The sequence below is a fragment of the Lactuca virosa genome, chromosome 5, assembly GCF_052849685.1.
Source record: "Lactuca virosa cultivar CGN04683 chromosome 5, Lactuca_virosa_CGN04683_v6, whole genome shotgun sequence".
Lineage (NCBI taxonomy): Eukaryota > Viridiplantae > Streptophyta > Magnoliopsida > Asterales > Asteraceae > Lactuca > Lactuca virosa.
In genome coordinates, this window is record NC_136430.1 from 80546032 (window position 1) to 80618120 (window position 72089).

Genomic DNA, 72089 nt, shown 5'->3' on the forward strand with positions numbered 1-72089 from the left:
GTCTTCCAAGGTTTGAATAGTTTCTTTTGCTCTGTCAGTCGGATTATAGGTGGTAGGCCATACTCAAGTATAACCTAGTCCCTGCAAGGGTTGCCAGCATCGCGAAATGAATCTCCTATCTTTGACAGAGATAATGGATATTGACACATCATGCAGTCATATAGTCTCTTTGATGTACGTCCTAGTCAATTTCTCCATCATGTCGATTTCTTTGATTGGTAGGAAGTGGGTGAATTTGGCCAGTCTGTCGACGATTATCCAAATGGTATCGAGACCACCCAATGTCTTGGGTAACTTGGTTATGAAGTCCATGGTTAACCGCTCCCACTTCCTTTCGGGTGTCACTGGTTGTTGTAGGAAACACAAAGGCTTTTGTTATTCTACCTTGACCTTGGCACAATTCAGATGCTGTCCACATATGTAGCGATGTCGGTTTTCATGTTCGGCCACCAATATTGTTTCTTAAGGTCCAGATACATCATTTCTGGACCTGGATGGACTGAGTGGCGAGTTTTGCATGCTTCGTTCGTGACGACGACCCTGAATCCATCGAACTTTGGTGTCCGGATTTCGATTCTGGAGGTACCGAGCCCCGTCGCTCTTGACTCCTACGTTCTTATTCATTCCTCTTAAGTTTTCACCCATCGCATACTCTGTTCAAGGTCTCTAGTTCGAGTTCTCCTGATTTGCGTAGACAGGAATGGGTGGATTGTCATTGCTAGTGACCTTTCTTGGCAGCACGAGTATTCCTTTCTGTACATGGTATTTGCCATCTTATTGGACTTGCTCAGATAATGGCGAATCTAGTACTCGTAGTCGCTTAGTAGTTATACCCATCGTCCTTGAATCAGGCAAAGTTCTTTTGGGTCGAGAATGTATTGAATGCTCTTATGACTGTGACAACCCGAAATTTTCATTTGTATAATTTCTACAGTCAAACACTTCAAGTAATAGTCAAATACATTTTAAAACATTTTTGTCCGGTTTTAAAGTCCGTTGGGCGTTTTATTTTAAATACGTCAGACGAATAAATAAACGGAAGTGTTTACTAGGAGTAATGTGTAAACAAGTGAACAACTTACACCATATCAAGGTGTTTACGGCCAAAGAAGAGGAGTTTGGGCCGTAAACTCCTCTTCACCTTGAACTCATGCATATAGCATGAGTTTACTCCCCACACTCTCATTTTACACTTCCAACTTCAAGAACACCCAAGTTTTCTCTCAACTATCATAAGATCATTTCTTCAAATCCGCCAAAATGTAAGTATGTCCTTCCTAGATTCGAACATGCAACACTTAATCTAGTCTTTATACATCATTTCATCCATGGATTCTTCATTTTTACTTAGATCTTCAAGTGTTCTTCAAAACACCAAGAACACCAAGAACACACACTAGTGTTTTTGGACTCTAAACACTCTTACAAGCTTCATATAATTAAGTATACTCCTCCTAACTAGTTATTTGCTTAGTATACTTGTAAATCCATGGAAAGAACATCAAAATCCCCAAGAACATATGTGTTTACGGTCAAGGGAGATCCTTGAACCGTAAACACCACCAAATGGTGTTTTGGTGCCCCTAACACCTTCTATGGCTTGAATAAGAGACTCGAACCTTGCATGCATGAACTAGAAACCACCAAACACGAAATGGAAGAAGTGGCCATGAGTTTACGGCCGTAAACCCATGGGTTTACGACCGTAAACTCCCAAGGAGTGGTCCAAGGACCGTAAACTCCAAAAGTGTGCCATTTCGAGCCCTAACCACTTCCTAAGCCTTTGATTCGGACCTAGGACATTTCTTTGTGAAGTATAAGACCTTAAAACACACAAATGCACCATTACCATGAGTTTACGGCCGTAAACTCATGGGGGAAATGGTCCATCAACCGTAAACACATGTAGGGTTACCATTTGAGGAGTAAACTCCAATGTGAGGCCATACTCTCCTTAGATGCAACCCTTAGCACTCCTAGCACCCGAAACAAAGTGTTTCCATGTATTAGAGTGTTTTTACTTGCTTAATTAGTGATTAAATAACTAATTAGATACATTTATGTATCACTACATGTTACATAGGATCCGTGTGTGTGTTCAAGTCCTCACTTGACACCTAGCATCCTACCCGGCACTTCCATCCAATCCACTCACTGCAGGTGAGTTCATACCCCTAAATCAACCTTTTAAATGATTTTAAATGCTTTTATGGGGGGATACAAGTTGAGCTGTTATAGTTATTATATGAATCACATGTGATTAATAGCTAGAACAGACTACAAGATTTGTTGCTACTTTCAAATTACCATCAAACTTTGGATTTTCAAGTGTTTCAAACCTTTTATCAAACTCTTTAAATGCTAAAACTGTTTTCAAACTCTTTTAAACTTGTTTTATTCTCAAACCCATATCTATACTAATATATTTATATAAGTAAGACTTGAAGGACTTAGGACTGATAGCTCACCTTATTTACTGTTCCTTGTTTGGTTGTGGACTTAGGGTATTCTGTTATTTGTCCGACTGTCGTTGAATTCTTAGTTATATATCATATATATTAGTGTTGGATATAAAAGTCTTCGCTTCAGTTCAGTACCTTTGTGTAACAAAGGCATGCAACCAACATTACTATTTAACTATAATAGGTATAGTTAAGGATTACTACTCATTACTACTATTACAATGACACTACCAGAGTCAATACAGCTATGAGTCAATACATGATACACATTATACAATGAGAACTCTATACACCATACAAGAGAATACTATACATTATACAAAGAGAATGTTATACACTATACAAAGAGAATACTATACACTATACAAGGGGAACACTATATACTATTACAGAGAAAACATTACTACACTATGATATACTATATAAACATTGATTTCTCTAATAAGAATGTGACATACTATTTCTCGATACGACACTTCACCGTGGTATCACTTTGTAACCAGAGTCTCCTGGAGGGAGAGCGGGCATTGTGTGTATAGATCTATACGGGACAGACACTCCCACATCCCGAATGCTAGCTACAGTCCCTGCCGAAAGGCCAAGGGGTGACAAAATGCCACATCACTACATATGACTCGGAGGGTCATTAGTTATTCGATCGTCAATCAGCATGGTTACATACGAGTTCACATTCGAACCTTTAATTAATACATTAAGAATTAAAGGCAAAACAGGCTCCCCGAGGTGTATTGTACATTTAATACTACCTGGAGTCTGCATTTTCATTACATACAGCCGGCAGTGACACTGCTGGGGAAAAACACTATTTTCCCACTACTTACATAAATGAAGTCTAAAACTATATTTTCATACTGATAGTTTCACTGTGAAAACTTTTACATTTTTCAAAGGATCAAACATACAAACAGTCGGGTCTTGGTAGAAGACTACAATTTCTGGAAAATATAGGATTTTCTAGGGAGTACACTATTTACCACTTTTGAAATCAATTACTACATTTACACTGTGTTGTTACAAACATTTTTATATACAAGCAATGACACTAAATACTTATGAACTCACCAGCTTTATGCTGATAAACTCTTTCAAAATAACTTGTATTCTCAGGTCATCAGTAGACAGGTGCAGATGCAGCTTTTGAGAAGATGGAGCACATACGAGACTCATCGTTTATTTTGATTATACTTTTGGTGTCTTAAAACTTTACAGAACACGCTTGTATTACAATTATTATATTAATGCAATGGATGGTTACATACGAGTTCACATTCGAACCTTTAATTAATACATTAAGAATTAAAGGCAAAACAGGCTCCCCGAGGTGTATTGTACATTTAATACTACCTGGAGTCTGCATTTTCATTACATACAGCCGGCAGTGACACTGCTAGGGAAAAACACTATTTTCCCACTACTTACATAAATGAAGTCTAAAACTATATTTTCATACTGATAGTTTCACTGGGAAAACTTTTACATTTTTCAAAGGATCAAACATACAAACAGTCGGGTCTTGGTAGAAGACTACAATTTCTGAAAAATATAGGATTTTCTAGGGAGTACATTATTTACCACTTTTGAAATCAATTACTACATTTACACTGTGTTGTTACAAACATTTTTATATACAAGCAATGACACTAAATACTTATGAACTCACCAGCTTTATGCTGATAAACTCTTTCAAAATAACTTGTATTCTCAGGTCATCAGTAGACAGGTGCAGATGCAGCTTTTGAGAAGATGGAGCACATACGAGACTTATCGTTTATTTTGATTATACTTTTGGTGTCTTAAAACTTTACAGAACACGCTTGTATTACAATTATTATATTAATGCAATGGATGTTGTTGCTTGTCTTTACTATTATGCATTGTTATGATACTGTACATGACGTCCTCCACCCCAGAACGTATTCCGCCGTTCTTGGTTTTGGGGTGTGACAGATTGGTATCAGAGCACTGTTTATAGTGAATCAAGTATATCAACCCATAAAAGATATACGAACTATAAACACATTGGGATTAAAACACTCTGACCAAGAATATATACTTTTAAATAATAAAATATTTAACTAAGTATATATATACACCTACTCATACCAAGGTTAGTATCATACTAGAACAGAACAAAAGTATTAAGATTGTTGAACAGCACGATTAGGCTTAGAGACATATAGTCAAATCTGGGGGAATATAGCCTGATCAACTACATTTCCCGAGGAGTGACTAGCATGTGCCTAAGAATGATTGTGGTGTTGCAACAAGTCTAAAAACTTACCAACACTACTACAAGAGCGTTAGAACAAGAATACTATATGAGTATTCTACATTACTATGAATTACATATGTGAGAACTAAAAAGGTCGTTACTAGTAGGACAATAGTTGCTAAGTGGATACACTAAGGTTACATGTGACTAAGGCGCTATAGACTTAGAATCTCTGATCTTTGCTTTACTTCCTGTTCCTTGTTTGGTTGTGGATTTAGAGTTAGAGTCACTTATTCGAAGGTCTATCCTGTTTCGGTTGCATGTAATTGGTATGCACTAGGCAAGTATTGAATCAACTAATAACGATCATCTTATAAGTATCTTAGATTAGTACATCTATTAACTATTCTTTCCCCATTCTCGCGTAGATAGCATGGCTGGCTTTCATCTCCCTGGCGATCCGTACTATCCAAACCAAGGTATTGGAGGATAGCTTGATGAAGAGTCAGAAGATGATCACCCGATCCCTTTGGATGATCACCGCGCAGAAGGCTTTTCGGATAGCTCTGACTCCGAACCAGAAGTCAACAACCTACCCCCAGTAACTCCAAACCCCAACCCCCGTCTGGCATTTCAAGGTCCCACTCCCATGTGGGCAACAACCTTGAACCAATGGAGTGATGATCAGGGTCAACCTTTACCCTTCAACGGAGACCGAAGCTTTTACAATATAAGCGAGGGAGGATCAGCTGACCGAGTCCTGCCCATCATAGTCCGAAGGATTGCTAGGAACGTCGAGCAAGGTTATGCAGCCATCGACCGAGTAGTGGAAATTGACGCCAACTCTAATCATAACACAGTCCGTATTCATCAACTCGAAGAGACGGTGGATAGGACTAGGAGGACCAATGAGACTCTGCAGCAGCAATTAGCTGCATCCCGAGCCGAAGTCATGGAACTCCGAGTGCGTCAGAGGGCTCATGAACGACATCTTCAGGAGGTTGTACGTCAACTGGCAAACCTGAGGGTTCGCCCAAGGAATACCCGTCGCCAGTAGAAGATGTCAACTCATCCTTCTCTTTTGATTAAGGAATAGCCTTTTTCCTTCCTATGCTCTGTAAAGCACTTGTCTGTAAACATTCCTAACTTGAAAGCACTCTAACTAGACTTCTACACTGCCAGCATTTTCCCTTATGGTTTGATGTAAGACCTACTGTTAGGTCATTTTCCCGAACTCATTTTACATCATTAATACCAGTAATATTGGCAGTTGCCTATTCTATGGGAAGATCTATACTTTTATGTTTCCCTACTCTAACTGTTGTGACTCTATCTGATAGTTAGACTATGGCGATTTAGTCCATGAAACACTCTCATCATGCTTGCAATCGATTCTTACTGTTATTATCATTTTCACAAACTTTCAGTAAAAGATGTCGCCTCGCAAGCGTCCGACCAGGAACACGCCTGCAAATCAAACTCTACCACCACCACCCCCACCGCAGTTCGACCCGGTGATGTTTCAAGCAGCTGTGACGGCCGCCATGACGCAAGTCAATTCTGGTGGTGTTAGTGGAACGGGGACTGGCACCAACTCCAGCCATGGTGAAATCCATCCACGCGCACGTGAGTGTACCTATAAAGATTTCATCAGCTGCAAACCTACATACTTCAATAGAACCGGAGGGATTCTTGCACTATCCCAATGGATCGAAAGAACCAAAGCAATCTTCGAGATGTGCTCGTGCCCCGAGGGAAGCAAGATAAAATTTGCTGCTTGCACCTTCACCCAAAGGGCCTTGACATGGTGGAATGGCCATGTCAAATCACTCTCCTTGGTAACAGCCAACGTCATGGGCTGGGACACACTGAAGGACCTCATGACAAGGGAGTACTGCCCGAGGGGCGAAATTCAGAAGCTCGAGGAGGAACTCTGGAACCTTAAAATGCAGGGTTCCGACATAGTGGCTTATACAGCCAGGTTCTGCGACCTGGTGGCTCTGTGTCCTAACATGGTTCCCACCGAAAGCAAAAAGATCGAAAGATACATCTGGGGTCTGGTACCCCCATATCGAGGAAATGTTCTAGCCTCACACCCTGCGACCTTTGAAAGTGCCAAGGAATTGGCTCAAAGGCTCATCGATCATGAGACTCCCTCTACTCCATCAACAACTGCAACGACTAACCCTACATCAAACAAGACATCTGACAACAAAAGGAAGCGTGGGGACTGAAAGAAGGGCAAATCAGCTCAGTCCTCTTTCAAGAACCAACAAACTATGGCTGTCCATGCTGCCACTACTCCTGCCGCCCCTGTACCAGCCAAAACATATGCAGGGAGTCTACCCACGTGCGCCAAGTGCTCTTTCCATCACAACGGCCCCTGCCGGGAAATGTACTGCACTAACTATGACCGGAAGGGCCATACCGTCCGGTTTTACCGAACACAGCCCAAACCCATTTCCCAGGTCCCCAGTACAGGAGTGAGCCAGGCCTGCTACGGTTGTGGCGAGATAGGGCATTTCAAAAGAAATTTCCTGAAAGCTGGGAATGCAGGAGGAACCGGCAGACTACTTGCTATTGGCCATAATGAAGCAGTAGCAGACCCCACAGTAGTCACGGGTACGTTCCTTCTCGATAACTCTTATGCGTGTATCCTATTTGATAGTGGGGCAGAGAGGAGTTTCGTAAACCAAAACTTTAAACACTTACTTAAACAATCACCGCGACCACTAAAAGAAACCTTCGTCGTAGAAATGGCCAACGGAAAGACAGAAAGTTCTAACGAAATCTACATAGGTTGTACCCTCACCCTAGATAATCATTCGTTTCCAATCGACCTCATACCAGTAGAAATCAAGAGCTTCGATGTCATTGTGGGCATGGATTGGTTGAGTCTCCGTCGTACCGATATCCTGTGTTTCGACAAAGCAGTCCGTCTAAATCTACCGAATAATGAAACCTTGTTAATCTACGGAGACAAACCCAGTACGAGCCTTCGCATAATCTCAAGTATTCAAGCCCAGAAGTAGTTGCGTAAGGAATATCGTGCATTTCTTGCACACGTTGTCGACACGAGCCAGAAAACAAAAGACCTAAAAGACTTCCCCGTAGTGCGCGACTTCCCCGACGTCTTTCCGGAAGAACTACCGGGTTTACCTCCCCAACGTCAAATCGAATTCATAATCGACTTAATCCCAGGAGCTACCCCCGTAGCCAAATCGCCCTATCGTCTAGCGCCTGCTGAGATGCAAGAACTGTCCGGTCAACTTAACGAACTGCTCGGTAAGGGCTTTATAAGACCAAGCTTCTCACCCTGGGGAGCACCGGTCTTGTTCGTGAAGAAGAAAGACAGATTGTTCTGTATGTGCATCGATTACAGGGAACTTAACAAACTGACGGTCAAAAATCGTTACCCTCTTCCTCGTATAGATGATTTATTTGACCAACTGCAAGGGGCGAATTACTTTTCCAAGATTGATCTGAGGTCCGGGTATCACCAGTTACGAGTGATGGAGGAGGATGTTCCGAAGACAGCCTTCCGAACTCGTTACGGACACTACGAGTTCGTAGTGATGCCGTTCGGACTGACCAATGCGCCCGCAGTATTCATGGACTTAATGAATAGGGTGTGTCGTCCTTACTTGGATCAGTTTGTCATCGTCTTCATTGATGACATACTTATCTACTCTCGAAGTAAGGAGGAGCATAGCAATCATCTACGACAAGTCCTAGAAACCTTACGATCAGAGAAGCTATACGCGAAGTTCTCTAAGTGCGAATTTTGGATCCGAAGAGTCGAATTCTTAGGACACGTGGTTAGCGAAGAAGGAATCCACGTGGATCCATCCAAAATTAAAGCTATCGAGAACTGGTCAGCACCGAAGACGCCTACGGAAATTCGTCAATTTCTAGGCCTCGCTGGCTACTACCGCAGGTTCATATAGAACTTCTCTCGAATCGCGAAACCCCTTACAACATTAACCCAGAAAGGCGTGGCCTTTGACTGGGAAGAGAAGCAAGAGAAGGCATTCCAGACCCTGAAGTGAGCCTTATGCACCGCACCAGTACTGTCCCTCCCCGAAGGGATAGACGACTTTGTGGTATACTGTGATGCATCCAACCAAGGGCTCGATTGTGTTCTGATGCAACGAGGTAAGGTCATCGCCTACGCCTCAAGACAACTGAAGACACACGAGGTCAACTACACTACACATGATCTCGAATTAGGAGCGGTTGTGTTCGCCCTAAAGATCTGGAGACACTATCTGTATGGTACGAAGAGCACTATCTTTACAGACCACAAGAGCCTACAACACATATTCAACCAGAAAGAGCTCAACATGAGACAACGACGGTGGGTCGAGCTACTCAATGACTACGAATGCGAAATTCGTTATCATCCGGGTAAAGCCAACGTAGTAGCAGACGCCCTAAGTCGGAAAGAATATTCTGGTCGAAGAGTCAAGTCACTAACAATGACTATCCGTTCGCATCTATCCGCACAAATTAAGGAAGCTCAGCTAGAAGCTTTGAAACCTGAAAATGTAGCGGGAGAATCCCTGCGAGGAATGGATAAGAACCTGGAAGCTAAGGGTGACGGAGCCTTATATCTCATGGACCGGATCTGGACACCGAAACACGGTAGCTTCAGAGACTTGGTCATGAAGGAAGCGCACAACACTCGATACTCCGTCCACCCGGGTTCAGATAAGATGTATCTGGATCTCAAAAAGTCATACTGGTGGCCTAACATGAAAGCAGAGATTGCTACCTTTGTGAGTAAATGCCTTACTTGCGCCAAGGTCAAGGTCGAAAACCAGAAACCATCAGGTCTACTCCAGCAACCGGAGATACCTGAATGGAAGTGGGAGTGGATCACTATGGACTTCATAACCAAGCTACCCAAGACAACGGGTGGACTTGATACCATATGGGTCATCGTCGACAGGTTGACCAAGTCCGCACACTTCCTGCCTATCAAAGAAACAGACAAGATGGAAAAGCTTACTAGAACCTACATTAGGGAGATCGTACGACTGCATGGTGTTCCCATATCTATTATCTCCGATAGAGATAGTAGATTCACTTCGAGGTTCTGGCAGTCATTACAAAGCTCCTTAGGAACGAGGCTGGACATGAGTACAGCCTACCATCCACAGACCGACGGACAGAGTGAGAGAACTATTAAAACTCTGGAAGATATGCTGCGAGCCTGTGTGATCGACTTTGGTAAGGCATGGGATACCCACTTACCCCTTGTCGAATTTTCCTACAACAACAGTTATCACACGAGCATCAAGGCTGCTCCATTCGAAGCCCTCTACGGCCGAAAGTGCCGATCCCCTCTGTGCTGGGATGAGGTGGGTGACACTCAATTAGCCAAAGGACGAGTTCCTAACAGCACTCTCACGGGTCCGGAGATCATTCGGGAAACGACAGAGAAGATCGTTCAGATTCGTGAACGATTGAAAGCCTCTAGAGACCGACAGAAAAGCTACGCAGACAAACGAAGGAAACCCTTGGAATTCCAGGTGGGAGACCGAGTCCTTTTGAAAGTCTCACCCTGGAAGGGCTTTATACGCTTTAGAAAGCGTGGAAAGCTGAATCCAAGATACATAGGGCCTTTTGAGATTCTCGCTAGAATCGGCCCCGTAGCTTACAAACTCAACTTACCCCGCGAGCTTAGTAACGTGCATCCTACCTTCCACGTCTCGAACTTGAAAAAGTGCCTATCCGACGAGACTCTTGTAATCCCACTCGACAAGATCGAGATCAACGAGAGCCTCAACTTCGTGGAAGAACCTGTAGAGATCATGGACCGGGAGGTCAAACGAACGAAACAAAGCCGTATCCCGATAGTGAAGGTTCGCTGGAAGGCCAAGCGAGGACCAGAATTCACTTGGGAGCGCGAGGATCAAATGAAGCTTAAACATCCTCACCTCTTTTCTTAGTTATGTTGTAATAACTTAGCTGCTTGAACTCTAATTTCGGGACGAAATTCCCTCTAAGGGGGGGATGATGTGACAACCCGAAATTTTCATTTGTATAATTTCTATAGTCAAACACTTCAAGTAATAGTCAAATACATTTTAAAACATTTTTGGCCGGTTTTAAAGTCCGTTGGGCGTTTTATTTTAAATACTTCAGACGAATAAATAAACGGAAGTGTTTACTAGGAGTAATGTGTAAACAAGTGAACAACTTACACCATATCAAGGTGTTTACGGCCAAAGAAGAGGAGTTTGGGCCGTAAACTCCTCTTCACCTTGAACTCATGCATATAGCATGAGTTTACTCCCCACACTCTCATTTTACACTTCCAACTTCAAGAACACCCAAGTTTTCTCTCAACTATCATAAGATCATTTCTTCAAATCCGCCAAAATGTAAGTATGTCCTTCCTAGATTCGAACATGCAACACTTAATCTAGTCTTTATACATCATTTCATCCATGGATTCTTCATTTTTACTTAGATCTTCAAGTGTTCTTCAAAACACCAAGAACACCAAGAACACACACTAGTGTTTTTGGACTCTAAACACTCTTACAAGCTTCATATAATTAAGTATACTCCTCCTAACTAGTTATTTGCTTAGTATACTTGTAAATCCATGGAAAGAACATCAAAATCCCCAAGAACATATGTGTTTACGGTCAAGGGAGATCCTTGAACCGTAAACACCACCAAATGGTGTTTTGGTGCCCCTAACACCTTCTATGGCTTGAATAAGAGACTCGAACCTTGCATGCATGAACTAGAAACCACCAAACACGAAATGGAAGAAGTGGCCATGAGTTTACAGTCGTAAACCCATGGGTTTACGACCGTAAACTCCCAAGGAGTGGTCCAAGGACCGTAAACTCCAAAAGTGTGCCATTTCGAGCCCTAACCACTTCCTAAGCCTTTGATTCGAACCTAGGACATTTCTTTGTGAAGTATAAGACCTTAAAACACACAAATGCACCATTACCATGAGTTTACGGACGTAAACTCATGGGGGAAATGGTCCATCAACCGTAAACACATGTAGGGTTACCATTTGAGGAGTAAACTCCAATGTGAGGCCATACTCTCCTTAGATGCAACCCTTAGCACTCCTAGCACCCGAAACAAAGTGTTTCCATGTATTAGAGTGTTTTTACTTGCTTAATTAGTGATTAAATAACTAATTAGATACATTTATGTATCACTACATGTTACATAGGATCTGTGTGTGTGTTCAAGTCCTCACTTGACACCTAGCATCCTACCCGGCACTTCCATCCAATCCACTCACTGCAGGTGAGTTCATACCCCTAAATCAACCTTTTAAATGATTTTAAATGCTTTTATGGGGGGGATACAAGTTGAGCTGTTATAGTTATTATATCAATCACATGTGATTAATAGCTAGAACAGACTACAAGATTTGTTGCTACTTTCAAATTACCATCAAACTTTGGATTTTCAAGTGTTTCAAACCTTTTATCAAACTCTTTAAATGCTAAAACTGTTTTCAAACTCTTTTAAACTTGTTTTATTCTCAAACCCATATCTATACTAATATATTTATATAAGTAAGACTTGAAGGACTTAGGACTGATAGCTCACCTTATTTCTTGTTCCTTGTTTGGTTGTGGACTTAGGGTATTCTGTTATTTGTCCGACTGTCATTGAATTCTTAGTTATATATCATATATATTAGTGTTGGATATAAAAGTCTTCGCTTCAGTTCAGTACCTTTGTGTAACAAAGGCATGCAACCAACATTACTATTTAACTATAATAGGTATAGTTAAGGATTACTACTCATTACTACTATTACAATGACACTACCAGAGTCAGTACAGCTATGAGTCAATACATGATACACATTATACAATGAGAACTCTATACACCATACAAGATAATACTATACATTATACAAAGAGAATGCTATACACTATACAAAGAGAATACTATACACTATACAAGGGGAACACTATATACTATTACAGAGAAAACATTACTACACTATGATATACTATATAAACATTGATTTCTCTAATAAGAATGTGACATACTATTTCTCGATACGACACTTCACCGTGGTATCACTTTGTAACCAGAGTCTCCTGGAGGGAGAGCGGGCATTGTGTGTATAGATCTATACGGGACAGACACTCCCACATCCCGAATGCTAGCTACAGTCCCTGCCGAAAGGCCAAGGGGTGACAAAATGCCACATCACTACATATGACTCGGAGGGTCATTAGTTATTCGATCGTCAATCAGCATGGTTACATACGAGTTCACATTCGAACCTTTAATTAATACATTAAGAATTAAAGGCAAAACAGGCTCCCCGAGGTGTATTGTACATTTAATACTACCTGGAGTCTGCATTTTCATTACATACAGCCGGCAGTGACACTGCTGGGGAAAAACACTATTTTCCCACTACTTACATAAATGAAGTCTAAAACTATATTTTCATACTGATAGTTTCACTGTGAAAACTTTTACATTTTTCAAAGGATCAAACATACAAACAGTCGGGTCTTGGTAGAAGACTACAATTTCTGGAAAATATAGGATTTTCTAGGGAGTACACTATTTACCACTTTTGAAATCAATTACTACATTTACACTGTGTTGTTACAAACATTTTTATATACAAGCAATGACACTAAATACTTATGAACTCACCAGCTTTATGCTGATAAACTCTTTCAAAATAACTTGTATTCTCAGGTCATCAGTAGACAGGTGCAGATGCAGCTTTTGAGAAGATGGAGCACATACGAGACTCATCGTTTATTTTGATTATACTTTTGGTGTCTTAAAACTTTACAGAACACGCTTGTATTACAATTATTATATTAATGCAATGGATGGTTACATACGAGTTCACATTCGAACCTTTAATTAATACATTAAGAATTAAAGGCAAAACAGGCTCCCCGAGGTGTATTGTACATTTAATACTACCTGGAGTCTGCATTTTCATTACATACAGCCGGCAGTGACACTGCTAGGGAAAAACACTATTTTCCCACTACTTACATAAATGAAGTCTAAAACTATATTTTCATACTGATAGTTTCACTGGGAAAACTTTTACATTTTTCAAAGGATCAAACATACAAACAGTCGGGTCTTGGTAGAAGACTACAATTTCTGAAAAATATAGGATTTTCTAGGGAGTACATTATTTACCACTTTTGAAATCAATTACTACATTTACACTGTGTTGTTACAAACATTTTTATATACAAGCAATGACACTAAATACTTATGAACTCACCAGCTTTATGCTGATAAACTCTTTCAAAATAACTTGTATTCTCAGGTCATCAGTAGACAGGTGCAGATGCAGCTTTTGAGAAGATGGAGCACATACGAGACTTATCGTTTATTTTGATTATACTTTTGGTGTCTTAAAACTTTACAGAACACGCTTGTATTACAATTATTATATTAATGCAATGGATGTTGTTGCTTGTCTTTACTATTATGCATTGTTATGATACTGTACATGACGTCCTCCACCCCAGAACGTATTCCGCCGTTCTTGGTTTTGGGGTGTGACAGATTGGTATCAGAGCACTGTTTATAGTGAATCAAGTATATCAACCCATAAAAGATATACGAACTATAAACACATTGGGATTAAAACACTCTGACCAAGAATATATACTTTTAAATAATAAAATATTTAACTAAGTATATATATACACCTACTCATACCAAGGTTAGTATCATACTAGAACAGAACAAAAGTATTAAGATTGTTGAACAGCACGATTAGGCTTAGAGACATATAGTCAAATCTGGGGGAATATAGCCTGATCAACTACATTTCCCGAGGAGTGACTAGCATGTGCCTAAGAATGATTGTGGTGTTGCAACAAGTCTAAAAACTTACCAACACTACTACAAGAGCGTTAGAACAAGAATACTATAGGAGTATTCTGCATTACTATGAATTACATATGTGAGAACTAAAAAGGTCGTTACATATGTGAGACGATAATGAGTCGTTAGAAAGGGCTATGCGTCGTGGGTTATCCGACTAAGTTTATTTTAGTTCTAAGTGTATTGTATTTCGATTTTTATGGTGTTCTGAAAGCAATTCCTAATGAAAGTCTGTAATAAACCCATGTATTTTAGTAGTTCTGTATCCAAGTGAAACCTTGTAATTTGATCCAAGCTAGGTTCTTCTTTCGACCACTTGATGTATGCTTAGTTGCATGAGTAAGACTTAATAGGCCTTCGGGTCTAATGGGTATGTCCCAAGCCTATCTTGTTACTATGATTCTAGTAATTATGGTTTCAGAGAAAATTTTGACCTCGATGCAGGTCTACCTCACATCCATGCAAGGAAAAGTTTTGACAGCAAATAGATCCCCCGATTAGTATAACCACTTAAATCGCAGGGTTGAGCTTACACATAGAATAGAGTAGCACTAACGCATACTCATGAACCTAATCTACAAGGTCTTGTGAGCAGTATGAACTCTACTCACGACGATCCATTCCTTGTGATGCCTGAGACAAAGTCGATGAACCCTTGCAGCTCTGCCAATCGACGCTTGGCTACAACCATTCTCTCTTCGAGTGTCGTGCGTCTACCCTGTTTCTCTTTTGCCTCCGCCCTAGCGGCGATAAGGTTCTTAAGAAGTTGGTCTATGGGATAGCAATCTCTTTCCAGGTCTCGGGTACGTGAGATGGTGGTGTCTGTAGTAGCGCGCAGTTTCTGTACTCGATTTGCAGTCCCCCTGTTTTAATCCCCGATGTTCGCGATCTGTCGGGTCTTCGCCGGGAGGGCTCTGTCAGTCGATCCCCCGTGGTTGAGGTCATAGCAACTTCGTTGGTCTCCAAATGGTGATCGCTGTCGTTGCTGTCGATTCCAACCCTCGATCACGGTTGGCCAACGGGGTCTTCTTCGGGTTCTTCTCCTAGCCGTCAACCATTTCCCTGGTTGGGAAAGTAGGAGTCGCCTGGTAAGTAGAATCTTTCCATGTTATACGTGCGAGAATAGGAGGGGTAGGAAGCATATATTAGTCGTATTCCTAGAAATACTTATAGGGGTTTGATCCTCATTAGTTACTTCTATAATGACATAGTGCATACTTAATTACATATAACAAAGATATGATAGACCTTCGAATAAGTGATCCTACCCTAGGTCCACATCCAAACAAGGAAAGGGAAGTAAGGCAATGACCACAGATTTTAAGTCTATGATCTCTAAGTTAGATATAACTTTAGAGTATCCACTTAGTGACTATAGACCTATTAATAAGGATCTGTTTGGTTTTCACATAAATTACAGTACCACAAAATACTCCTATAGTATTTTAAATGTTATGTTTGGTTCTTAACGATTTTCTTGTTTGGGAAGTTTTTAGGCTTGTTGCTCACTACGACCATACCCCGGCATACATTAGTCACACCTCGGATAAATATAGTTGATCAGGCTATATTCATCCCAAGTCTGATTACACATCCCAAGTACTACTCGTAGTGTCCAACTCCTCGTTTTACTTTTGTATTGTCCTAGATACGATACTATGCTAGTATGTATGTATGTACTCATACTTTTAACAAGAAACTATTTCATTTCTAAAAGTATAATTGTTTTGAAATTGTTAAATCAGAGACTTTTAGTCCCAATGTATTTATAGTTTGTATATCTTATGTGGTTCGATATACTTAGTTCACTATAAACAATGCTCTGATACCAATCTGTCACACCCCCAAACCAAGGATGGCTGAAACGTCCGGGAGTGGAGGACTTCATGTATAGTATCACAACAACGAGTATAATAGTGATCAAAGCAATACAACCAATCATAAATATAAAGGAAAAGAGTTACATGGTTTCAAGTGTTACATATTTCAATGATTGATTACAACATGATATAAAAATAGTTGTTCAACGTCGTAGCATTTCATCCTCAAAAGCTTGTGATTACCTGGTTTCGCTGATTCCCTGAGAATACAAGTAGTTTTGAAAAAGTGTCAACAATTAAGTTGGTTAGTTCATAAGCTTTTTAGATGAAGAGTTTGGAAACCGATCTTTGTTATGAATTGTGTGATACCAAGAAAATCCGATATTTTCCTTACAAACGTGATGTGTTGTCTTTAATTCCAAGACCGAACGTGTACAGTACTATCCATACTTATTGATATAAAAAGTGATTTTAAATCGACATAAAACCCTTTTTGATTTGAGAAAATCCCCGTAAACTTTATGTGTTGTTAACTCCCTATGTGAGTCGCTATAACCATACTATGACTAATGAACCTGCCACGACGTTTCTCAGGCGTCGAAAAAGATAATGACACTTGTCACCTCAGACCTGCCGGTCTAGCTGTTGCATGCAGCTCAGGTGTGGTTTGTCAAACCCAATATAGATCTATACACAACTATCACGTTCTTCCTACAATAGACTCTGGTTATTACTACCAGGAATTTTAACCCGTACTCTAGGAGTACTAAGAGGAATGTCTCACAATTTACGTTAACAAGTTTGTGTGTGGTGTGTGTGAATGTAAAACCTTTTTCTGTGGGAATAAAACCTTCCGAACTGTGTTTGTTGTGTTAATGGAATCATAAACTATACCTATTATAGCTTATCAAAACATTTTGTAATGGTAGAAATCCTCTTTGTATATGATGTAAACCTTTATAATGAGGTAAAAGACATGTAATATAACCAACATGTACTTATATATGATAATACACACCTTGCTCAGCAAGTTACAAGGTGTAAATGAGTTACTGACAATTTTCTCGTTTTATCTTTTCTGTTCCTATTCTTGGAATAATTATAGAAAAATCATACAGAGTCGAAAACTGATTCCGTAAATTTTGAGGGTTTAGAAAATGTGTATAGTTTGTTCATAATTTTTATTATGATTTTGAGAAGTCTCTAACTGGTGTGAAAACGTTCATATTCACAGACTGGTCCGAATTCGTTTCTGAAATGATAGGCAGGTTTGTAAAAATCACCATAAATCGTAGAAAAATCATATGGAGATCTGCAAGTAGTCATTTTAAATGTATGAACCTGAACTAATTGCATATTAAACAGTTTTGAAATATATTAAGTCTAAGTTGGTCAAAACAGTCCGTGAATACGACTCAACTTTTCTGATGAAAGTTGTTGTTTGAGTTTAGTTAAGTTGTTGGTGTTTTAACTTGTATTCCCCCCCTTAAAACTTAAGAAAAACATGAAAAGATAGGGGTATGAACTCACCTTGATTGATTTCAGTAGATGGATGATGAAGAAAAGAAGTGTTCAACTTAAGAACACTTTAGAAGATGCTTGAAGATTCGAAGATCTAACAACAAATATGACGATATTTGTGTAAGGAACACATGATTTGAGTGAAGAAATGTAAGGAAATAAAGTGTAGGATGAAGGTACTTACCAAAAGTGAAGGAAGAACTCAAGAACAGCCCTTGAATCTCGAATTTGAGAGGGAGAGGGAAAGTGAGAGAAGTGCGTTTGTTCTTCTTTGAGAAAGAGTGAATAATGAGGGGAGTGAAGTGAAGATTTCCAGCCCTTTGATCTGATTATGGGCTGGTGAAATAGTGTGAAAGGACAAGTAATTGACTAAGCATGGAGGAATAGTGACTGAGTATGGCCCTGGAGTGGGTGTGTGGGATTGCTTGTGTCATAATCTAAAGATAAAGTCAACACTCCACCCATAAATCTTACCTACTAGATTTTATTCTTAGGCAAGGATTTTCCCCAAAATATAACTAAAATATGAAAATTTAGGGTTTATTATGTTAAGATACGAGTTTGGGTGAAAATCCCGCGTTAAAATCACGAAAAACGGGCTCAAAACGCTAAAAATATTGAAAACCGGGTAGAACTTGCTAAAATCCGAAATTCAGGGTCGGAGGTTCGGTCCTAGCCATGGGAACCGAAAGTGGATGGGAACCGAGAGTAGGGTTCGGCTGAGCAGCTTCGCATCTCAGACCGAAGGTAGTCTTCTCGGACCGAAGGTAGCCTCTCAGACCGAAGGTTAAGTTCGGTTCCTTAGCAGGTTCGGTTCAGGAGATGGTTTCGGTTCTCAGGAGGTTTCGGTTCCTTAAGGGAGGTTCGACTCCTTAAGAGGGTTCGGCTCCTTAAGAGGTTTCGGCTCCTTAAGGCTGTTTTTCGCGTAGACTTCCGTTTTCGAGCTGTTTTCGTCTAATTCGAGGGTCGGGATGCCCCGAGTGATTGTAAAAGTTGAGAGAGATTTTGAGAGAGATTTGGGAGAGATTTGACATACTTGGAGAGATTTCACATACTTGGAGAGATTTCACATACTTGGAGAGATTTCCCATACAGAGAGAGATTTGGGAGAGATTTCACATTCTTGGAGAGATTTCTCATACAGAGAGAGATTTGGGAGATATTTCACATTCTTGGAGAGATTTCTCATACAGAGAGAGATTTGGGAGAGATTTCACATACTTGGAGAGATTTCTCATACAGAGAAAGATTTGGGAGAGATTTCACATACTTGGAGAGATTTCTCATACAGAGAGAGGTTTGGGAGAGATAGAGTGAAAGAGGTTGAGAGAGACTACGTTTGTGACCTTTTTGAGTGTTTGGCTTCGTAACGCAAGGGTCTTACACTCTGTTAATCCTCGTTATGATTGTTATATGCCTTCGAGGGTTAAGGAATAATGTTTTTATTGAGTAGTTTCATCACTTGCCCTGATTAGGGTTTAGAATTTCCGAACACGTGAAAACTCTAAGTGATACTTTGTATTAAGATTTGCGAGTTGTACAATGAGAAGCATAACGGAAACCCTAATATACAAGGGTTAGATAAGTTGACCGGTTTGACTTGTTGACTTTATTTGACTTTGACTTGACCAGAAATTGACGGTTGTCACAGCAAGGTTTACTGATGATACGACATTCTCCGTAGATATGTTGGACGAACTAATAGAAGATTGGAAAGAAGACAAGTCGAGCAATTCCACCATTACTTTTGAAGAAGATTTTGATGCTAAAAGGGACCTGAAATAGATAGAGAAACTGCTCGAAGAGGCCGACTACAATGATTTAATCATAAGTGCAGAACGCTCTACTCGCCGAGTCGACACCCCAGACTCGACGAGTCCATACGAGAAATCGCGATCAGATGAGGACTTTAGCCTGGACTCGACGTTTCACCTGTCTCGACTTGCCGTGTCCAGTGTGCAAAACACAAAAACAGATCTTAAAACTTTACCTGATCATTTGGAGAATGCATTTCTTGAAGATGGTGATCAAAAACCAGTAATTATAGCTTCTGACCTCTCCAAGTCTGAAAAAGAAGAGTTAGTCCATGTCTTAAAGAAAAGAAAGAATGCCATTGCATGGAATATCACCGATATCAAAGGAATAAGCCCCTCTTATTGCTCTCATAAGATCAACCTGGAAGAAGGAGCAAAGCCGGTAGTAAAACATCAAAGGCGATTAAACCCGAACATGCAAGAAGTGGTCAAGAAGGAAGTAGTCAAGCTTTTAGATGCGGGGATCATTTATTCTATTTCCGACAATCCATGGGTTAGTCATGTTCAAGTAGTGCCCAAAAAAGGCGGGATGACGATAGTAACGAACGAGAAGAACGAGCTTATTCCGACCCGAACGGTAACTGGTTGGCGGGTGTGCATCGATTATCAAAAGTTAAACGATGCCACTAGTAAAGACCATTTTCCCTTACCTTTTATTGATCAAATGCTTGAAAGATTATCCGGCCATAGCTATTATTGTTTCTTAGACGGATTTTCGGGTTACTTTCAAATACCCATAGACCCAATCGACCAAGAAAATACTACTTTCACTTGCCCAAGTGGGACTTTTGCCTATCGCCGCATGCCTTTTGGGTTATGCAATGCACCTGCGACCTTTCAAAGATGCATGACGGCAATATTCCACGACATGGTGGAAAAGTTTATGGAAGTATTTATGGACGATTTTTCTATTTTTGGATCTTCCTTTCATGATTGTCTTGCTAACATTGACTTGATGCTTGCTAGGTGCGAAAAAACCGATTTAGTTCTCAATTGGGAAAAATGTCACTTTATGGTTAAAGAGGGTATAGTCTTGGGTCACAAGGCATCCAAAGCGGGAATTGAGGTGGATCGGGCAAAAATTGATACAATTGCTAAATTACCTCCACCAACTAATGTGAAGGGCATTAGGAGCTTTTTAGGTCACGCGGGTTTTTACCGCCGTTTTATAAAAGATTTTTCTAAAATAACTAGACCTTTAACTCAATTACTATTAAAAGATGCACCATTTAATTTTACTAAAGAGTGTCTAGAGGCTTTTGAAATTTTGAAAGAAAAATTAACTAATGCCCCGATCATTATTGCCCCGAATTGGAACTTGCCTTTTGAAATAATGTGTGACGCAAGCGACTTTGCATTAGGAGCCGTACTTGGCCAAAGGGTTGATAAGCACTTTCGACCCATTTATTATGCAAGCAAGACTTTGAATCCGGCCCAAGAAAATTACACCACAACCGAAAAAGAATTACTAGCCGTGGTGTATGCTTTTGACAAATTCCGCCCTTATCTTATTTTATCTAAAACCACTGTTTTCACTGACCACTCTGCTATTAAGTACTTGTTTGCCAAGCAGGATGCGAAGCCTAGATTGATTCGATGGGTGCTTTTATTACAAGAATTTGACATCGAGATCAAGGATAAAAAGGGAATAGAGAATGTTGCGGCTGATCATCTTTCTAGATTAGAAAATCCAGAAAGGGAAGATACGGACAACATGGATATTGGAGATAGCTTCCCGGAAGAATATTTGATGATGATTATGGATGAAGACCCATGGTACGCAGACATTGCAAATTACTTGGCTGGCAATTACCTTCCAAAAGGCCTTACCCATCAACAAAAGAAGAAATTCTTTTCCGAAATTAAATATTATTTTTGGGATGAGCCGTATCTTTTTAGAAGCTGTGCGGATGGAATTATAAGAAGATGTGTTTTTGGCAAGGAAAGTCGTGACATATTAGAGCATTGCCACAATGGACCAGCAGGAGGACATCATGGAGTACAATACACTGCTAAAAAAGTGTTTGATGCAGGATTTTATTGGCCAACTATTTTCAAAGACGTGGCTTCTTACATAAAGGAGTGTGATGCTTGCCAAAGAACGGGTAATATATCGGCAAGGAATAAAATGCCCCAATTGAATATTCAAGTTTGTGAAATCTTTGATGTATGGGGTGTAGATTTCATGGGGCCATTTCCTTCATCCAAAGGCAACAAATATATACTAGTGGTGGTGGATTATGTGTCAAAGTGGGCGGAAGCACAAGCATTACCAACCAATGATGCAAGAGTGGTGGTGAAATTCTTAAAGAAATTATTTTCAAGATTTGGAGTGCCTAAGGCGTTAATTAGTGATCGGGGAACCCACTTTGCTAATGATCAACTAGCAAAAGTGTTGCAAAAATATGGGGTACGCCATAGATTTTCAACACCTTACCATCCACAATCAAATGGGCAAACCGAAATTACAAATAGGGCACTAAAACGAATATTGGAAAAATCGGTGGGGAATAATAGAAAAGATTGGGCGGACAAGTTGGATGATGCACTATGGGCATTTAGAACCGCATTCAAAACACCCATTGGAACCACACCTTATAAACTAGTGTATGGTAAAAATTGTCATCTACCCGTGGAACTTGAACACAAAGCCTATTGGGCTTTGAAAACATGCAATTTTGAGCCACATGAGTTATGTACAAATCGACTTTTGCAAATGAACGCCTTGGAAGAATTGAGGAATGAGTCTTATTCTAATTCATTAATTTATAAGGATAAAATTAAGAAATGGCATGATGCAAGGTTGAAAGGAAATAAAGAGTTTGAGGAAGGACAAAAAGTGCTATTATACAATTCAAGACTTAAACTTTTTCCGGGAAAATTACGCACTCGTTGGACCGGGCCTTTTACAGTTAAGCATGTCTATCCTTATGGTGTGATTGAGTTATGGAGCAAAGAAGGATCAAGTTTTAAAGTCAATGGGCATTGGGTTAAGAGATACGATGAAAGAATGCCACAAAACGAGAGAATTGAAGAAGAGTTGGTCTTGGAAGAAACCGCAGCAACGTAGAGCGAGAAGGAGTCCATCTAAAGACTCCTCAAAAAGAAGCGCTTGACGGGAGGCAACCCATTACGAGAGTTTGCTTTCTTTTTCTTTTCTCATTTTATTTTTTTTCGTTTTTGTTTGGTTTTAATTTTATTTTTTTCGTTTCTGTCCAAATCTTCCTATCTGTCTCTAAATGATTGCTTGAGGACAAGCAAGGCCTGAGTGTGGGGTGTGGTAAATATAATAAAGTTTATGGGAGAAATTTTCCAATTTTTGTTAAACAGCTTAACAGACTCGCCGAGTTAGGCCACCTACTCGACGAGTCCATACGCATCCAGAAAACTTAACCCGCGACATGACTCGCCGAGTCGGTACCCTGACTCGACGTGTCGGTACCCTGACTCGACGTGTCGGTATTATTTACTGAAAAAAAAATAATTTTACAACTCGGTAAAATTAGGGTTTTAACCCTAATTGAACCATCACTTTCATTTTACACAAGCAGCCGACACCACACGCCGTGCCAAAGTGCTCTCAAGCTCTCATCTTCATTATTCTCTTGATTTCTCCAAAATCTTCACACAAGGTAACAATTTTCACTCCTAATTATGTTAAAGGTTCAATTCTTAGATGTTAAATGGTCTTAAAATCTGAAAAAAAAAACCGTTATTAAAAATACATGATTTCTAGGGTTCTTAAATTTGACATGTTTTGTGAGTTTTTGTTCACAATGGTTATGAATTAGTGGTTAGAATACCTTCGCGGACAAATCCCTGGAAACAATTTTGAGTTTTGTTAGATGAGTTGGTAGGAATCATACATGCGACTCGAGCAGTTCATATGACTCGCAGAGTCTGTTCGTGGACTCGCCGAGTCGGTCCCTGAAGGCAGTCCCAGTTTTTGAGTTTTAATGTTTCTGTGTTTTCTAGTTTGTATGGTTTTCTTATGTTGCAAAAAATGTTTCCAAGAGGTGGACAAAGCTCTAGGGGTAACCGAGGGGATCATCCTTGGTTAAACTTTCCAAGGATTGATTCGGAATCCACGATGAAACGATGGAAGAAGAAGTTGGTTGAAGTTAAAAAGAAAGAAATTTATGTACCAAATGCAATAGATTGGGAATGGCTGGGGAGAGTCTGATATGAGGAGGAGTTGGCCCCATTTCTTGTCAAGGCATTTATGCATGATGGGGTATCCATCACTTGTGATGGATGGAGCCGGCTATTCTGTATGCAAGAACCAGTGTTCAAAGAGTTGTGTTGGGAGTTTTTCTCAACTATCAACTTCCGCGGAGGCGAAGATTATTACAACCCAGGAATTATTACCTTTTGCCTTGGTGGTGAATTCCGCCAATGTAGTATGGTGGACCTTGATTGCAGATTGGGTATATATGACCAACAATTGGTCAGCACTGAAGGTTTTGGCACATTTCTGGAGCATTGTCACAAGGATTTTCCGGAGGGTGTTGTGGGTTCCACTTGGTGGAACACTATTGCCAATAAGGTTTATATCCCCAAGTCCGCTCAAGAGGGGAGTATTAGATCACCGACCCATCGATTGATTCACCGCCTTATTGCTAATAAAATCAACATGCGAAAAGATGACGACAAGGTTCCTAACCGCGACGTTTTCTATTTATGGAGTATTGTTACTCCAAACACTTTCTGCAATATTCCATATTGCATAGCATCTTATTTAGCTGAGGGGGCGGTCAAGGATCGAAAAACTTCAAAGATCAATGGCGGGATGTTTGTGACCCGCCTAGCAAAATCATATGGGTTAATGGAAAGAGGAGCATGGAACTTGATGATAATGGTCCCGACCCCTTCTTTTAATGTCATTCTTTTTAGAAGAGCAAGAATTATTGAAGATTATGGAGGGGGCCACTATTCCATTCCTCATGATGATGCGGTGATAGGACCCGAGGAGCCGGGAAGGAGGGTAAGGCCGAGACTTGACCAAGCACGTGAAGAACCACCGATGATTCCGATTGAAGATGAGATACCCGAGGAATGGTTTAATGTGGAGGGAAGGAGATACCAAGATGATTTGGGAAGGAGTTTAAATTTCACCAACCGGTCATTTATCCAAATGTTTAATCACTTCAACATCCAACATGTAGATGGGGGACAATTTCCTTATGTGCCTACTTGGGAAGAACAGATAAATGCACGAAGGAGTGAAGCCGGTGGGAGTGGAGCAAGAGAAGGTGATGAAGAGGAAGAAGATGAAGATTGAAGTTCTATCCTTTTTATTTTGGTTGTGTTGAAACAATTTTTATTTGTTTGTTTTAGTTTGTTTTTGTTTGATTTCGTTTGGACAAGTAGTTTAGGATTTGCTTTTGGTGTGTTTTTTTTATTACATGTTTGTTTTAGTCTTTTCAGAATTTGGATAAAAGGTTGGCATGCAAAGGGTCTCGAGAGTGATAGAAGTATCGAGTCTAGGCGAGAGAGAATGGAGTCCGAGTTTAGAGTCCGGTCAAGAAAAGAGTTGGAAATTGTCTAGATACTGAAGGAAAAAATAGGAGAGTCTTAATTGATCAGTTTTAAAGGAATTTATTTTAATTCTTATCTAGTTTATAGCTTATCATTTATGTTCTTATCTAGTTTATAGCTTATCCTTTTGTTTAGCTAGTTTGTTAGCTTTATTCTCTTTTAAAGGAACGTATTGTACACCTTTGATTCAGTTTTTGACAAAGCAATAAACGGGTTGGCTCTTATCAGTTTTTTCATGGTATCAGAGCAGGTCATCGACACCGGATAACTAAATCGTCCGGCAACCATGACAGGAGAGAAAGGCGATGGAAGCAAAAAACCAGAAGTTGAAACAATTGATGTCAATTCGCCATTCTACATTCACCCATCTGATTATCCAAAACAGATGCAGGTGAACGACATTCTGAATGACAACAATTACAATGAGTGGAAGCAGGAGATGACTAACTTTCTTCTTGCGAAAAACAAGATCGGACTAATTGATGGGACCATCAAGAAGCCACAAACGGATTCGCCAATGCACATGGATTGGGTTAGAGCTGATGTCATGGTCAAGGGTTTACTAACAACTGCAATGGAAAAGGAGATACGCACTAGCGTTAGGTATGTCAATACTTCTTCTGAAATTTGGAAGGACCTGGGGGAGCGATTCGAAAAGGAAGGGGCACCAAGGGCTTACGAATTGAAACAGTTACTCAATGTAACGCGCCAAGGAGGTATGTCTATTTCCAATTACTATACCAAGTTAAGGTCTCTTTGGGATGAAATTCAGATTGTCCTACCTACGCCACGATGTGTGTGCGATGGGTGCGAGTGTGTAATTGGAAAACAGTTGAATCAGTGGCGTAGTCAGGATTTTTCTTTAGGGTATGCCAAATAATTTATAAAATATGAACGGATAGAAAAACATTTCAAATAATAACAAAATGTAACAATGTATAACAATGTATGCATTCTAAAGTAAATTGTTTATTTAAACTCCACACACACTCTCTTACATCATTAAAATCATTTAAAATGTAATCTAAAATGAAAAGCTTAACAATATTTTTTCTCAAAAAAATTTACTAATCACAAAAAATTCAATTACAAAAATACTCATATTTTTAAACAAAACAAAGTTACATGTAATATAACAATACAAATAGTTATAATTAATTCATTGAAGTAATAACCTAATTTATTAAAAACCAACAATAAAAAAATAAAATCTATGATAAAAACTAATTAGGATAAAAAAAACTAATAAAATAACTTGATTGTAACTATTGGTGAATACCCTTAACATATGGAGACAAATTATAACTATTGCTGAATACCCTTAACATATGGAGACAAAACAGTGAGCCGAAGTGAGTTAACTTTTAGAAAAGAGGTGTCACAAACTCTTGAATCAGAAAAGGTAAATATATATGTATATATGCATTAAAAGTGGCGTTATCTATTCTATGCAATTTTAATATGTTATTGGGGTGGCCATTTTAACCGTATGAAACCCAACTTTTTTTTATATAAATGAAATATATATACTACATCTAAAAAAATTTGTAGGGTGGGCCAAGGCCCACCATTATCTTAATGTGGCTCCGCCACTGAGTTGAATGAAGTGAAGGAGAAAGAGAGGACTTATGAATTCCTCATGGGACTTGATGACGAATTTTCAGTCATCCGAACCCAAGTCCTAGCCATGAAACCAACACCCTCTCTTGCAACTACTTACCACCTGGTGGCGGAAGATGAATAGCAGAGGGCAATCAGGGGTGGAGCAAAGAGACCAGGAGCAGAAGCTTCAGCCTTTCAGGCTAACTATCATGAGGTAAAGATGCAGCGACAGTCACAGAGCAAGCAGAACACACAGGCAGTCAACAAAACAGCCCCAAAAGCTGCAAAGATCGAGAATGAAAAGAAAGAAAAATGCAGCTAGTGTCAGAGAGAAGGCCATGTGAAGGAGGGATGTTTCAATTTAATTGGATACCCTGAGTGGTGGCGTGGAAATCGAGACAAAGGGGTACCAAAGGCTGTGTGTGTTGAGAAGGTGACCAGCCCCATACCGGGGTTAACAAATGAGCAATATCATCTGTTTGTCAAGCACTTCAAGGAAGGCGGAAGCATAACTGAACAGCCAAGGGCTAACATGGCAGGTAGAATTGATGCATATGATGGATGGGTGGTGGACTCAGGTGCCACCGAACACATGACTCATAGAAGTGACTTTCTTAAAAACAAAACCCAAAACCCAAAGGGAATCCCTGTTGTCATCCCAAATGGAGACAAAATTCCTGTTTTGGGTGAGGGTGATCATATTCTTCCAGGTGGAATAAAAATAAAAGGAGTATTATTTGTACCTAATTTTAATTATAATCTGCTCTCTGTTGGGAAACTGACTGATGAGCTCAATTGCGCTGTAACTTTCTTTCCGGGTTTCTTTGTCATGCAGGAATTGGGGACGAAGCGCTTGATTGGAGCGGGTAATCGCACAGAAGGTTTGTATCGCATGGGGGTAGTGAAGACCAATAAAGCTCTATTGACCACCTTTGAGACCTGGCACAAAAGACTCGGGCACCCTTCATCAAAGAAAGTTTCTCGCTTAGATTTTATTCCAGTTTGTAAGAATGATTTAAACTGTGATGCTTGTTTTAAGGCCAAGCACACTAGACTACCTTTTCCTATTAGAGAATTTAAAACAAATGATTGCTTTGATATGGTGCATTGTGATATATGGGGGAGATATAGAACCCCTTCAACGAGTAAAGCTTTTTATTTTTTGACTGTCGTAGACGATTTTAGTAGGGCGGTTTGGACTTTCTTACTAAAACACAAAAGTGAGGCAAGCACATGCCTCATAGATTTTTACAAAATGATTAAAACCCAATTTGGAAAACATATAAAACGGATATGATGCGACAATGGAGGTGAATTCGTGTCCAATGCCATGCATGATTTTTATGCAAAGGAAGGCATTCTTTTAGAAACTTCTTGTCCGAACACCCCACAACAAAACGGGGTGGTGGAGCGTAAACACCGACATTTACTAGAAACAGCTAGAGCTCTTCGTTTCCAAGCCAACCTTCCTAAAACCTTTTGGGGAGAATGCGTGTTAACTGCCACGTATGTCATAAACCGAATGCCCTCCAAGGTGTTACAAGGAGCTTCACCGTATGAAGTTCTTTTTGGAAGAAAGCCTAGCTATGAACACATGCGAGTGTTTGGCTGTTTAACCTACCATCGCAGCACTGAAACAAAGGGAGATAAGTTCGAGCCACGAGGAAGACCAGGGATGTTTGTTGGCTACCCAAGGGGTACCAAGGGTTATAAGATTTTTGATTTAGAAAGCAAAAGAATTGTTATCTCGAGGGATGTACGATTTGTTGAAACCAATTTCCTATGAATGCAGCTAAGGAATATCCTAACTCAAAGCCAGATGATATTTTTCAGCTAGAGGATGATGAAGAAGTCGTGCATCACAGCCCTAAAGACAATGTATTCTCTAGCAATGACAACGAAACCAGTGGTCACGAGACAAACCATGATTCCGCTGCGCATCAAGATCACAACTCAAGTCCAACAGATCACGATTCCGCTGTGCAACAAGCCCCATACTCCAGCCCAGATTTCAAAATTGATGACCCTCTTCGCTCAGATAGCACTAGACCCATCAGATCAAAGGTTCAACCTGTAAAGTTTCAAGACTACGAAGTTAATTTACCCCCATCGATCAACCATGCGACACCTGCTGCCAACCATGTTGCTTCTACGGTACACCCCCTTTCCAACTATATTTCATATAAAAACTTTTCCACTTCACATAAAGCTTTCTTGGCTGCTATTGTAACTCACGATGTGCCTAGAAGTTTTACGCATGCAGCTCATGATCCAAAATGGTGTGATGCCATGAAGAAGGAGATCAAGGCCTTGGAAGATAATGATACTTGGTAACTTGTAATGCTTCCAGAAGGAAAACGAGCTATAGAATCAAAATGGATCTATAAAATAAAATTTAAACCCGACGGTGCTATAGAAAGATACAAAGCTCGCCTTGTAGCTAAGGGATACACGCAAATGGAAGGGGTTGATTTCCACGACACGTTTGCTCCAGTCGCTAAATTGGTCACTGTATGAATTTTATTGACGCTAGTTGTGAAGAATAACTGGATAATCCACCAATTGGATGTGAATAACGCCTTTTTGCATGGCGATCTCGAGGAAGACGTTTACATGAAGATGCCTCAAGGATTTGGTAAGGAAGGTGACACGCGAGTATGTAAGCTCAAGAAATCGTTGTACGGGTTAAAACAAGCAAGCCGAAATTGGTACCACAAATTCACAGAAGCCCTTCGTGACATGGGATTCGTGTCATCACATGTAGATCATTCTCTCTTCATTCACAAAAACAACACTAGTTTCGTTGCAGCTCTCATTTACGTGGATGATGTTATTATCGTTGGAAATGACGCCACGAAAATTGCAGACACCAAATCTAATCTTGATGCTAGATTTAGCATTAAGGATCTTGGTAGCTTGAAATATTTCTTCGGTATCGAGGTGTCTCGTACGAAGGAAGGTTTAGTTCTGAGCCAACGAAAATATACTATGGATATTTTAGAAGACACGGGTATGCTTGGCTGTAAACCGAGCAAATTTCCCATGGAGCAAAATCTCAAGCTCGACAAGGGGGATAATGAAGATCGCATCGACGCCAACATGTATCGGCGTCTCGTTGGTCGGCTGCTTTATTTGCAAGCCACTCGTCCAGACATCACTTATTCAGTAAATGTATTGCGCCAGTGTGTTTCAGATCCTCGAGCCAATCATTGGCGTGCAGCTGTGCGCGTTTTACGATATCTCAAAGCAAGCTTGGGACAGGGGATACTATTACCGAAAGATGGGTCGCCAGATTTAGTCACTTACAGTGATTCCGATTGGCTTGGATGTTTGTATTCACGTCGTTCTATAACAGGTTATTTGTTGATCTTAGGTGGAGCTCCTGTCTCTTGGAAGTCGAAGAAACAATCAGTCGTCTCTCTCTCTTCAGCGGAGGCTGAATATCGAGCAATGGCCACCACTGTCAGCGAGATTCTATGAAGGTCACTACCGCTACACCACTTCTCTGTGACAATCAATCAGCTCGTCACATTGCTCACAATCCTGTTTTTCACGAGAGAACGAAGCATGTGGAGATGGACTGCTTCTTTGTTCGTGAAAGAGTAGAGTCTAAAGAGATAGCTCCGGTTTGGATTCATACCCGTGATCAACTTGCAGACCTTCTTACCAAGCCACTTATCAAGGATAAGCTACACTCACTTCATGTCAAGATGAACATTCGGAATCTGCATGCTCATCTTGAGGGGGAGTAAAGGAATTTATTTTAATTCTTATCTAGTTTATAGCTTATCATTGATGTTCTTATCTAGTTTATAGCTTATCCTTTTGTTTAGCTAGTTTGTTAGCTTTATTCTCTTTTAAAGGAACGTATTGTACACCTTTGATTAAGTTTTTGACAAAGCAATAAACGGGTTGGCTCTTATCAGTTTTTTCAAGTTTCCAAACACATTAGAATCAACTTTGGAGCAGAATACCAATTTTATCCACCCAGCGATGGACTCGCCGAGTGCACTTACTTACTCGACGAGTCCCAATGTAATTTCACGAATTCTGCCTTTTCGCGCTACAACTCGGCGAGTCATATACCGTACTCGACGAGTTGATACATATTTCACCTCTCAAGCTTATGATTTGATGATTATTTCACACGACAATTGGCTGCACTTATAAAGATCAATTCCTGAAGACTCCCGAGGGTCTTTCCTGTTTTTTTTAGAGCTATGAACCACACGAGATATGACGCCCAAGGCATGGATGAGCTATTCCCATGCCAAAGTCAGCTGAAGATGGAGCTCAAAAGAAGAAATATCAACCTCGCCATTACTATCCCATAGGAGTTTGTTCCAATTCTCTCTTTACTTTTGTGTTTTTCTATCATGCATAGCATGCAATGAGGACATTACATGAATTAAGTGTGGGGTAGGGGGTTGGTTACATTAGATAACTTAGGATCTTAATTTAGGATTAATTTTAAAAAAATTTAAAACTTTTGCATTAAAATTGCTAGGATTAATTCAGAAAATTATGGTAAAAGCAATTAGGATTCATGCTAGTATTATGTTTTATGATTCTATAAGGACCTAAATGTTTAGTTGAGCCAATATATGTTATAATGCATTTGTGGCCTCCCTTATTCTAGTGAAATCATGGGACAAAAACACAACCTCGCTTAGTTTGAGGGATGCAATATGTTTAGCATCGTGTACCAGAAATGTATCCAGGAAATTTTTTATCTTTAATCAATAAAGGTTGAAGTTGAGCGCCCTTGCTTAAGCATGTAGGAATTGAGTGAAAAAAAAAGTTGAAAAAGTTTTGGAGCTATTAAAGTGAAGATCAAAAATTCCAAAGTTCAAAAGTTGAAGATACCAAAAAAAAAGGTGATGAATTCAAAGAAATCAAGATCAAATATCCAATAAGTGAAGAATTCCAAAAGAGCTCTATAGTGGTATCAAAAAGTTGTAATTGTCTAGATTATGTATGCTTGGGTTGCTCGACCAAAAATACCTTGAGGCTAGGAGGTTTTCTGCGGATGGATTCGGAGGGATGCATAAAATGAGCATTGTTCAAAAGAAGTGGGCGAGTGTTTATGAGGATTGTAAGTATTTAGAGTATGGGGGGGTTCCTTAGGAAAAATTTTAGACACAAATGCATGCATTGAGGTCTTGGCATAATGGTTGGGTTTGATTAGGATTGTTTTATGTGATGTTAGTATGTTTAAAATTCAGTTTTGCTTGGGGCAAGCAAAAGTCAAGTGTGGGGTAATTTGATATGTGCATATTTAGTCATATATTTTGTATAGAATATTAATACTTTTTGGCTAATTTATTGCAATTATGGAACAAAAGATGCTTAATTACGTTTAAATTATATTTTCAGTTCAAAAGAAGTGTTCGGAAGCAAAAGGAAGCAGGAGAAGCTAACGGAAGCTTGGGAATCAAAGAAAGAAGAAAAGAGCCAAAAACCAAGAAGGACTCGGCAAGTTGACCCTTGACTCGACGAGTCTGCACGAACATTCTCGAAGCAGAAGAGTCCTTGCCTTGCCGTACACGGGGATTTAATGAGAGACTCGACGAGCCAGTCTCTGGACTCGACGAGTCGCTTCTAATATATAAAAAGGGGCTTTCAGATCGATACCCGGTTTTTTCTAAGAAACCCTTGGAGGATACTTTTCGATTGAAGGACTGCTGAAGCGTAGGAAGCCAAGGAATCAAGTCTACATTCAATCTTAAGGAGGATTAAGGCAAAAATCAAGTTTACTCTTACCCAATCTCTTGTCTAAACCATGTTTTTATTAGTAGATTTCGTTTGTGACTTTGATTTTTCTGTAATCATGAGCTAAGACTATTTTCTTCTGTTTAGGAAAGACAAATTTTGTGATTATGTGTTGATTTTATGATTTGGATTATTCTTATTTGGTGATTTGTTTTGCTAAGCTTGTTAAAGACCCTTATGTGTTAATTATGACTATTTTCTGTTAATTAACCTGTAATTAAGTTGCATGACCATCTCTTAATTGTTAATCTCATATGATTGTTATATGTCTAGGAATAGCGAACGTGAAACTAGGGTTAATAGAGAATAGGAAAATTAATGTGTGAGCTTGTGTGACGAACCATCAACAAGAGGTTAATTGAAGGACCAATTTAGTTAACCACTACAAGTCTTACTTAACCCGAATAAATAAACTAGGAAATTAATTAATTTAGACAACTGGCCACTGCTTAAATTAATTTGTTTTCTAAGGACTAGTAACAGCGAACGTTAACCTAATCATCTTAATCGGTAGCTAAAGAAGAATTAATCCATTGCACTTTTCATAAAATCAACCATAGGATCAAATGAGTCAAACCTAAACAGAAGTCTCCTTTACCATTGAATTTAGTTGATCTTTACTCTCTAGTTGTTATTTGTTTTGTTTGAGTTTTAGTTAGATATTTAAGTTTTCTAGTCTTGCAAAACTAGAGAAAACCCCTTCTTTTAATTATTTGTTTTTAGATAGTACTAGTAGTTAATTTAAGATTTACCGTTCCCTGAGTTCGATACTCTGCTTACTAAAAATTATACCACCAATTGACAGGTACACTGTCTATTGTATGTCAAATTTACACTAGAAAAGTAGGATTAAAACTAGTTTGTTTCACGTACATCATATATATATATATATATATATATATATATATATATATATATATATATATATATATATATATATATATTAAAATTGTGATGAAAAAGAATAGTAAACCTAGCATAATTTTTGTTTCTTTTGGTCCCTAAGTTACATTCCAGGTCCCATCAGTTCATATATATTAAAGTTAGGAAGAGTCCCATCAGTTCATATACATTCCAGGTACTGTTCCTCGGGTGACCACTTTAGGGTATTTACTTCCCGATCCTTCCACAGATTTCATTATCTCTGCTCCAAATCATACACATCTCTTTCTTCATCGTCTCCCCCGGTTCTCCATTGTTACTCTTTCGCCTCCGCTTCTTCCAGAAAAGCGCCGCCGCCCTGTCTCCGCCTCAAATAATCTCGCCGTTACACTATTTATATGTTCTACGACAATGCTTTTGATACATGTTCTTCCTAATCGAACCACAAGCCCACCGCTTTCAACCATAAGCCCACCGCTCTCAACCATCACCTGCTCTTCATCGTCCACCGTCGCTGATAGACATATATGTTGCTTTTTCCTCCGTCTCTGGTTTCTCTTTTCTGTCAGATACATCTCCATCGCTGCTGATAATCCAGAGGGTTGCAACATCGCATAGGCTCTCCTCTGCAGCATAATCCGTTGATGTGGGTTCTCCCAGGTACCTTCCACTTCTTTCCTTTTTTTTTTCTATGTTTGTTGTGTACGGTTTATTCGAAGTCTCGATTTCAGTTGACTGTTTCTGCCCTTCGTTGTTGGTGTTTTATTTTGTTTTTGTTTGATGTCTATTGGAGTTTCCATTACCGATTGAAGGCTCTATTTTTGCAGTTTCGGCATCCTGCGGTCTCGGCCGCCGCCACCAACAGAACCGATGGCCACCACTACTTTCAACCACCAACCTAAGGTAGTATCCACTTCTCTTTGATCATTTTTACCTAATTTACTTCTGAAAACTTACACTCAGGTCTATCCACCGCCTCAATGATTTTCTCTCACCGTCTTTGTCATCTCCGGTCCTTCTCTATCCCTCTACTTTCCTCCACCGCCTAAACTCAATTGATCTTCAAGAAAAACCTAGAAAATATTGGTTCTTTAAATGTAGATTGTGAATGGAGTTCGCCGTAACCTTTCCTTTTCTGTTTTTGATTTATGTAGATTTTTCAGCTGTTTATGGGATTCAGAAAGAAATTGATCGACTTTGTTCATAGGTACGTATTTTCACTCTATCTATATTAATTTAGATTTTGGAATTCCTTCTATTTTCCATTCACAAAACTTTTTGATTTTTGAGGTTTATTCTTCTGCCTACTTCTAGCTGTTACATGTTTGACAAAATGACTTCAAGACATCCACACAACTGACCCGGAAATATTGACTTTGTAGTTTGGTTAATCGAAGAAGAGTGGGTGTTCCCAAGGATTTATGATTGTGCTCGGAAATGAAGACTCTGTTCCTAATTGACTTTGTCTTCTGCTTTATGGTTGTCATTTTGAGTTAATGTCCAAGTCTCTATCCCGATATTGGCAAAAAAAATGGTTTTTTTCTCCTTCAGAGCCCAGAGCATGTACTTAACTTCATCATGTGTAGTTTGTGATTTGTACCTGTTTGAGTTACAGTTCTAGAAAGCAGGGGTAAATATGTCAAACTTTCTACAAATCTCCATACTAGAACCTTCATATTATATTGCCTTTTTTAGGTAATCTGTAAGTATTGGATATTAGTTTTAAACACTTAATTGTCTATTTTGTGTCAATATCAGGTTAATGGCAGTTTTTAGTTTGTTAATCAAGTATATGAAACCTCCAAACCAACAAAACATGACACAGAGGTTATTGATTACCCAAGAAATGAGTTATATAAACATGGTTGATTTTTTATTTGTTTGTAAGGAAAATAATGGAGTTGCATGACAACTTTATTGCATATGTTACAGATTGCTTCATGAATCATACATTATTTCACAAGGTCAGTTTCGTCTTTTTTATCATGTTGTTTATTTCAGTATTGATTACGAAAAAAATTTACCCTATTTTTTGTTTTCCTTTAGGCCCTAAAACAGGCATTTGAGGTTTTTTGTAATAAAATTGTGGTTGGTTGTGTGATTTTACTGTCACAATATCCTGAAAAAGGGGGCAGGGAGAAGTTGAGTGATGAGGCAATCGAAGAAACTTGGATAAGGTAGCCTCCACTATTTTTATTTGACATTGTTGGTATGAGATATAGTGATGACATGGACTTTGATTTTACAGGTAGTTAAGCTCCTTGCTTACATCAACAATAAAGACCTAACTGTGACTTCAAAAAGCAAATAAGTGAAATGAAAAGGTGCGACATATTTCTTCTATTTGTCTTCTTTTAATGAGAATTAAAACTGATATTGACACTATTTTTTCTCATAGGCTCAATTGCTTGCTACTGTTATGCCCTTCTCAGCTTAATTCATTAATTTGTGCAGCAAAGGTATCCTAAATTCCCTATTTGTTTAGCCTTTATATACATATTTTAAGCATCATCCCTACCTATTAGAACATTGTAATCTCATGATTGTATAGTTAGTTTCGTTTTCATCATTTTTAAGTAGATCAAGCATCAGAATATGTATATTTTTTTCCAGATTTCTTTAACAGTTTCTAGGTCTGAAAGAAGGTTGGGTGAATGGATGTAAAAGAGGGTCTAGATATAGACAGTTAAGGCAACAATATTTTATATGTAGAACAACTGTTGAATTGCATTCTTCTAATTGTAATGGCATTTGATTCTTCTATTTTATAAAGATAAAAAATTGTATTTTAAAATATTAATATGCTCCATAACAAACGATGATATCCCCCAAAGTCCCACCCACCATCATATGCATAGCGTTGTCCCTTATTTATTCCTGTTTTGGTGTTGCAGTTTGACCTTAGTTCAGCAAACAGGCTCCCATCTCCACGTAGGGGCACAAATAAATGTAGATTCATGTTTAAGTTTTTTAAATAATTTATTTTTCTTGAAAAAAATGCAAAAATAAAATTATGTTATCTCATTAGAATTATCATTTTTTTTATTGTCCGCAATGTTATTTTACTTTTGAATCTTACTCTTTTTATTTTATTTTCAATCTTACTCATTAACAGTTTTGTGACTAAACTACCCATATATATAGTTTTTGTTCATGTTTCAATTTTCTTGCAAGACCAATCTGCCCCTGTACTCAAATATGCCACAGCGCAGTAAAATGGGACAGACTATGCAGTTTTGTTGCAAGACCAATCCGACCTTCATTGTTAAGCATTTATTATATATATATTTTTTGTTTTTTTATTGGATGCAGTTTCAATGGTGAGAAGCCATAAAAAAAATTGCACAAAATGTGAAAGGTATTCTATAGGAAGAAGGTTATGAGGAAAACTTAAAATTTCTACCAACGAGGGTTGATACATTGTGAAAGCAGGTGATCTTTATGCCTATCAAATATAAGTAGGATGGAAAAAAGTAAGAATGCGAGCAAGTAAATTGGTTAAGATGGAGATGTTGTCTTTTCAACACCTTTATAAGATATATTACATGTAAAATCGATAATAAGATAGATAATTTATAGCTATATTTTACACAATTTTTTATTATAGACATGTTGGTAAAAATAAGAAAATTTTATTTTTAGTAGTCGGTCACTTTTATGAGTCATTGTGGAGAAACAAAATAGATTGATACAATATAGATATAGATGAAAAAATTTGAAGCTAATAAAATCTGGAAGTTTGTTGCTATTTTATGCATGTACATGGCGTATAATTTCATATTAGCAGATTTTCTGATGTAAAACAACAAATGGCTTTTGCAGGTAACACAATTAGATTTGGAGTGGAGTGGTATCTTTGCAAAAAAATAGGAGGACGTCAAGTTGGTATAGGATCATTGATGAATTTTTTTTTTGCCCCCCTCGCCGGCTAAAAATAAGTCGTGCCTATCACACCATTAGATGTCATGATTGTTCAAGTGTTGGAAGGAAAGTGGAATCATAAAAGGACTAAATTATCCAATAATAATTACAATCTTTTGGTTTGATTTTTTTTTTTGTACCTAAACAGTATTGTATTTTCAAGATTTTGTGATTTTTGTAGGTATTGGGAGAACCCGGGAGTGAAGGATCATCAGAAACATGGAACAATCTGTCAGCTACAGATTCTGCTTTTGAATGTCTTAATTTCTTAAGCAACTGGTTGTAGTGCAGTCAGATTCATACAAAACTGTTGTTGACAGCTGCAACATGCATAAATCAGAGAAGGTCATTGTCATCCTTTTCGTCCGTATTATATAAAACGTTATCATAGCATTGTACTTTTGCTTCTTTCTAATACAACATTGTACTTCATCAAACACCTTTGACCCATGCGGAGCATGGGTTCACCCTCTAGTGTGTATATATATATATATATATATATATATATAAAAGTGAATTTGATTCAAAGCAGAACTTGATAAAGTTTATTTGAACGAACTTCAGTTGAGTTTAAACTCGAATAATTAAGAAAACATGATTTACTTAAAACGCAAAACTTATACATTAATCAACACTTAGTTATAGCATAAGGTATAGTTAATTCCTCTCATGGAAGATATACTTTCATCTTCTTTTGAAATATATAATGGCGGCTAAAACTAGAGATGTTATAGTTTGTTGGGCTGAAGAGCCTCTATCTATTAGGGATGATGTTAATGATGTCTTTTCATGGGAAGATTCGTTAAGGATTTACGGGTCAAAGATGGTGGTTGTTGATGTGATCATTAACTTTGTGGGTGATTTGGATATACCAAAATTTCTTTTACTCTTTAAAGATAAGAAGACAAGGAAGGACAAAAAGGTTGGCTCGATTGTTAGTTATATTGAAAAAACAATTACAAAACCTTCTCGGTTGATGGTTTTGTAATAGGTTTTTTTCTAACTCTTGCCAGGCTCGATTTTATTGAAACAAAAGTGGATGATAGAATGTTGGCTGATAAATATGATAGGATACACTTCTAGTAGATACACCAATTGTAAATAGGATAGAATATACGTAGAATACACCATACAATAAGATACATCATATAGGATACGGCAAGGTAATTGGATACACCATATATGATACACAATATACAATAAGATACACCATATAGGATAGGGCATGGTAAATAGGATACACCATATATGATACACCATATACAATAAGATACACCACCATATTGGATACGGCAAGATAAATAGGATACACCATACTATAGCGTACAATGTACACCCTTGGATAGCATACGGTTGTTTTAACCGTATTCTATTTCTTTTGTAATAGGATACACCCCAAAAGAATACCGATGATTATCCGTATTATATTAGCAAAAATAGTCGTATCCCATTCCATGTTTTCTAGTAGTCAGAGTTTGGTTGAGTGTTTGCATTTAGATATGTGTAAAATGCAAAACGGAAAACCAAATTGGGACCGTATCTCACTAGATTGGAATCAACTATAGTCGGTTAAATTATGGATTCGTTACCTTTAAAAAAGATTTGGTTTCAATTTTAGTGTGGTTAAACATGATTCTTGATTGTGTTCGGAACTAGGATAAACATATATTTGTCTTAAAAAAAAGTTTCAAATATGAAAGGATGCCCGTCGTCATTTCATATTTGTATATTGTTAATTTGAAACCACAATTTATACATTCAATTTAAGTTTTAATAAGACATGTGAAGAGTGGAACATATTGAGAACTTAGCATATGACAAGTGATAGAAGGATAATGTCGGTAAGAAGAGATTCGGCTTCAAACAAAATATTTTAATCTATCGGGAGTTTGAAGGCTGTTTTATATGGACAAAAAGCTTTGAGTCGATCTAAATCTTTGTTAAGGCTATGGGGAGTGGTCACCACCAACACACTGAAAAAGTGTTGCGATCTTTGCGTCACGTCAGCTTCACCACCAACTCATTAGACATAGGAAATAATTACCACTCCACAATTTTTTTTTTTTTTTTTATTTTTTTTATGATTAAATTAAATAAAAACATAATTTAAAACATAATAAAATATTTTACATTAATTGAAACCACATTATAATAATTAAAAAAACATAAAAAATTAAACCTAAAAAAATAGAAAATTAAACCTAAATTACTAAAAAAAAAACATAAAAATACATAGAAAATTAAAACTAAAATACTAAAAATAACATAGAAATCAAACCTAAATTACTAAAAAAACATAAGAAAAACATAGAATCTAGTTGCGATATTTGTCGAGAACTTCTTGTTGAATTTTAAAAACGTCCTTAAATTTTTCGGGTCGAGATTCGGTTGCGGTATCGTGTTTATAATTTGAAGATCGGTGAGTGCCACTTTTCGCCGACGAGCTTCCTCCGTTGATTCAAAATTTTTTTCCAAAAAATTTAGAGTTTTGTCTATTTTCTCCGCTAGTACGTCCTCGTTGGTTGATTTTCCGCTTAAAAACGTTCTCTTTCTCGTTTTGTCCCTTCCCGGTGGTCGACGAAGTAGGACGTCCAGTGGACCCTCCCCCTTGGTGGTGTCGAACTCATCAATGAGGTCGAGGTTAACACCAATGTCCGACTCAGACGTTCTTGGCCTTTTGTTGGAGCCGGTGGTAGATCCCGAATGCGCCGTATCCGGATAAATGACTCATTTTGGATCATTGCGACAAACTTCCCACGCTTTTTGGTTGACAAATGATTTACCATTGTTGGTAATTTTGAATTGGTACAACGCGGTTGATAAAATGTTGAAATCGTTGCTACCACTTCTATGCATATTTTTAAGATTGTCAAATACGTCGGTAAATTTGGTGCAAGTCGCTCGAAAGTCACGCCATTTTGCATTGACCAAGTCATATGTCCGGCTCGTTTGTCTTCCTAATAACGCGTGGAAGTAGTCTAAAACACGATTCTAAAAGCTTTGACCTATTTGCGCGTTGCCGACATCCTCGTCTTGTGATATGAAAATTCAAGTTTTAGCTAAAGTTTCCTCCTCCATTTCGGTCCATTGCGTACTTTTTCTTTTTTCCTTGGATCTTTTGATTTTTTTTTTGCCTTCTACGACTTGGTTGTGTTTCTTCAACTCGTTCGTCGTCATCGTCATTGTCGAGATTTATAGGTTGAGATTGAGATAATGGATCTTGAGATGGTTGTGAAGTTTGTTGACGTTGGGAAGTTTAGGCTTGAAATTGCAGAGAAAGTTGTTGAAAGGCTTGAAATTGGGGTTGATTGAATTGTGGTGGTTGTTGTTATTGGTAGTAGTGTGGGTGGTATGGAAGATTGGTGGATAGAGGTTGTTGTTGAATTGGAGATGTTATCAATTGCATGTAACTAAGATTTGCTAATGGATCATTTGAAGTGTTTGGGGTGGGTGAGGTATTTTGGTTTGGATCCATAAAAATATGTGAGGAATGAGTATTTTTTGGTGAATATGTGTGTTTATGTTGAAACAGTGTGTGTGTTTGAAATGAAAAATGAGTGTTATATATAGATAAAGTTGTTAGTAATTGAATAATTAATTTTCTTTTAAATATACAAACGGTCGAACGTGGAATGGTCCCAACGGTCAACAAAGCAATTAGCCAATAGAATCAATCGTCTCGGCCCGTCTCTGCGTCCACGCCACAGTCAAAGCACCGGACATAGGGGCGGTGTTCCGCGTCTTAGGGGCTGACACGTCAGCCTCCCACGCGTCTCCCACCTCTCATACCGGACAGCCTAATTAAACCCTCAATTTTCATTTTCCTAGTAGTTGTTTATTTCCGATTTTTGATTTATTTTGTTTTGACGGTACTTTCTTGATTTTTGTTATCTCCAAGATTTTTAAGGGGGTTAATTATAGAAATAAATTTTCAATTTTAATTTTCTAAATTTTGATACTACTTATTAAATTTAAACCCCCCCCCCCCCCCCCCCCCCTCCCTCTCTCACACACCGTATAAATAGGTATTATAAACTTTATTATTCATCTTGGAATTAAAATAAAAATGATGTACTTTTTGGTTCAAGGCTCAAGTCCAATTAGTGACAAATTGAAGTTTTGGGTAGAAAGTAGAAAGGTTAGATTTGTGTTAACCTCCTCCGTCGGAGCTACTAATCTTCGCACCCAAAATCGGTAAATTATCGGATCACCAAAATCCACGAACCACAGCAATGAATAGCAGCAGATATTTTCGCTTTCCAAACCTCTTCTCCTCTAATTCCACCAACATGTTCTTCCAAAGACTCTTTGCAATGGCGAATTACAGTTTTTCATCGTCTTCCCCTTCATCTAAAACCTCGATACAAGCCGTGTACGACATCTGCAAGAACAATTTGACGCCCTCAACCGCACCGCCTCCTCAACTCATCCATGAACTCTCCTCTATACTCGGTATTTTTCCACAAATTCAATTTCTGAGGACAATTTATACATTTAATGTAATTGATTTTAGTTCAGTTTGTGACTGTATGGCTGATGTGAATCTCAAATTCGAATTGTTTTACGAAAAGTTATCTGTTCTTTTTCCCGTTGGAGATTACTTCTCAACTTGATACTCTACTAGCTAGTGTTAGTGTGGAATTTGCAGCAAAATTGAACCCAATTTTACGTTTGAAATGCGCTAGGTTTTTCATTTAAAGAAATAATGCTCCGACGTATATACTTATCAGTCGCAATTTCCTAACTGAAACATGAAAAACGAAAAGAAAAGGAAGTTTTGTGAATGTATTGGCTGGATCACTTTCTGGAATTATGGGAGATTGAATCATTCAATCAGGTCCATCCAGATTGCATTTAAGTTTATACTAACCTATTACATGAGTAAAGTCAACCTGGTATGATTGGTTAACACAGTATGAGCATACACAGGTAAGCAATTTGATTGGCTTTGAACCTAAACAGTATCCAGCATCTATTTCAATCAACTAAATAGCTGCAACATCAGTATTTTAGCAAAGATGTACACTTTTTCCATTTTGCAGATACAATTGGTCCTTCTGATGTTGGGCTGAGAGATGAACACCAAGAGGATGATCGAGGCCATGGTTTTTCTACACCCAATACTCTTAATAGACTAGATCGGTGGGCCCAACCAATAACATATATAGATCTAAATGAAAACCAGAGTTTTACAGTAAGCCCAACTTTTCCCCCCATGCGACTACTCAAAAGAATAAAGATATTAGAGATTTGAATCTGGTTCATAGTAATTTCAGGCATATGCTTAAAGAAGATGATTTGAATGCAGATGTGCATGTTTTGCTTCCCTACTTCCTCAGTTATACCCCTCCATGATCATCCAGGAATGACTGTTCTTAGCAAGGTCCTTTATGGTTCCTTGCATGTCAAAGGTTATGATTGGGTTGAACCACCACTCATCAAGGATTCAAAGGAAATTGCTCGAGCTCCAGGTCTGATTCTAGTTCTTCCATAATCATTAGACACATAATTAAGTCTACAAAAAAAAAAAAAAATCATCTCTGTATCTATATTTAAAACATTTAATTTAAGTGTTGATGGAAATCATGTAATAGTTAGGTTAGCGAAGTTGGCAGTGGACAAAGTCCTGTCAGCACCATGTAGCACTTCAGTTTTGTATCCAAAAACAGGAGGGAACCTCCATTGTTTCACTGCCATCACCTCTTGTGCTGTACTTGATATTCTCACACCTCCATATGAAGAATATTCCGGAAGAAAATGTACTTATTACCGAGATTACCCCTACTCCAGTTTTGGTAAGTTGAGCATAATCTGTTACTTGATTTTGTGAATTTGTAAAGATTGTTGAATTCTTTATTGGAATGACAGGAAGTGGAGATGAGTTGATTGATGGAAAAGAAGATGAATATGCATGGCTAGAGGAGATAGACGCACCAGATGATCTGTATATGCGACAGGGTATCTATGCGGGCCCACCTATTCGGATCTAGGGGTTGTTATTGGTGGTTAGTGCTTACTTCATTTGACACCAACTTTAAACCAATGTGGCATAGTTGTTTAAAGTATAGCTAGGTCTAAGTCTAAGGTGTTGTTTGTTTATGAATTAATGGAGTCTGGTAAAATATATACGGGTGTTTCTTTATTTTATTTTTTAATTTAATGTAGAAAGAATGTCTTAACGGGAACAGGTAACTAACTATTTGTGTTTGGCATTTAAGGGTAATGAGGACTAAAGATAATCGGAAAAAAATATTGTCCTTGTAGACAATGATTAGTGCACACATGTTGCAAGTCATTTTGTCATTTGGCACAAGGCATTTGTAGTTAATTCCGAGAACACGTCTTTAAGAGCAACTCAATCACACCATTTATCTTTCCAAACATAAGTAGTATTTGCAACCCCAAACACCTTTCAATCAAGCAATCAAGATCAATAATCTACTCTTCTAACTCCAAATCAAATTTTGAAATTATAAGCCGGAAAGCGTAGCTTTGGCAATTAGCTTGCCATCAATGTTAGAGATTCTATGCCAAGAAGTAATGCACCGAGACCAAAAGACTATTCCTCTTGGTTTTTAATCTCCATCTCCATTTTGCCAAAAGAGTCAAGTTTAAAGTTCTAAGACATCCAATGCCCAATCCACCATGATGCTTTGGTTTCACCATAGTTTTCCAAGAGACCCAATTTATCTTACTTTCGTTATCTTGACCGCCCCATAGAAATCTTCTTCGAATGCCTTCCTAGGTATCAATCACTTTTAACGGAGCTTTAAAGAGTGAAAAGTAGTAAAGTGAAAGGCTACCTAAGACGGATTTGACAAGGGTTAAACACCCCCAAAAGAAAGATTTTTGACCTGCCACCTCGAGAGCTTTGAATTAATAGGCTTCCAATTTTTTGATAAATTCATATTTGCTCCAATAGGGAGCCTAAGATAGGAAAAGGGGAATTGAGCGGGCTCACAACACAAGATGCTAACAAGGCGATTTAACTTGATGTAGATTTACTTTTAAATCGGAGGCTAAGAATAAGCATCTCAAGACTCTATTAAGATTTACAAATTTCATCTTAGACCATTCACCTATAAAAGTGATATCATCTGCGTACATGAGATGAGAAATACGGTTATTACCATTAGGAAGAGTGATACCTTGATAAATATGTTTGTCACAAGCATCATTCATAACAATATTTAACCCTCCATGGCAAGTATGAAAAGAAACGGGGAGAGAGGGTCACATTGTCTCACTCCCCTTTTGACAGGGAACTCCTTAGAAGCGGAACCATTCACCAAAACGGAAGCTCTACCGGACGAGAGACATCTTTTTATCCAACTCCGTCATTTGATGCTAAAATCCATATGTTCCATGACCGAGTCCAAAAATCCCCAATTAATAGTGTCAAAAGCTTTATCAAAATCAACTTTAAAAATCAACGCCTTTTTCTTTACCTTCTTAGCCCACATATATAACTCATTAAGCACCAACGGGCCATCTAGAATGATTCTACCTTCAATATAGGTGGATTACTACGGGCCCACAACCTTTCCAATCACCTTCCTTAAACGTAAAGAAGGGATCTTGGAAAGAATTTTATACATGTAACCAATCAAATTAATTGGCCTATAATCCTTCAAGAATAATGGATCATTAGATTTTGGAATAAGTGAGATGAAAGAAGCGTTACATCCCTACTAATCTTCCCTGTTGATTCGAAATTTTTAACAAAGGAAAGAATATCGAAATTAAGATTATCCCAAAACTCCTTTATGAATTTGAAAGTGAAGCCATCCAAGCCACGGGGCTTTGTCGTTACCACAACTCCATACCACTTCTTTTATCTCCAATAATGAAATAGAACCATCCAAGATCTTCATGTCTTCCATGGTCAATTTTTTAAAAGAGTTGATGAATTTCGGTCTAAGAGTAATGCTTTCACTGAATTTCGAGGAGAAGTACTACCAAACTTCCTCTTTAATTTTGTTTTGTTGGGGTCCGTAGTCCATTCGCCATCTATTATAAGCCCATTCATTTTATTTTCCTCATGTTGCCATTTATTATACCATGAAAAAACCAACTATTTTCATCCCATTTCACCCTCGCCTTTTGCTTTTAATCCAGCCTACGATTGAAATCAACTTCAGAGATTCTGTAACAAACGTTGCTCTTTTGTAGCCTACGATTGAAATCAACTTCAGAGATTCTGTAACAAACGTTGCTCTTTTGTTACTTATTGGTGTCAAACATCGGGTTCCTATATCTCCAAATGAACCATAAAGTCGTGAAACAAACAAGACCATTGAGTAGCATTAAGTCATTAACCTTTACAATATCCACCACTCGGACACCAAATTTGCTCCAGAGAAGGGGATATCCCACCATCGCATAGCCCTAACCCACACCTCCAAGGCGATGGAACACTGTGTCAACACATCATCAATGAGTTCGACACAAGTCTGAAAAATCAGAAATATAGTAAAGACTGCAAATCAACACCTCTGCTAGACAAGTTAAATCTAGTACGGAGGCGAGAAGGTTAATCAAAACCCTGCAGATGAAAATATTAACTTTTTACGGGACCATTCTTTTCCACCTTGTAGAAATACCATCAATCGGAAAGTTTCTTTAGATTCTCTCAATAAGGTCATTCCAACCCTCCCCCCATGCCATATTAGCTGCAACAGATAATTCATTCAACGTACACAAAAGGAAGTTTCTTCTAAATTTCTAATTAAGGAATCAGGTGTTTTTATATGATTATAAGCATATATATTAGTATCTTTAAACTTTGATTTTCAACATAATAAACATAGAAATGAATTTGACAAAATAGTTGGTTACATAATATAATACTATTGTTGGATCAAAAGGATTCAAGAACAACAATTTTACAAAATACAGTCACGAGAGATTTATGAAGATGAAGAAGAACAGGGACTGCAGTGGGTTTTCTTTACAACACAGAGAAACGTATAGAAACTTTCTTTATTTTATTAATTTTTCAACCAACCGTTTTCTGATACAAAACAAGGAAAACATATATATGCATACATACTGAACCGTTGAGAAAGCACCCATTCAAGGCACCTCTTCAAAAGCAACGATACATACTTAGTAACTGTTATAACGGTTAATTAATACATACTAATAATTTCTGTTTATAAATAGACAAAGACCAAATTGCCCTTGGCTAGCTTATACCTTCCAACAACCATATAGCGATATACTTTAAAACTTTTTGGCCCAATCAATCTATTGGATCAGTCTGGGGTACGAAATCAGGTTCAAACTTAGGCTAAAACCACGTGAACAAGGCTTTGCTCATATCTCCCAACAGAAGGGCCACAATACAAAAGATGTTAAACTACATTCTACAATACAAACACAAAAGTTTACAGGCTATGAGTGTAGAAAATATGCACGACATGTTCTTTATTCAAAACAATTATGGATTCTTCTATGGGCAATACAACCCTCATAAAAGTCTGGTAAAAAGCCTAGTTGAGTTTACAATAAAAAGGAAAATTATCTCTACTCTTGTGAATTAACTTACTACATGTTTGTTTTATTTCCACTTGATCATGGAGATCTAAATGCTTCACCTGCATAACGTACATTTCCGAGTTCCTCTTCAATGCGCAGAAGCTGAAGTGAAAAAAAAATGTAATTCAGTATCACAAATTAATAGTTGCTGTTTCACAAGTTTTTATTTTATCCATGACTTCTTTTTAAAAAAGTTTTCCCCAATGTTTTTTTTAGAAATTTACTTTTTTACAACCTTCTAAAAATTCTTTTTTACAACTTTATTTTGCTCTATATTATATACCTGGTTATACTTGGCCAATCGCTCGCTTCGACAAGGGGCGCCTGTCTTGATCTAAACAATTAAAAACACAAAAAGATTAACCAAAAGATTTAAAAATAATATTAGAAAAGCGATTGATATACAGAAATAAAAGATGAAACCTGTCCACTAGCCAATCCAACCGAAAGATCTGCAATGAAGTTGTCCTCTGTTTCACCACTCCTATGACTAACCATCACACCCCATCCAGCAGCTTTTGAGTCAAGAGCTGCTTGTATGGATTCAGTCACTGTTCCTATCTGGTTAACCTGAAATAATTCAAGAAAAAACCCACCATTTAAGCAAATTAAAAAAAAGGAACTTCTTTGTGAGAGTTTATAGTAATTCTTGTTATCATGTAACTTGCCTTTAATAGGAGGGAATTGCAGGCCTTTTTCTGAATGCCTTCAGCAATTCTCTTAGGGTTTGTGACCAACAAGTCATCGCCAACAATCTGGATGTCAACTGAAGACTGTAATGAACTCCAGGAAGTCCAATCATCTTGGTCAAAGGGGTCTTCGATTGATACAATTGGAAAATCTCTGATAAATTCTCTATATAAATCACCAAGCTTTGAAGCTGTGAGAACATGAGCTCCATTGTTTGGTTGGTTCTTGAAATCAAGATCATATTTACCATCTTTTGTTAAGAACTCAGAAGCAGCAACATCCATCCCTATTTTAATCTGCAAATTTCCTTCTTTAGAAAAGGTAAATAAAGTGGAACATGGAGGGTATTAATGTCATTTACCTTTCCGGTGTAACCAGCTTTTTCAATTGCATCAATGAGCAACACGAGTCCTTCCCTGTTATCCTGAACATTGGGAGCAAATCCACCTTCATCTCCAACATTGCATGCATCTTGTCCATACTTTGCTTTGATGATTCCCTTCAGTGTGTGATAAACTGTATTCACATTCATAAGTTAGAATGCTAATATACGAATAATATTGTATTGACTTTTTTTTGGGGAATATGCTGACCTTCACTACCCATTTGCAGAGCTTCAGCAAACGAAGATGCACCTACTGGAAGTATCATGAATTCTTGCATTGCTAGATTATTTCCAGCATGGCTGCCTCCATTGATGACATTAAATGATGGAACTGGCATAACAAGCTCTTTCGTTCCTGATATCTCCTGAATGTGCTTGTACAAAGGTATACCTTTCGCTCCTGCACCAGCTCGACATACACTAAGAGAAACTCCAAGGATCGCATTAGCTCCAAGTTTAGACTTATTTGGAGTTCCATCAATCTCTAGCATGATGGCATCAAAATCAGCTTGATTCCTTGATGTAGAAAAAATGGAGAGAAACTTCAATAATCTCAACTTTAGTAAAAGGAAGCTTAATTAGGGCAAAACAAATATAATAACAACGTAATTGATCACAGAATTTGCAGATTTGAGGAATTAATCGTTTTTTAGAGCTATATGTACACTGTAAAGAGCATGTGAGAAATAAACTCTCACCTGACATCAACACCGATGAGCTTCGGTCCCAAAACCTCGTTGATATTCTTAACAGCATTAAGAACTCCTTTGCCACCATAGACGTTCTTATCATCGTCTCTGAGCTCCAACGCCTCGTAAATTCCAGTGGATGCTCCACTAGGGACAGCTGATCGGTAAAGATCATCAGTAACGAGATCAACCTCCACCGTCGGATTTCCCCTGCTGTCAATGATCTGCCTCGCCTTCACCGATTTGACAGTGGATGATTTAGTAGACGAAATGGACGGTGACTGAGCAATCGTAACGGAGTTGCGAACAACGAACTGCGTACGAGATTTACGGGAGGTGTTCGGTAGGTTAACAAGCGGAGTAGTTGATGATGACGATATTGAGGGTTTGGAAGAGAAGAAGGATTTTGAGAGTGAGGTGGCGTGAGGTGCTAATGCCATTGTAAGAAGCTGGAAGTCTAGAGAAAGTGAGAGAATCGAGAAATGGTGTAAGGAAGCAGGAAGGATGGGTATATGAGTATATCAATGGAGGATGAATAGGGGAAGTCCGCCGTTGGGGGCGGCGATCGCAAGAGTGTTTTTTTAAGTCTTAACGGCTTTTGGTGTTAGTTATTAGGTGGCGATCTTGGGTCTGAAAAGCCAAAAGCGAACCAACCTGTATAAAATACTCTCCCACTCACGTGGAAATAGTTTTATTTTTTATTAAAGATTGTATCTATAATTTATTTTATTATTTAATTTTATGTAGAAAGATTGAAAGAATGCATTATTGTTTATAACTTTTTTAATTAAAAATGTTTACAAATTAGGATTATTATTTAGAGAGTGTTTGGGATTTCAAATCTCAAAACAACTTATTGGTTTTTTGAAAAGTCAATAATTCATAAAAAGTCTTTGGCAAAACGAAAAAGACTCTTAAAATAATTTCTCCTTGACCCTTTAAAATGAGATTTTAAGAAGTTAGGATTTGTAACTTTTCTAAACTCCTTGACTTTTAGAGTTGTAAAAGTCAATATTATCTTAAAATACCATTAAGCTAAGATAAACATTTTTTTAAAAAATATAATAATAATAACTTATTGATTTATTAACTTTTTTCCACCACAAAATCTAATTCAATCGCTTTTCTAAAAACTTTTTTTTTACCACTATAAGTCAATAAGTCATTTTGTTTAAAAGTCTTTTTAAAAATCAAAATAAAATCCCAACATCCTCTCAATATCATATACTAATTAATTCTGAAATAAAAAGTTTATAGAAGTTTTTATACGGAAAAGAATACTAGAGTTTTGCATTCTCTCTTACAATGATTAATTTCTCTTTTTAAGAAAATTCTTTTTTCTAGTGATTAAGAGAGAATGCAAAACTCTAGTATTGTTTTGCATATAAAAACTTCTATAATCTCATTTTTAGAAAAGATAAATTAATCATTGTAAGAGAGAATATAGTTGTACAGTACAATAAAAAAGAATGGAAGGTATTAAACTTTTTAGTGATTATTATTAATGTTAGATCTCATTAATTTCATTGGATCTTCAAACTAAATGTTCGAAATGAAGCATGTTGTAATCTTTGGTTTGCACACGAAAACTTCTATGTTTGATAACGAGCTTTTAAAAGAATTAGCTTTTAGGTTTTAACAAAAATCTCAAATATAAAATTTCTGCATAATTTAATATTATTTTATTCTCTTACTTTGTTACGTATAAATGAAAAGCTACCAAAAGGTTATAGAATTTGACGAAAATATGTCATTAGCCAAAGGTTGAGAGTTCAAGTTTTGCTGGAGACAAAAAAAAAATATAGTTTTATAAGTAAGATAGTGAATATGTTCAAGTCTCGCTGGAAACAAAAGTTTTGCTTTTCGTTATACCGTTGGATTTGATATCAAATGGGTAAATTTGTTTTGTATCTTGTTTAACTTCCATTGTGACATCCAATATATCGGAATTACTAGCCAACTGAAATCCATTACAAAGGTGTAATGAGAATCCTAACAAAGCTATTGGCTTATTGAATATAGCTAAAATATTAGTGACTCAAAGAACAAACTGAATATTAGTTGCTATATGACTTTAACCCATTGAAGTTGGAGACTTTTCACATAACCATGCGAACAAAAACTGTTGCTTAGGCCCCGTTTGATACGCATCTTTCCAGGTCCAAACAAATCTTTCTGGCTGAATGGACCGGAAAGACTGTTTGATTTGCACAAAAAAAATCTTTCCCGATAAGATATGTCTTTCCCAGAAAGCCCCAAAATCATATCTTTCTGGTTGAATGGGCTGGAAAAACAATTATGCACCAAACCCCACCTCTTTCTTTCTTTCTTGGATTATTAATTTTTTTTAAATAACTTTTTTAAAATTTATTTTTTATTGAATTATTATTTTTTTTTCATCATTCAGCACAGTCAATCAGATGTACAATCAAACAGCATAGTTTCTTTCCCAGTCAGATAACTTTCCCAGACAGCACTTTCCCAGACAGAAACTATCAAACGGGACCTTAGTCTGTCAATAATTATTTTAAAAGAAAACAATTAAATCTTCTTAGGTACATATGTTTACATGGTCAAACAATTTGAGTTCATATGTTTACATGGTTAACCAATTTGACAAAAACTTCTTTGAATAGCTAAACGAATTATGTTGCTGAATTTGCTTATCAATCATGTCATAATCAGGAATGGTTATGTATTCTTGAACACTAAGACACGTTAGTTTTGCAATCAAAATTTCACAGAAATCTGACAGGGTGATATTTGTTAAAATCATAGTACACTGTGAAATAGATGAATGACTTAAGGTACATTTGGCTTTAGTGTAAATTAACCTAACAAAAATTGCAAATGAAGAGTACACCAAGGATTCATATGCCAACATGCAGTTATAAGAACACACAAGATCAACATAAGTAAATCACAACTAATCTTCTTTTGGAAAGAAACATGCAATCTAGGACAATTAAGTGTTTCACTTAAGAAAGGTACACCCAACAAACAGAAAGATGTATACAACCAGTGAAGTCAGAAGCTCAAGGGTCCATGTTGGTTGCAAAATGGCTGCAGGAATTATAGGCACCACACAAGAACCACAAACCCACCCAACCACAAGGGACCCAAACCTGTAATCAAAGTCAACAACCGGTCAAATCAACAATTAACTGGATAACCATTCTAAAATCAATAAACAGATTCATAAAAAGCTCACCCAATAAGACATGCCCTTCCTATGCTCTTTGACTTGTCATTCAGGAAGTATATGCAAGCAAACAGAGACAGTGCCACCTGTATCACATAAAAGATCGAATTAAATTAAAGATACTAAACACAAAACTCAAGATATTATAAAGGTGTTGTTTCTTATTGACTTATTGGAGTTCATGGGGATATCACTTAATGTGGACAGCTATAACAAATGCAACCTAATAGAATGAACAATACTTCAAAGAAAAAGGAAAAAGAATTATAATTAGAGCAACAAACCTGGAATGCGGGTCCACCCTCTGCAGAATTCATCACACTCCAAAACGCCATGAACGAAAATAGAAACAATCTTCTAAGAATAATGATAGTGGGAGGAAGTTCCACAAAAGCAAGTAAGTTCTGAACCCAAGGTGGAGACTCCTCTACTTTCTTCTTTAGCCTGGTTTTTAAGTTGATTTTAGTTTTCTTTCTGTTCTGAAAGCTTGTCATAAGTATCTTCTCAAAAGCAGCTTCTATTGACTCTGCACTTCTCTCATGGCTGCCATACTGATCTAAAAGAAAGTTGCGAGAACTCCAGACTTCTTCTTCAGAAGCATCAGTAGTTATACCAAGACGCTTGTAAGGATCCCAAACATTACTGCGAGGGTATTTTGGAGTGTTACCTAAAACCACACAGCAAAGATATGAATCTTCTCATTATAACATTAAGAGAATGGAATTATGGAGATCATGCATCATTTGAACAAATCACATAAGCATCCGGAGCAATTAGTTTGCATATATTCAGAATTCAGGAGAGAAACTAACAGCTAAATCCACAAAGTACATAAATAAATTAGGTTAAATATTGTGTTAGCGATAAGAAATTTAAGTTAGGTACCTCCATATGTTGCATCAGCAGCAGCACATCTAGGGCTTCTAAACACCAAAGCGGATAGTGTCGACTTCCTTATATTCCCGTTAAATGAACTGGAAGATCGAAAGTACACGAATTATAAAAGGAACAAGTATCTAGAACCATGCCGATTTTTATCATGCTACATCAAATTAAAATCTACCAAAGTACAAAAAAGAAACAAAATCGAGCTACTAGCTTAAGACTTACAGAACATCCTGTCAATTGAAACCATAATTTTGTAAATTACATGTGGATAAGGCGTTTAATAACTTACAGATTCTTGCCAAGGAAAGAAGATGAGACAATCGGGTTAGAAAGAAGAAGAGAAGCCATGACTGCGAACCCTAGAATTCGTTTAGATGCTACTTGCTACGAAGAATAAGAAATCATAGAACGGCCGACGACGGAACTTGTTAGCTTCACCTCTGCGGGCAAGAGGAGAACCATCTCGCTAAGCTTTTGGTTTATTTAGATATCATTCACGATGCTACTGTTTTACCCCCTAAACTTTAGTTTATGTCCGAAATTGGTCCCTCTAAAAGCCTAAATTCATATTTGGGATTTTATTTTATCAAATTCTACTAATAATAGCAACGGACTAACTTTTCTAACAATCATAATATAGAATTTATGGTTTTCAACTGTTTATGGCAAGGTTGTTAAGATCAGAATCTTACCCTTTATGGTTAGAAAAGTCTCTTAATTACCCTAATTTAAATGATATTTTGGAGGGTATAGTTGGAATTGATACACTCGGCAACATACAGTTAAACATTTGTACATACGCAGTGACACTAACACAAACAATTTCAAACACTCGAATAAGAACATTTGCACGACAATGATATCATTTGTAGACTTTTACACTCGCAAGTGTGTTCATCATTCTTGTTGATGAGGGTTCTACTAACACCATTTCAGTTTTAGTTAGGAAAACGTCAATGCATGCTTATAAAACCATAATAAGAAAACGAAATAAGCTAAAGGATAGAACCCACTCGTAGGTATTTTATGATTGTTAAATGTACTAAAAATTAAGGATTATTAATTACTTATTTGTAGCGCAAGCATCTTTATCAACGGATGATCCATAATCGTAAAAATAGGATGATCTTTGCTTGTTTTTCATGGTGAAATGGACAAAATATGGATAAATGACAAGAGATTGGACTTTTAAAGGTAAGGACCTATGTCTTACATCCGCAAGTCGCAATTTTACTGGTTGCATAGTTATCTTGTTAAATATGTAAAATGAAGTATTGGAGCATAATATATGGACTCAATAAATTGGCATTTGGTGAATAACTTTGTTTTTGGATACATTTATATCTCATCATATAATTTGTTTCATTGCTAATGATTTTAGGTTAGTTTTATTTCTATTCAATAAATTAGGGTTCACAATTATGATTAATTTGGATATATATATATATATATATATATATATATATATATATATATATATATATATAGGTGTGTGTGTATGTGTGTGTTTGGTACTTTTGTTGGTGTTATTTTTACCTCCATTTGAAGGGGATAAAAATAAAAAAATAAAAATAAAATAAAATACAAGTTCATTCTTATTTAGTATTTACATGTACGTGATGGATCCAGGAATCTAAAGCGAGGTAAAAGTAACGTCCCAAAAATACTAGTAAAAATTTTCATTTTAAACCATCGGAAACCATACAACCATTTGTCCAAAAGTCAACCAATGTATAATGTAATCTCAAACATCAGAGTAAATCAAATAGACAATGTGAAAATAAACTCTAAAGGATGCAGTGCTATCAGGTCGGGCACTTCCATTTGGAATCTGAAGTACCTATGTAACGCCCCGATTCTCAGGTATTGATTAAATAAGAATTTCTTTGATTTCAAGGTCTACTCGATGAGTTGGTTGCCCTACTCGTCGAGTAGCAGCGGTTTGGTCCACGTAATTTAGTGACCTACTCGCCGAGTCCAAGAAGGGACTCGACGAGTAGGAGCTGACAGATGAAACCCTAAATCTCGGGGTTTTGCACCCTATTTAAAGGACCATTTGCCCCTTAGCCTCCCTTTGCATCCTCTAGAGAGTTCAGCAAAACCCTAATACGTGTGTGTGTGTGTGTGCTCCATTTGTGTGTTTCAAGCCTTGGAAGAAGATTCTTAGAGAATGGAACTTGAAGATCAAGTAGCTAGCAGCAAGGAGCTCGTGTGGACCTGAAATCTACCTCAGATAGCACCATTTGAAGGTATCAAGTCGTTACCTTGACCTTCTTTCCTTCTAGATCTCTTTTGGGTTGAAGATTAGGGCTTTTCATCATGTTATGAAGCTATTATTGGGTATGAGCTAAGATCTGAAGTTGCAACTTCAGATCTGAACTCCCTTTGGTCTTTAGAGCCATAAAGTCTCCAGCTGTAGCAAACATGAACCCTCCATGTTGAGATAAACCCCATTGTAAGCTTGGGATGGACATTCTAAGCCTATAGAGCCTTGCATGCACGTAAAGGTCGCAACTTTACGTGATAATCATGCCTTAGGAGCTTAGATCTGCATTGTGGAGCCTTTGCATGACTTAAAAAGCATCTGTATGGTTGAATGATTGAAGGGACTCGGTGAGTCACAGGGTTGACTCGGCGAGTCATATGAAGATAGTCATGTACTCGACGAGTTGGATGAACAACTCGGCGAGTCCGATGAAGATTGCCTTGGGCTCGGCGAGTCAGTCGTATGACTCGGCGAGTCAGATAGGGTTTTTCCCCAACCCTTTGATACATGTGAACTCGACGAGTTGTGAGGAAACTCGACGAGTCAACCAAGGATTTCACGACATCTCGAGTTCAGGAAGGACTCGACGAGTCGGTAAACTGCACTCGACGAGTCGGGTCAACATGGACTGTTGACCTTGACTGTTGGCTTTAGCATTGACCAAGGGTTGACCAGTTGACCTCTGGGGGTATTTTGGTAATTTGGAAATTTATGAAAAAGGGTTTTATGATAACTATAGGTGGTGGAGTTCATGTTGGTGATCCAGGAGTTGAGCTTTCTAGTTTCAGACGACAGTTGCGAGGTGAGTTATCCTCACTATACTAAGGGGTCTAAGGCACCAAGGCCGGCCCATTGGTTATGTTATTTTAGCAGTATTAGATGTTGAATATGAGTTAGTGTTGCATGCTAGTGGTTATGCCAGTTAGGTAGATCTGGAGGACTACCTGTGTTGATATATGATTATTTGCATGCACAGTGGTTATGTTTATATGTGGACATGTTATGTGGTATGGGTTAAGGTGATACTGCTTCGTGCGGTAATCAACAAACCCGGGAGCATTCCAAATACGAGCTAAGGGAGACTCGTACTGTGGGCTCGAGAGCATTCCAGTTACGAGTTGAGGGAGACTTGTACTGTGGGCTCGATGGCAAGCCAGATGTGAGTTGTGGGCACGTAAGGCAATCCAGACTCACACTGTGGGCCCAGGGGGGGTAATCTAGTCTGTAAAGCTGTAGACCCACTACATGCTTTTGTTTATATATGTGTTATGTGCAGTGTATCTGTTGGATTAGTGTCTAAGCCCGTAACCATATTTGGTAAGTACTTGACCCGGTTGGGCATGGTCCTTTTGGGTTGCCTTCGCCAAAGCAACTTGACTGGAGAAATAATAGAGAAAGAGGTTATTATGGTTTATTAATATATTATATGAATAATATATTAGAAGAGAAATCATATTTATTTAGTTAACATTGGTCAAGAATTAATTAAGAATTAATTTTGTGATCAAAAGAAGTTAATTGAACTAGGGGGATTGAACTGTAATTATGTGATAGTTGCAAAGTAGGGCAAATGATGCCCTATATGATAGGGTGGACGAATTCAAGGGGATAAGGCCTTAGAATTCGTCCATGATAAGGTTTCTAGGGTTATCCTTTGGGCTGCTTGGTGGCTAAGCAACCAGATAAGGATAAGGACTGAAACCCTAATTCCTACACCTATATAAAGACCCCTTAGCATAAGAAATTCGGGGACTTGATACCTAGGGTTCCTAGAGCCGAATTTTATACCTCCCCTCTCTCTCTCTCTCTTGCCTCTCCATTTGCTCTTGGTGTTTGTGAGCCATTAGAGGTACTACACTTGTGGTACTTGCTTTCAAAGACAAGAAGATTCAAGATACAAGTTGTTATTACAACATAACAACAAGAGGTATGTATTCTATTCTCCTTTATGATTTTCGAAATTACCTAGGAGCATGTTAGGTTTATTTTGTGTTCATAACGTTGTATAACTAATAGTGAAAACATAGATCTGTATCTAGGGTTGCATGCACACATAGGATTGTTTGTATAAAACACAACAGTGGTATCAAAGATTTTGGTTTTGTTTTCAATTAGATTTTATACAAAAGTGTGAATTTGACATATTAGGGTTTATTGCAAATAAACCCTAGGGACTTAATTTTCGAAATTAGGGTTTCTAAACCCTAGATTTCGAAATTTTGATAGGGTTTCCCAAACCCTTTCCTTAGCCTCCAAGATTTCGAATTTAGGGTTATCCAACCCTAGGGTTTTCGAAATTGCCTCCTCCCCAAGATAAGATTCCTAAATTTAAGGGATTTGGATAATGTCATATCTTGTAATTATCCCTTTAATTGTTTAATATGGTAATTAAAGTTTTTTTGAATTATCCCATCCCAATTTTCGAATTTTAGGGGATTTAAGGGATTAGGTTAAATTAATTGTTAATTTAATAGATAATCCTTCAAGATTTGATAATTCAAATTAATTGTTTAAATTTGGGATAATTATTAAATCAAAGTTTTAAATATTTTAAATTTAAATTAAAAGTTTTAATTTTCAGAAATTTTAAATTTGATTAAAACCCTAATAATTTGAAATGTTTCAAAACTTGCCCTCAAGTTTTGGAATTTAAATTTTAATTAAAAGTTTAATTTTAAAATGTTAAATTCTAAAACCCTAATTTTTGAAAAGTTCAAATTGCACCCTTATGATTTTATTAAATTAATTAAGTGTATAATTAAAAGAGAGTTAATAAATACATAATGATATGGTTTACATTTAATTAAATTAAAAGAGTAATTTGTTAAATTAGACCACATAGTATTTTAAAAGTGTAAAATACACCCTTATACTATATATAAAATTAAAAGTCTAATATTATATATGTATAACTTAAATGTCAGTCTTACCATTAGTAGGCCTCATTCACGAAGCTGGTCTATAAGGGGTGTTTAAGGAAGCGGCCTGTAAAATGACCATCATTGGGTATCCACTCTTACCCACCGCACTCTTGACTAGTGGAGGGTCGTTAGCCGAATGGGTAGGATAGGGCAAACCCTTTCCATTAAAAGTATAATGAATTATAAAGTAACTAAATGTTTTATAAAATTCTCAAATCTTAGTTACTTTAGGCAAAAGTGAATTTGATGCAATTCCATGAAATTACAATTTGTACCCTTGCTAAGACGTTAGTGGAGCGTGTGTGGTTAACCGACACACTAAATGGGTTCTAAGCAAAGGTAGCGAAGGGTGACTCGATGTTTGTCATAGTTCGGTGGAGCGTGTGTGGTTAACCGGCACATCGAATAGGTGTCTGTAACATTGGGGGCACCATGTATATTTGCATGGTTATTCACACCCTGTTTTGTGATCCTCGGCATCCCAGTCACAAATCGAGGGGCATATCGAGATTTAAACATGCCATTGAAAAGTTCAATGAATCTCAAAGGATCTAGGAGTTTTCAATACATTTAAAACTTAATCTCTTTTTCGTTTTTCATGGTGGAAAATTAGTGAATCGTCATTCACTTACCTTCAAATGTTCTGCAATTTGGGTTACGGCATCCCTCTCCCAAGTTGTAGAGTATTGTGTTGAGTCCTAGCCTTAATATCTCGTTTGGGTGTTTTATTAAGGACTCAATCAACTGACTTGAATTTTCTCCCGTTTTGTAGATGTCTGATTCTAACTATGGTCTTCCCAAATCCCTTGGAACAAGCTTTCCACATGAAGATGATATTCCACGATTCGATCAAGGAACAAGTGATCATGCTTCACTTCATCCACCTCCTCCTATTGTTCTCCCTAACCCACAAGTTCAAAGGCTTGAAAAGTTCAAGCTCACTCAAGCCCTTTTAGCAAGTAAGCATGAAGAAGGAAAGTCAGTGTGTGCACACGTCTTAGAGATGAAGTCACACATTGATAGGTTAAGAATGTTGGGAGTCGTTGTCTATGAGAAGCTAGTTGTTGACTGGGTTCTTCAATCGCTTCCTGACTCATATAGTGAGTTCGTAAGAGAGTACTATATGATGGACCACGGCGCGACCCTCATCGATCTCACCTATTTGCTTGTTGCTGCTGAATCAGCAATGATTTGGCGCACTGGAGAAGCAAAGTTGATTGGTGGATCTGCCTTCCAAACCTCCATGGACATAGGCAATGGCAACAAAAGGCATGCCATGGTCGAAAAGTTTGATCATAAGAGAAAGGCAAAGTCTGAGGTAGTTCTGTGTGTTGTTCCAAAAGAGTCAATTTGCTTTTATTTCCAAGAGAAGGGGCATTGGAAACGAAGCTGCCCTGTCTACCTGAGAGATCTAAGAGATGGGAGAGTCAAGACGCATGGCTCTACTTCAGGTAAAATCCATTAACTAACTCTATAAGTTCCTATTTTTGATTCTTGATACATTATGTGATAAGATTACATTTTTGATGTTTTTTAGAATCGAAGAAAAGAGAGGAAACTTAAAGGAAGAAGTGAGCTAAGTCTGATCGCGAAGAAATGGATTTCGATCGCATGATTCGATGATCGGATTTTTGGAGCTGCTACTTTAGAGTTATGATAGATTGCTAGGAATAAGTAATAGCGTAGTTTTCATTTGAATTGCATTGTAAGGACAAGTTTTTCCGCACCTTTTATAAATAAAATAAATTTTGGTTTTGTCTTATTTATATATTTCCTTACAATGGCATGTATGAAAAATTGACGCTTGTATATTTCTAGTTTTAGTAATGTTGAAATGTATATGATTCTTAGTTATATTATTTGTGGTAATGTCGAGAATTTACCAAATAAGGAAAGATTCTTATCACCCGAGTTTCAATTGGACAGAAACTTGGAATCGTACAACCTGTATTGTATGATGAATGAGAACCTTCATATTTGGAAAATTAAGACTAATTCCTTGACAAAGAGTCAAGTGAAGGACTAGGAGAACTAGTACACAATGTTATGAACTAGTCAAATCCACCACAAAGAACAATAACATTATTCGTCATGATTTACTAAAAGTCTAGTAAATGTGATTATACTTACAAGATTAAGTGTAATTCTGAATCATTGAAAAGTTTCAATGAATGGCAGAACGAATAAGTAGAATCAATGAAGGCAGAAAGATAAAAGGTTTCTCCAATCTAAGAAGAAGGGAGAGTACTTTTGTATCGTGTTTTATGATCATCTTGGTAATCGTAGGAACCATATTACAATTCATCCTCTAAGGACACATTAGTGCACTAGTTTGGCTAAGAAGAGGAATCGAGAATTGTTGTCGTGGTTATGTCAGTAAGATGTATCGTACTTCGTTCCAAAATCAAGTCTTAGAGTTATACTTCAAGATTGTGACTTGAGTGACATAATATTAAGTAGAAATGTTTTTACACTTGCACATTTTGGTAAGTTGTGATGTCTTGAATAAGACAAAGGCCAACTAGTACCAAATTGTGTGTAGGTTTTGTTTTGATATAGACACACACTAACTCTTGAATATTTGTTTTGTCAAGAAATGTTTCTTGATAAGAGAATCTAATATGTCAAGAGGTCAGTGGGAGTCTAAAGATCTTGAAAAGTTTCAAGAACTAATCAAAGGTAAACCTATTGTTAAACACTAGCACACGACTCGAGGTTTGTAACCTATCATGTTGAAATATTCTTGTTTCTGTGTCATTCCAGTTTGGTCAACTATGCATATGAGTTCTACGAGTTCTCAATAGACTGCATAAAGGCAAGCACCCTGATCAATGAAAGTACATTGATAGGTAGGGGTGAGCTGCTAAATAACTTGGAAGCAATGGTGGGACCCTTGATGGCAAGAAATTAAGAATGAACAAGTTCTGTCCATAAGAGTTTGGATTTTTCACAAACATTATCTTATAATTATGGTTATGACAAATTCACATGGATAGGAACACATACACCATAAAATCTAAGTGTCATAAGGTTTCTCTCCTTCATGAAATGGATTGTGAGGAAAAGCTTTCACTAAGAGAGATTTTAAGGAGATAGCGATTGTGTAAATTACATTCTCAATTTCGATTATGATTACGGCATCCCTCTTCATAGTTCGAATTGTGAGATTTGGAAATTAGTTTGAACATTCGAGACTTATTGCTGTAAGTTCTAGAATTGTTTAGACACACATGTGAGTTATCTAAGGAAAGGTGTACGAGAAGCTTAGATAAAGGCTTATCGAAGCATATCGTATTAGAAATATGATCTTTGGAAATCAATAAGTATTGTTTTCTAGAAGTTTAGTTGATTTCTGAATACATGTCAAAGCTAGTGGGAGCATAAATGTTATGCTGGTATGGATATAATCATCATGTTAGTGGGAGCATGATTATTATTATTTTAAGTGTTGCAAGTTAGCAATGTTAATTATAGAAAACAAAAGGTTCACTTTGCAAAGTTGCAGGGGTTGAAGAGTTGTTTTGCTATAATTAAGGGAGAGAATATTATACTTCGTTTCAAAATCTAAAGGCTTAGATCGAAAAATTTTAATCAAATTTAGTCAAAGGACATATATGGATGTTATGTTGAAAAGATTCAACTTAAAAGGATTCTATATATGGCACTATTATAGCAAGGAACTGGTAAAATATCACGTTTTTCATTATGAATCGTGTCCCATACGCTTCGGGTATAGGTTCGATTGCATATGCTGTAATATTTGACTATTCTAAAATTTTCCAAATGCCTACCGCATTAAGAGGGAAAAAGGACTAGAACCGGATTTGACTAAAATAATTAAACAACTGTCAAGGACAATCTAAGGTTCAGTCGCTTGTGAGCAGTTGGAAGTATAGTAATAAATGGACCATAATGACATTATTATGATTAGATATGATTCTATTAATAATGAGTTGCCGTATGGAAAATATGGAAATGTTTCCATATTGGGAGTTGGGCGTTAAGAATTTATGTCTAGATTAGAAACTTTTGTGCAAGAAGGATGTTCAAAGGAATGTACTTTGAACGTGAGACTTCATGACTATGGAATTGTCTTGTAAACATGTAACACCCATAAAAATTGAGCCAAATTAAAACATTTTAATTCATTCAAAAACCATTAAGTTCATACATCTCGTTTTCAAAATAGTTTAAACATCAGAGTATCCCCCAGAACCATATCACATAAATCATAAAACATGAGGAGCGGTACGATCACGCCTTCGCCTTGCCACTATCTCCTGAAGTACCAGAAACAATACACTGAACTGTAATCCCGAAAGCTTAATGAGTTACCCCCAAAATACCAACCACACATAAACATACTCATAACATATCACAAATAGAACAGCCATGCACATCGGGTCTACTGTGTGACTGGTCCGCCCGCACCGGGCCTTCAGTCCACCTGGTCCACCCTCCGAGTCTAGCCATGCACATCGAGTCTACAGTGTGATTGGTCCGCCCGCACCGAGCCTTCAATCCACCTGGTCCACTCTTTGAGTCTATAGTATGACTGGTCCGCCCACACCGGGCCTTCAGTCGGCCTGGTCCACTCTCCGAGCCTCGACACGTCTGGTCCGCCCTCTTGGGGCCTTCAGCCTATCCGGACCGCTCGCTGGGCCTTCGGAATATCCAGTCCGCCCTGGGTATGTTGGACTGCAGCACAAAGCAGGACCCGCCTCAACCCAACCCCTGTCAAACAACCATGTGCACATAAACAATTAATCGCATAACAAATCCTTAACCAGACAAACAGTCTAACAGATCACATAGCATATCAACATCCTAACCAGGATTCTGACCTAACCGGTCCCTAGCATAACATTACCCTATATACCGGGTATCGACCTTAACCAGGTCACTAACATAACATTACCCTAAATACCGGGTACCGACCTTAACCAGGTCACTAACATAACACCATCCTAATTACCAGGATGCAGATCTAGCAAAGCAATAACATAACAAACAATACCCGGATTTCCATCCGATAAAGGGTCGGCCTTGGTGTCGTAGACCCTGTCGATATAGTGAGGATAACTCACCTGCAATTGCCGACTGAAGAGATATGACCAAGCTGCTCCGACCACCGACACGAACTTCACCACAGCACACTACCAAAGAACCAATACCAAAATTACCAAAATACCCTTGGAAGTCAAACTGGTCAACTCTTGGTCAAAGTCAAAGTCCTCAGTCAAAGTCAACCTTCCTGGTTGACTCTACTCGCCGAGTCAACCCGTCGACTCGTCGAGTTCTTATACTCAGAAAACTCCCATAACACGACTCAACTCGCCGAGTCGCCCCGAGACTCGTCGAGTTCAACGATCTCGGAATCCCATCCTGTCCAACTCACTGAGTCGCCAACCGACTCACTAATCCAAAGCTTTAACCAAAAGAGGCTTGGTTCTGCGACCAGACTCGCCGAGTCCAAGAACAGACTCGCCGAGTCCAAGGCAATCTTCAACAGAGTCGCCGAGTTGTTCTTCCACCTCGTCGAGTCCAAGGCAATCTTCATACAACTCGTCGAGTACACCCATGTGACTCGCCGAGTCTCTCCAGTTCTCAATCCATACAGAGGCTTTTCGAGCCATGCAGGGGCTCCAATCCATAGATCCACTCTTCTACAGCCTAACCCTCACATAAAGTTGCAAACTTTACGTGAAACCAAGGAGATATAAGCCCAAAACACTCTAGGGCTAGGGTTTATGACAAAGGGGTTTCACCAATAACTCTTAGACAGGAGCTTTATGACATTATGGACCATCACAAGCCTAGATCTGAAGTAGCAACCTCAGATCTAAGCCTCTAACTCGAAATAGCTCACAATCATACCAAAAATGCCCCAAATCTCAAATGATAATATATCTAGATACAAAAGAGCCCAAGCAACAGATTAATACCTCCAATATATGCTCCAACTGAAGTAGATCCCGGATCTACACCACTCCTTTGCAGCAAGTCCCTTGATCTTCAAGCCCCTTTCCAAGATTTTCTCCTCCAAGGCTCTATTCTCTCTATTAATGGAGACTCACTCGAATCTAGGGTTTCCTGGAACTCTCTAGGGGAATAGGAGGCTGGGAGAAGGACATAAAGTCCTTTAAATAGGGTGCAACCCTTGGGATTAGGGTTTACTTATTCCAGCACCAACTCGTCGAGCACGTCTTCCGACTCGGCGAGTTGGCCACTTAACCCGCGATCAATCCCGCTCCGACTCGACGAGTAGCACACCTACTCGTCGAGTAGCTTCCTTAATTTACACTTAGCACCCTCCAACTTCTTGCTTCCGAACTTGGGATGTTACAATTCCCCCCCACTTAAATTAGGCTTCGTCCTCGAAGCCTGCGACAACACAAACTTCCGGATGATACTCCCACAATGCATCCACTGATCTCAAACCGACCTAGATTCCTTCAAACACAGTTATCGAATCCCTAAAATCCACCTCTTCCCTTGTAGGGTCCTGATAACTGCTTCAAGCTGGCCACCGGCTTCTTTCTCTGATGACAACACTCATCAACTAAGTGCCACCTGAAGACACTACCTTACTTCCGTCTTACGCATTCATTCGCCACCTGCGAAAAATGGATACCATTCTAAACCACCGGGTCTTGACCCAGTATTAACTCGCTATCTTTCGCCCAACTGGCGCTACCTCTATTAACTTGCACCGATGGAAACTCATCCCGTTTCCTCCCTGGATCAAATCCCTTATCGCGCTGACATGATGGAACATCTCACAGCTTCCGAGCAACCCTCCTGAACACCCAACTATAACGTTCATACACATCATACCTGGACCAATCAGCCTCGGGCTGGAAGACTAGGCACACCTACGATGGTCCAGCCATCCCTAGGATGGAACACCACTACATCCATAGCTCATGACCACAACCATAATTCGGAATCCAAGGATCTACCCTTGCATCACTTCCGAGCTCCCCTGACTCCGCGTCAGTGTTAACCGTTCCACAACCTCAACGGGCATCCAACCCGTATGTGCTTCCATATATCTGGTACAATCCCAGTGCTTACTACCAATAACCGAAGCACTTTCGATCATCCTTTTACTCTGCTGCCTTCCTCTCAGAGGACCCACACTCCTTCCGGAGCTACATACCTTTCCTTTCCAGGAAGTCTACTCAACAACCCTTACCGCACCTATAAGTGCCACTGAGCTAAACTCCACTCTACACTATCCATGTAGAGCAACTGCTATTCTCGAACTCCCATATACTCCGAATCCGATCACATAATTAACTAGGCCCACGCACGGCCTCCGGGCGACTCCATCATCATGTTCAATACTTGGGGCCAGACCATATCGATTACTATTGCATGGCGACATATCCACTCATTCTCCGCATACAGATCTACTAACACATACAGAGGCTTCAGCATGACTGGACCGCCTTACCAAGACTTCAGCCTATCTGGACCACTCTCATAACCTTCAGCATGTCCGGACCGCCCTCCTGGGCCTTCAGCCTTTCTAGACCGTTCCCCGAGCCTTCGGTCTGACTGGTACGCCTTCCGGCCTTTAGTCTATCCGGACCGCTCAAAACTGTCGTGCACCATCCTGAACCATTCTTCCTGGGAATCTCTCCCATGCATACTGTTCTAGCCCTCTTGGGGTTCCGAACTCCAGTTCCGTTCCCGGAATCCTTTCCATGGCCTAAAACTAGGCCTTACAATAATCAGTCACCTTTTTCCGAAAACCATGGTCTGTGCTCCGCCCCACTTGTCTATCACTTGCTCTCACCGATCCACACCCTCAGCAAAACACTGCTGAAATCCAAACAACTAACCATCCTTGGATGCATGTTGTTTCACCGGAGAATTTTCCAATTCTCCCCCACTTAGTGCACCGACTACTAACCACCGATGCCCAAAACCGGCATAGCTCGATCGCCCTTACTCCATATATTCCCTCTTATCCATGAACTGACTCCCTCGGGAGTGAGTAACCTTCACCGAATAACCCTTCCGCCATCGCACACCCGAACTCCAAGGAAGCAGAATCTCAGCCGAAACACTTCTCACATCGCAGGTGCCATACCCAGCAAATATATCATATATCCTACCTTCCGATCATCTATCCTCTTGGATGCTAACCAACTACAACTCCTAACTACTAAGATCCTCAATCATACTACGAAACATGCAGAACAATGCAGACAGATTTACAATACCACACAAATAACAAGATAACAAGATGGAAACATACCCGCAGCTGCATCTGGCTCTGCCCTGACCTCCTCTGCTGTAAGCTGGAATGCGCGTCCCTGAGCCCTTGGAGGCTCCGCTCTACCCTGACCCCCGCCAGTAATCCTCAAAGTGGCCGATGCTAGAGCCTGCACCGATCCAGCAGCAAACTGTGGGCAGTTGGCCCTCAAGTGTCCAACCTGATGGCAGTGATAACAAAACCTCATATCCTGTATCGGGACCGACTGACAGCAATCCCTCGCATAATGCCCCTCTTTCCCACACTTGCGACACGCACCACCGGACCTACAAACTCCGGCATGACCCTTCCCACACTTCTCACAAGTGTGGCTGCTCTGACCTTCAATCCTATAGTCAACGGTTTTGGATCGTTTCGGCGCCGGCTGCGACTGCACCAGGGCCTGCCTCTGCTCTAGCAACTGCAACTCAATATCCAACTCACGCCGCCTGGCGGCCTCCTGCAACTCTAACAAGGTATCACATCTCTGCGTGGACACAAACTGTCTAATATCCCTCTTGAGCATACTCAGATACCGGGACATCTGAGCCTGCTCCGACGCGAACTCCGGGCAAAACATCACCCTCTCAGTGAACATCCTGGTGATCTCCGTCACCGACTCCGAATTCTGTTTTAGCTCCATGAACTCCTGAGCCAACCTCTCTCTCTCTACCCGCGGAACATAACGAGTACTAAACATCTCCCGGAACTGATCCCAAGTAATCGCAGCCCGCTGCGCATCAGAATAAGATCCCGTAGTCAACCTCCACCAACCCTTCGCCCCGAGCCTCAAAAGGTTCAGAGCACACCTCACCCTCTGATCCGCAGGGCATGAACACGTGAAGAAACAACCCTCCACGTCTGACAACCATCTCATAGCGATGATAGGATCCTGAACTCCATCAAAGGTAGGGGCTTCGTATTATCGAAGTCCCGATACTGAAAACCTCGACCGGTTCCTCCCCCTGCCGCTGCTACAACCGATGTAGCTACCGCGGCAGCCGTCTCCGCAAGAGCTGCAGAGCGCTCATCAAAGTACTCAACCATGGCGGTCTTGATCGACCCAAACATCTCTGGCAACTCAGCCCTGAACATGGCAGCAACCTCATCATGCAGGATCTCGCGAATCCTGGCATCCAACTCATCCGTACTCATCTGACCAATGACCTCGGGTGGTACTGGTCCATCCTGACCACCCTCTCCTGATCCCGATCCCGAACCGGATCCTGCCCCGAAACGACTCGTAATCGCCATACTGCAATACACCAACAAGACCCTTAGACACATCACATACCCGCCCGGGGAACTATCTCATAACTGATACCCTAGAGAGTTGTGACTTCCTTGATACGCGTATGGGTCCTATGCTTTCAGTAGTACGGGCCCATACTACCTTCCACACCTACCTATATTTGTCTCAAGTATCGCCACAACACTCTAACCATATACACTCACACGGCGAACGCTCAATCCTTACTCCTAGAGGAAAGCTGAATATCTCATATAAGGAAAACCCTAGGCTAGTAGGCATCACATAATCAGGAAATTCTATCATGCAATTCTTGAAATTCCCTAGCCTAGTACTAGCATGCTGTTCAAACATATCACATAATCAATAATTTGTATGGTATTTTGGGGTCTACTTACTGGCTCCGACTGATCGTACCCTCTGCGTCCTCCTTTACTTATTTTGAAAACCTTTTGAAAACTATTTTCGAAAATCTCTCCTTGATTTGAGACTGGATTCACACAAATGTTCCTCCAATTCACTCAAACCAAGGCTCTGATACCAACTTGTAACACCCATAAAAATTGAGCCAAATTAAAACATTTTAATTCATTCAAAAACCATTAAGTTCATACATCTCGTTTTCAAAATAGTTTAAACATCAGAGTATCCCCCAGAACCATATCACATAAATCATAAAACAGAGGAGCGGTACGATCACGCCTTCGCCTTGCCACGATCTCCTGAAGTACCTGAAACAATACACTAAACTGTAAGCCCGAAAGCTTAGTGAGTTACCCCCAAAATACCAACCACACATAAACATACTCATAACATATCACAAATAGAACAGCCATGCACATCGGGTCTACTGTGTGACTGGTCCGCCCGCACCGGGCCTTCAGTCCACCTGGTCCACCCTCCGAGTCTAGCCATGCACATCGAGTCTACAGTGTGATTGGTCCGCCCGCACCGAGCCTTCAATCCACCTGGTCCACTCTCTGAGTCTACAGTATGACTGGTCCGCGCACACCGGGCCTTCAGTCGGCCTGGTCCACTCTCCGAGCCTCGGCACGTCTGGTCCGCCCTCTTGGGGCCTTCAGCCTATCCGGACCGTTTGCTGGGCCTTCGGAATATCCAGTCCGCCCTGGGTATGTTGGCCTACAACACAAAGCAGGACCCGCATCAACCCAACCCCTGTCAAACAACCATGTGCACATAAACAATTAATCGCATAACAAATCCTTAACCAGACAAACAGTCTAACAGATCACATAGCATATCAACATCCTAACCAGGATTCTGACCTAACCGGTCCCTAGCATAACATTACCCTATATACCGGGTACCGACCTTAACCAGGTCACTAACATAACATTACCCTAAATACCGGGTACCGACCTTAACCAGGTCAATAACATAACACCATCCTAATTACCAGGATGCAGATCTAGCAAAGCAATAACATAACAAACAATACCCGAATTTCCATCCGATAAAGGGTCGGCCTTGGTGCCGTAGACCCTGTCGATATAGTGAGGATAACTCACCTGCAATTGCCGACTGAAGAGATACGACCAAGCTGCTCCGACCACCGACACGAACTTCACCACAGCACACTACCAAAGAACCAATACCAAAATTACCAAAATACCCTTGGAAGTCAAACTGGTCAACTCTTGGTCAAAGTCAAAGTCCTCAGTCAAAGTCAACCTTCCTGGTTGACTCTACTCGCCGAGTCAACCCGTCGACTCGTCGAGTTCTTATACTTAGAAAACTCCCATAACACGACTCAACTCGCCGAGTCGCCCCAAGACTCGTCGAGTTCAACGATCTCGGAATCCCATCCTGTCCAACTCACTGAGTCGCCAACCGACTCACTAATCCAAAGCTTTAACCAAAAGAGGCTTGGTTCTGCGACCAGACTCGCCGAGTCCAAGAACAGACTCGCCGAGTCCAAGGCAATCTTCAACAGAGTCGCCGAGTTGTTCTTCCACCTCGTCGAGTCCAAGGCAATCTTCATACAACTCGTCGAGTACACCCATGTGACTCGCCGAGTCTCTCCAGTTCTCAATCCATACAGAGGCTTTTCGAGCCATGCAGGGGCTCCAATCCATAGATCCACTCTTCTACAGCCTAACCCTCACATAAAGTTGCAAACTTTACGTGAAACCAAGGAGATATAAGCCCAAAACACTCTAGGGCTAGGGTTTATGACAAAGGGGCTTCACCAATAACTCTTAGACAGGAGCTTTATGACATTATGGACCATCACAAGCCTAGATCTGAAGTAGCAACCTCAGATCTAAGCCTCTAACTCGAAATAGCTCACAATCATACCAAAAATGCCCCAAATCTCAAATGATAATAGATCTAGATACAAAAGAGCCCAAGCAACAGATTAATACCTCCAATATATGCTCCAACTGAAGTAGATCCCGAATCTACACCACTCCTTTGCAGCAAGTCCCTTGATCTTCAAGCCCCTTTCCAAGATTTTCTCCTCCAAGGCTCTATTCTCTCTATTAATGGAGACTCACTCGAATCTAGGGTTTCCTGGAACTCTCTGGGGGAATAGGAGGCTGGGAGAAGGACATAAAGTCCTTTAAATAGGGTGCAACCCTCGGGATTAGGGTTTTCTTATTCCAGCACCAACTCGTCGAGCACGTCTTCCGACTCGGCGAGTTGGCCACTTAACCCGCGATCAATCCCGCTCCGACTCGACGAGTAGCACACCTACTCGTCGAGTAGCTTCCTTAATTTACACTTAGCACCCTCCAACTTCTTGCTTCCGAACTTGGGATGTTACAAAACAATCTCCAATAGAGCACTTTGTAATTTCATTGGCAAAGTCTTGGTGACTTTGGCGCTGTGATATTATGAAAGGACTGTTGCATAAAATGTTATAATCTGACATATTCTAGTAGTGGCGAGAATTTGTATTCTTACACTAATGATTAGGATTAGAAATTGTGAAATGAGCATCATTGGAAATGTTTTCATTTGATCTATTTCACAAAGTAAGGACCATAGGTAAACATAGTGTGCATGCTTGGTGCATGGGACAACTGTTGTTATTATTCAAGTAAGAAGTTGATTACCCAAAACAACAAATAATGAGTAATCAATATGGTGATTAAATAAAAGGTGTTTTATTTATGCTCAAAAGTTTGGGGCCATATAGGATTAGTATTATTCTTGTGTTTCAGTTTGCATGTTTTGACTTCCCAAATAATAAGATTATTCAAATCCTCCACAGTCGCTCATACTTTGGAAGTAGGTATGAATGAAGACTGTCATGAATCCGTCTGTAGATTGTCTAAAGTGTTTAGACATAGCACAAGTTTGCTGCAGAATTCATGAGTGCTGCTATAAGATTAGAGTATTGGATTAAACCCACGCTCACTTGGATCGCTTCATGGATTTTATCACGAGTGATTGGTGAGACGGTAATATCTTATATTCTTGAAACCGAGATGTGTGAGTTGTATCTTGCGAGTCGGTTACACATTGACAATATGTAAACGCACCAGTAACTTGGTGTTATAAAACGTATTGTTGTGTGTGATTCGGTGAGTGAGTACAAGAGAGCATTGAGTCAAAGTTTATCCGTTCCTTTTACCCAAAGTGGGATAAAAGTGATATATGTGGGCCCCTCGATGATTTAGTGATGACACACTAAGCGCTTGGCCAAGCCGGGACTAAGTTGATGTGTTCAACTGTAGTCTGTTGTCAGTCGTCATAAATCGGAAATCGGGAAACAACACGTGAATAGAGAGTGTGATTAAAATCCATGTCTCAGTTCATACGATATCTAGAATGGAGGAATATATGATCCCTTATCTAAAGGATATGTTACTGATAAGATCAGAGTTCGACAGCGTCTTTGAGAGCTACGATTGCTAATCAGATTGTACTTGCATTTATAGTTACTAGACATATCCAAGTGGGAGACTGTTGGATTAGTGTCTAAGCCCGCAACCATATTTGGTAAGTACTTGACCCGGTTGTGCATGGTCCTTTTGGGTTGCCTTCGTCAAAGCAACTTGACTGGAGAAATAATAGAGAAAGAGGTTATTATGGTTGATTAATATATTATATGAATAATACATTAAAAGAGAAATCATATTTATTTAGTTAACGTTGGTCAACAATTAATTTTGTGATCAAAAGAAGTTAATTGAGCTAGGGGGACTGAACTGTAGTTATGTGATAGTTGTAAAGTAGGGCAAAGGATGCCCTATATGATAGGGTCGACGAATTCAAGGGGATAAGGCCTTAGAATTCGTCCATGATAAGGTTTCTAGGGTTATCCTTTGGGCTTCTTGGTGGCTAAGCAACCAGATAAGGATAAGGACTGAAACCCTAATTCCTACACCTATATAAAGACCCCTTAGCATAAGAAATTCGGGGACTTGATACCTAGGGTTCCTAGAGCCGAATTTTATACCTCCCCTCTCTCTCTCTCTCTCTTGCCTCTCCATTTGCTCTTGGTGTTTGTGAGCCATTAGAGGTACTACACTTGTGGTACTTGCTTTCAAAGACAAGAAGATTCAAGATACAAGTT

At 38.9% G+C, this 72089-nt stretch overlaps 4 protein-coding genes and 1 long non-coding RNA gene across 9 annotated transcripts; 3 read left to right on the plus strand and 2 right to left on the minus strand.

Annotated features, from left to right (window-relative positions):
- The first annotated feature begins 25556 nt into the window (after positions 1-25556).
- On the plus strand, positions 25557-26150 carry LOC145111421 (uncharacterized). Its single transcript, XM_079047699.1, has one exon. It carries the CDS (start codon positions 25557-25559, stop codon positions 26148-26150), a length of 594 nt encoding a protein of 197 aa, XP_078903825.1.
- Positions 26151-33710: 7560 nt separating this feature from the next.
- On the plus strand, positions 33711-37884 carry LOC145115605 (uncharacterized). 5 transcript variants are annotated; one of them, XR_013711634.1, is made up of 11 exons: positions 33711-34186; positions 34354-34429; positions 34681-34733; positions 34909-35156; positions 35285-35353; positions 35459-35490; positions 35573-35703; positions 35775-35850; positions 35925-35985; positions 36839-36958; positions 37349-37884. It is a non-coding gene; the product is annotated as an uncharacterized LOC145115605 (long non-coding RNA). The 5 variants fall into 5 exon arrangements; XR_013711633.1 differs by having other exon boundaries at positions 34909-35353; XR_013711631.1 differs by having other exon boundaries at positions 35285-35490.
- A 3677-nt stretch (positions 37885-41561) lies between these two features.
- Positions 41562-43632, plus strand: LOC145117701 (2-aminoethanethiol dioxygenase, putative (DUF1637)). The gene is made up of 5 exons (XM_079054009.1): positions 41562-41899; positions 42490-42641; positions 42756-42918; positions 43042-43242; positions 43316-43632. The coding sequence occupies exons 1-5, from the start codon at positions 41680-41682 to the stop codon at positions 43435-43437; spliced, it is 858 nt and encodes a 285-aa protein (XP_078910135.1). The 5' UTR covers positions 41562-41679; the 3' UTR covers positions 43438-43632.
- A 3169-nt stretch (positions 43633-46801) lies between these two features.
- Positions 46802-49368, minus strand: LOC145115727 (enolase 1, chloroplastic-like). The gene is made up of 7 exons (XM_079052080.1): positions 48761-49368; positions 48271-48578; positions 48039-48193; positions 47656-47973; positions 47411-47557; positions 47271-47321; positions 46802-47089 (listed from the first exon to the last, which is right to left on the minus strand). Exons 1-7 carry the CDS (start codon positions 49189-49191, stop codon positions 47024-47026), a joined length of 1476 nt encoding a protein of 491 aa, XP_078908206.1. The 5' UTR covers positions 49192-49368; the 3' UTR covers positions 46802-47023.
- A 2201-nt stretch (positions 49369-51569) lies between these two features.
- Positions 51570-53305, minus strand: CDF1 (cell growth defect factor-like protein (DUF3353)). Its single transcript, XM_079053769.1, has 5 exons — positions 53131-53305; positions 52839-52927; positions 52238-52620; positions 51963-52039; positions 51570-51876 (listed from the first exon to the last, which is right to left on the minus strand). The coding sequence occupies exons 1-5, from the start codon at positions 53187-53189 to the stop codon at positions 51726-51728; spliced, it is 759 nt and encodes a 252-aa protein (XP_078909895.1). The 5' UTR covers positions 53190-53305; the 3' UTR covers positions 51570-51725.
- Positions 53306-72089: the final 18784 nt, after the last annotated feature.

Excerpts from the sequence above, each read along its gene's own strand:
- LOC145111421 (XM_079047699.1), top strand. The coding sequence starts at position 25,557 with ATGACAGGAGAGAAAGGCGATGGAAGCAAAAAACCAGAAGTTGAAACA.
- LOC145117701 (XM_079054009.1), top strand. The coding sequence starts at position 41,680 with ATGAATAGCAGCAGATATTTTCGCTTTCCAAACCTCTTCTCCTCTAAT. Across the intron at positions 41,900-42,489 it reads TGAACTCTCCTCTATACTCG|ATACAATTGGTCCTTCTGAT; the intron begins GTATTTTTCCAC and ends TCCATTTTGCAG. Across the intron at positions 42,642-42,755 it reads ATGAAAACCAGAGTTTTACA|ATGTGCATGTTTTGCTTCCC; the intron begins GTAAGCCCAACT and ends ATTTGAATGCAG.
- LOC145115727 (XM_079052080.1), bottom strand. The coding sequence starts at position 49,191 with ATGGCATTAGCACCTCACGCCACCTCACTCTCAAAATCCTTCTTCTCT. Across the intron at positions 47,558-47,655 it reads GCAATTCCCTCCTATTAAAG|GTTAACCAGATAGGAACAGT; the intron begins GCAAGTTACATG and ends GAATTATTTCAG. Across the intron at positions 47,322-47,410 it reads TTGGATTGGCTAGTGGACAG|ATCAAGACAGGCGCCCCTTG; the intron begins GTTTCATCTTTT and ends TTAATTGTTTAG.
- CDF1 (XM_079053769.1), bottom strand. The coding sequence starts at position 53,189 with ATGGCTTCTCTTCTTCTTTCTAACCCGATTGTCTCATCTTCTTTCCTT. Across the intron at positions 52,040-52,237 it reads AGGGTGGACCCGCATTCCAG|GTGGCACTGTCTCTGTTTGC; the intron begins GTTTGTTGCTCT and ends TATGTGATACAG. Across the intron at positions 51,877-51,962 it reads GGAAGGGCATGTCTTATTGG|GTTTGGGTCCCTTGTGGTTG; the intron begins GTGAGCTTTTTA and ends CTTTGATTACAG.